This window comes from Scyliorhinus torazame, chromosome 26 (genome assembly GCF_047496885.1).
Source record: "Scyliorhinus torazame isolate Kashiwa2021f chromosome 26, sScyTor2.1, whole genome shotgun sequence".
Taxonomy (NCBI): domain Eukaryota; kingdom Metazoa; phylum Chordata; class Chondrichthyes; order Carcharhiniformes; family Scyliorhinidae; genus Scyliorhinus; species Scyliorhinus torazame.
Window position 1 is genome coordinate 33,589,996 of NC_092732.1, and position 72,089 is coordinate 33,662,084.

The 72,089-nt window shown below is 52.3% G+C and overlaps 1 protein-coding gene across 1 annotated transcript; it reads right to left on the minus strand.

Annotated features, from left to right (window-relative positions):
• Window positions 1-1,969: 1,969 nt before the first annotated feature.
• Window positions 1,970-53,439, minus strand: LOC140402952 (aquaporin-3-like). Its single transcript, XM_072490599.1, has 7 exons — window positions 53,110-53,439; window positions 52,788-52,988; window positions 44,916-45,042; window positions 25,012-25,149; window positions 21,238-21,356; window positions 16,763-16,980; window positions 1,970-2,117 (listed from the first exon to the last, which is right to left on the minus strand). The coding sequence occupies exons 2-7, from the start codon at window positions 52,893-52,895 to the stop codon at window positions 1,970-1,972; spliced, it is 858 nt and encodes a 285-aa protein (XP_072346700.1). The 5' UTR covers window positions 52,896-52,988; window positions 53,110-53,439.
• Window positions 53,440-72,089: the final 18,650 nt, after the last annotated feature.

Here is a 72,089-nt window from a genome sequence, read left to right on the forward strand (position 1 = left end):
AAAACGTGACAGCCGATGGTTTGTCGGTGGATGAAGCAGAAGTAAAACGGACTGTATTATTATTGATGATTGTGTTTCGTTTCTGTTTAAAAAAAGGCATATTTGTTGTCAATTTTTCTTAAAGGGAAGCGAAAAGGTGAAAAATGAAGCCATCTTGAAGTTGATGGTTTATTTTATTTTTTCTTGGGGGGAGGTGTCAGCGGAGTGTCCCTTTCAGAAATGGTTTTGTCTTCTCAAATGGCTTTGGTGATGTCATTGTGTGGGTGGAGCTGGGCTGTGGCTCTGGGCTCTTAGTTTCGCTTTTGAGCTGGGAGCCGGGCTGTGGCTCTGAGTTTTACTTTCGTTTACACATTTGGAAGCTGGATTCAGACAGCGAAGCCTTGTTCTGTCTCTCTCTCTCTGCATGTTAAAAGGTGTCTCCATTTGTTCAAAAGCCCAATAAAAAATATTTATTACAAAAATCAAAAGGTGTCTCCAGGGGCAGCATGGTGGCGCAGTGGTTAGAATCATAGAATTTACAGTGCAGAAGGAGGCCATTCGGCCCATCGAGTCTGCACCGGCTGTTGGAAAGAGCACCCTAACCAAGCCCACAACTCCACCCTATCCCCATAACCCAGTAACCCCACCCAACACTAAGGGCAATTTTGGATACTAAGGGCAATTTATCACGGCCAATCCACCTAACCTGCACATCTTTGGACTGTGGGAGGAAACCGGAGCACCGGAGGAAACCCACGCACACACGGGGAGGACGTGCAAACTCCGCACAGCCAGTGCTCCCCATACCACAATCTAACCTGCACATCTTTGGACTGTGGGAGGAAACCGGAGCACCCGGAGGAAACCCACGCACACACGGGGAGAACGCGCAGACTCCGCACAGACAGTGACCCAAGCCGGGAATCGAGCCTAGCACTGGGACTGCGGCGCTGAGGACCCGGGTTCGAATCCCGGCCCTGGGTCACTGTCCGTGTGGAGTTTGCACATTCTCTCCCCGGCCCCCCCCCCCCCCCCCCCCGTGTCTGCGTGGGTTTCACCCCCCACATACCAGTGTTTGATGTGCAGGGTAGTGGATTGGCCGCGCTAAATTGCCTCTTAATTGTGGGGGGGGGGGAAATAATTGGGTACTCTAAATTTATTTTTTAAAAAGGTCACTTGTTAGTTTAAAAGTGATAACTGTCTTTTGGAAGGGAGCCAAACGTGCTGCTTTGTAAAGAACAAAAAGATCCGCACCACAGTCTTAAAATGTTGAGCTCTACCATGGATATTCAGCTTTGTGTCCTGGGTCACATCTTTGAAAAGGGTTTGCTGGTTTATGGGATCTTGTCATTGAATTGGAACAGTTAAAGGGGGGAATTTATTAAGGGTTATATGTAGAGTACTGTAGCTGTGTGGGGTATTATTGGTGGTAGTGATAAAAATGCTTACTTAGTGTGTGTTTATAGAAATGTTAACTGAATTTGTCGAATAATCTTTGTTTTTGATTACGAGTGCTTAAGGCCTCTGACGATTAAGACCCGAAGGATAGGCCCTTCATAGCCAAAATCGATAAATAGTTGTGGGTCAGGTAAACTCCATGGTATACTTTGGACTTTTCTAACCCCTGGCCCATAACAGAAGTCACTGTGGGTCAATGAGTAAGAGGGGTGGTGGCGGGGGGGGGGGGGGGGGGGGGGCGGGGGGGGAGGAAGGGTTTGGAGGGAGAACATGGTCGAGCGTCTAGTTCGCTACCAGAGTTTGGATTGCCAAGGTTACAGGGCGCTGCCCTTTGAACTCTTGTTCAGCGGGTCAACAGCCGCAGGATTTGATACAAATCCCCGGGGGGCCGGGGTCTCCCCTCCCGCCCCCCCCCCCCCCCACCCGTCGCCCAACCCCCCCACCCCCACCTCACATCGCCATGACGAACTGGTCCCCCGAGCTGTCCGGGTCTCTCCGGCAGGCGGGGCCCTCCTTGCAGCGCCCACCTCCTTCAGCTTCTGGTCCGTCTGCTCCTCCCCTCGCACTCGTCCTGGGCCTGCAGGTGGTGCAGTTCAACCAGCAGCTCGTACGCCAGGGCGCCCAGGACGGCGCCCACCATGGGCGCCACGATGGGTATCCACCACCAGGAGTTGCCAGCCCTGCCGGGGTGTTGAAGAGAGAGAGAGAGAGAGAGACGGGGAGGGAACAAGGTTAGAAACGCCATTGCTGTCCACTTTAACTCAAGCATTCTAATTCCTTTTGCACCCGATTCTCCCATCTATAGGCCGTCACGAGAGCAGAACTTGAAGCGAGGCCTGAATGTGGCAAATGTCCTGTTTGTCTGTCATTCAGTTAATTGGCAGCATGTCCCGCCTCCAGGAACAGCCTGCCAATCAAATACCCCCCTACCAACCCCACTGTGTCCCAACGGTCTCTCTTTACACATGCTCCGGGCACCGAAGTAAATAACGGTCCCCCCCTCAGGCAGGCTTCCTTAGGTAAGGGGGCCTAAACTGTGCACAGCACAGTGTGGTCTCACTCCAGCGCCATTTGCCCAGAAGCTCCCTTGTTCCAGCAGCGCCACTGGAGCCGATGGCTAGGGTTGGATGCCAGCAGAATGGGGGGATGCCCTGAAGCCGTGAGCAGGCAGGCTGATGCCTCCTTGATGGGAAAATGAAAGCAGGCTCTATTGGATAGGTGGTGACACTGCCATGAACTCTCACAACCATTGGTTGGGTCTCGGCCTATACTCTAAGGATCAGAGATTGGGTCTCGGCCTACACTCTAAGGATCAGAGATTGGGTCTCGGCCTACACGCTAAGGATCAGAGATCGGGTCTCGGTCTACACTCTAAGGATCAGAGATCAGGTCTCGGCCTACACTCTAAGGATCAGAGATTGGGTCTCGGCCTACACTCTTAGGATCAGAGATTAAGCTTCGGCCTACACTCTAAGAATCAGAGATTGAGCTTCGGCCTACACTCTAAGGATCAGAGATTGGGTCTCAACCTAGACTCTGAGGATCAGAGATTGGGCCTCAGCCTACACTCTAATGATCAGAGATTGGGCCTCGGCCTACACTCTGAGGATCAGAGATTGGGTCTTGGCCTACACTCTAAAGATCAGACATTGGGCTTCGGCCTACACTCTAAGGATCAGAGATTGGGCTTCAACACTCTAAGGATCAGAGATTGGGTGTCGGCCTATACACTGAGGATCAGAGATTGGGTCCCGGCCTACACTCTAAGGATCAGCGATTAGGCCTCAGCCTACACTCGAAGGATCAGTGTTTGAGCCTCGGCCGACACTCTAAGGATCAGAGATCGGGCCTTAGCCTACACTCCAAGGATCAGAGATTGGGTCGCGGCATACACTCGAAGGATCAGCGTTTGGGCCTTGGCCTACACTCTAAGGATCAGAGATTGGGTCTCGACCTCCACTCTAACGATCAGAGATTGGGTCCCGGCCTACACTCTAAGGATCAGAGATTGGGTCTTGGCCGAAACTGTAAGGATCAGAGATTGGGCTTCAACACTCTAAGGATCAGAGATTGGGTCCCGGCCTACACTTTAAGGATCAGAAATTGGGCCTCAGCCTACACTCTAAGGATCAGAGATTGGTTCTCGGCCTACACTCTAAGGATCAGAGATTGGGTCTCGGCCTACACTCTAAGGATCAGAGATTGAGTCCCGGACTACACTCTAATGATCAGAGATTGGGCCTCAGCCTACACTCGAAGGATCAGAGATTGGGTCTTGGCCTACACTCTGAGGATCAGAGATTGGGTCTCGGCCTACACTCTGAGGATAAGAGATTGAGCTTCGGCCTACACTCTAAGGATCAGAGATTGGGTCTCGGCCTACACTTTAGGATCAGAGATTGGGTCTCTGCCTATACTCTAATGATCAGAGATTGGGCCTCAGCCTACACTCTAAGGATCAGAGATTGGGTCTTGGCCTACACTCTAATGATCAGAGATTGGGTCTCGGCCTACACTCTAAGGATCAGAGATTGGGCTTCAACACTCCAAGGATCAGAGATTGGGTGTCGGCCTATATGCTGAGGATCAGAGATTGGGTCCCGGCCTACACTCTAAGGATCAGAAATTGGGCCTCAGCCTACACTCTAAGTGTCAGTGTTTGAGCCTCGGCCGACACTCTAAGGATCAGTGTTTAAGCCTCGGACTACACTCTGAGGATCAGAGATTGCGTCTTGGCCTACACTCTAAGGATCAGAGATTGGGTCTCGGCCTACACTCTAAGGATCAGAGATTGGGTCTTGGCCTACACTCTAAGGATCAGAGATTGGGTCTCGGCCTACACTCTAAGGATCAGAGATTGGGTCTCGGCCTACACTCGAAGGATCAGAGATTGGGTCCCGGACTACACTCTAATGATCAGAGATTGGGCCTCAGCGTACACTCGAAGGATCACAGATTGGGTCTTGGCCTACACTCTAATGATCAGAGATTGGGTCTCGGCCTACACTCTGAGGATCAGAGATTGGGTCTCGGCCTACACTCTAAGGATAAGAGATTGAGCTTCGGCCTACGCTCTAAGGATCAGAGATTGGGTCTCGGACTACACTTTAGGATCAGAGATTGGGTCTCTGCCTATACTCTAATGATCAGAGATTGGGCCTCAGCCTACACTCTAAGGATCAGAGATTGGGTCTCGGCCTACACTCTAAGGTTCAGAGATTGGGCTTCAACACTCTAAGGATCAGAGATTGGGTGTCGGCCTATACGCTGAGGATCAGAGATTGGGTCCCGGCCTACACTCTAAGGATCAGAGTTTAGGCCTCAGCTTACACTCGAAGGATCAGTGTTTGAACCTCGGCCGACACTCTAAGGATCAGAGATCGGGCCTTAGCCTACACTCCAAGGATCAGAGATTGGGTCGCGGCCTACACTCGAAGGATCAGCGTTTGGGCCTTGGCCTACACTCTAAGGATCAGAGATTGGGCTTCAACACTCTAAGGATCAGAGATTGGGTGTCGGCCTATATGCTGAGGATCAGAGATTGGGCTTCAACACTCTAAGGATCAGAGATTGGGTCTCGGCCTACACGCTAAGGATCAGAGATTGGGCTTCAACACTCCAAGGATCAGAGGTTGGGTCTCGGCCTACACTCTAAGGATCAGAGATTGCGTCTTGGCCTACACTCTAAGGATCAGAGATTGGGTCTCGGCCTATACGCTGTGGATCAGAGATTGGGTCTCAGCCTACAGTCTAATGATCAGAGATTGGGTCTCGGCCTACACTCTAAGGATCAGAGATTGGGTCTCGACCTCCACTCTAACGATCAGAGATTTGGTCCCGGCCTACACTCTAAGGATCAGAGATTGGGTCTTGGCCTAAACTGTCAGGATCAGAGATTGGGCTTCAACACTCTAAGGATCAGAGATTGGGTCCCGGCCTACACTCTAAGGATCAGAGATTGGGCCTCAGCCTACACTCTAAGTGTCAGTGTATGAGCCTCGGCCGACACTCTAAGGATCAGTGTTTAAGCCTCGGCCTACACTCTGAGGATCTGAGATTGCGTCTTGGCCTACACTCTAAGGATCAGAGATTGGGTCTCGGCCTACACTCTAAGGATCAGAGATTGGGTCTTGGCCTACACTCTAGGGATCAGAGATTGGGTCTCGGCCTACACTCTGAGGATCAGAGATTGGGTCTCGGCCTACACTCTAAGGATCAGAGATTGGGTCTCGGCCTACACTCTAAGGATCAGAGATTGGGTCTCGGCCTACACTCTAAGGATCAGAGATTGAGTCCCGGACTACACTCTAATGATCAGAGATTGGGCCTCAGCCTACACTCGAAGGATCAGAGATTGGGTCTTGGCCTACACTCTAATGATCAGAGATTGGGTCTCGGCCTACACTCTGAGGACCAGAGATTGGGTCTCGCCTACACTCTAAGGATAAGAGATTGAGCTTCGGCCTACACTCTAAGGATCAGAGATTGGGTCTCGGCCTACACTTTAGGATCAGAGATTGGGTCTCTGCCTATACTCTAATGATCAGAGATTGGGCCTCAGCTTACACTCTAAGGATCAGAGATTGGGTCTTGGCCTACACTCTAATGATCAGAGATTGGGTCTCGGCCTACACTCTAAGGATCAGAGATTGGGCTTCAACACTCTAAGGATCAGAGATTGGGTGTCGGCCTATACGCTGAGGATCAGAGATTGGGTCCCGGCCTACACTCTAAGGATCAGAGATTAGGCCTCAGCCTACACTCGAAGGATCAGTGTTTGAACCTTGGCCGACACTCTAAGGATCAGAGATCGGGCCTTAGCCTACACTCCAAGGATCAGAGATTGGGTCGCGGCCTACACTCGAAGGATCAGCGTTTGGGCCTTGGCCTACACTCTAAGGATCAGAGATTGGGCTTCAACACTCTAAGGATCAGAGATTGGGTGTCGGCCTATACGCTGAGGATCAGAGATTGGGCCTCAGCCTACACTCTAAGGATCAGAGATTGAGCTTCGGCCTACACTCTAAGGATCAGAGATTGCGCCTCGGCATACACTTGAGGATCAGAGATTGGGTCTCGGCCTACACACTAAGGATCAGAGATTGGGCTTCAACACTCTAAGGATCAGAGATTGGGTCTCGGCCTATACGCTGTGGATCAGAGATTGGGTCTCAGCCTACAGTCTAATGATCAGAGATTGGGTCTCGGCCTACACTCTAAGGATCAGAGATTGGGTCTCGGCCTACACTCTGAGGATCAGAGATTGGGTCTCGGCCTACACTCTAGGGATCAGAGATTGGTTTTCACACTCTAAGGATCAGAGATTGGGTCTCAGCCTACACTCGAAGGATCAGTGTTTGTACCTCGGCCGACACTCTAAGGATCAGAGATCGGGCCTTAGCCTACACTCCAAGGATCAGAGATTGGGTCGCGGCCTACAATCGAAGGATCAGCGTTTGGGCCTTGGCCTACACTCTGAGGATCAGAGATTGGGTCTCGACCTCCACTCTAGCGATCAGAGATTTGGTCCCGGCCTACACTCTAAGGATCAGAGATTGGGTCTTGGCCTAAACTGTCAGGATCAGAGATTGGGCTTCAACACTCTAATGATCAGAGATTGGGTCCCCGCCTACACTCTAAGGATCAGAGATTGGGCCTCAGCCTACACTCTAAGTGTCAGTGTATGAGCCTCGGCCGACACTCTAAGGATCAGTGTTTAAGCCTCGGCCTACACTCTGAGGATCAGAGATTGCGTCTTGGCCTACACTCTAAGGATCAGAGATTGGGTCTCGGCCTACACTCTAAGGATCAGAGATTGGGTCTTGGCCTACACTCTAGGGATCAGAGATTGGGTCTCGGCCTACACTCTAAGGATCAGAGATTGGGTCACGGCCTACACTCTAAGGATCAGAGATTGGGTCCCGGACTACACGCTAATGATCAGAGTTTGGGCCTCAGCCTACACTCGAAGGATCAGAGATTGGGTCTCGGCCTACACTCTGAGGATCAGAGATTGGGTCTCAGCCTACACGCTGAGGATCAGAGATTGTGTCTCGGCCTACACTGTAAGTATCAGAGGTTGGGTCTTGGCCTAAACTCTAAGGATCAGAGATTGGGCTTCAACACTCTAAGGATCAGAGATTGGGTCTCGGCCTACACTCTAAGGATCAGAGATTGGGCTTCAACACTCTAAGGATCAGAGATTGGGTCTCGGCCTACACTCTAAGGATCAGTGTTTAAGCCTTGGCCTACACTCTGAGGATCAGAGATTGCCTCTTGGCCTACACTCTAAGGATCAGAGATTGGGTCTCGGCCTACACTCTAAGGATCAGAGATTGAGTCTTGGCCTACACTCTAAGGATCAGAGATTCGGTCTCGGCCTTCACTCTAAGGATCAGAGATTGGATCCCGGACTACACTCTAATGATCAGAGATTGGGCCTCAGCCTCCACTCTAAGGATCAAAGATTGGGCCTCAGCCTACACTCTAAGTATCAGTGTTTGAGCCTCGTCCGACACTCTAAGGATCAGAGATTGGGTCTCGGCCTACACTTTAAGGATCAGAGATTGGGTCTCGGCCTAAACTCTAAGGATCAGAGATTGAGCTTCGGCCTACACTCTAAGGATCAGAGATTGGGTCTCGGCCTACACTCTAAGGATCAGAGATTGGGTCTCGGCCTATACGCTAAGGATCAGAGATTGGGCTTCAACACTCTAAGGATCAGAGGTTGGGTCTCGGCCTACACTCTAAGGATCAGAGATTGCGTCTTGGCCTACACTCTAAGGATCAGAGATTGGGTCTCGGCCTATACGCTGTGGATCAGAGATTGGGTCTCAGCCTACAGTCTAATGATCAGAGATTGGGTCTCGGCCTACACTCTAAGGATCAGAGATTGGGTCTCGACCTCCACTCTAACGATCAGAGATTTGGTCCCGGCCTACACTCTAAGGATCAGAGATTGGGTCTTGGCCTAAACTGTCAGGATCAGAGATTGGGCTTCAACACTCTAAGGATCAGAGATTGGGTCCCGGCCTACACTCTAAGGATCAGAGATTGGGCCTCAGCCTACACTCTAAGTGTCAGTGTATGAGCCTCGGCCGACACTCTAAGGATCAGTGTTTAAGCCTCGGCCTACACTCTGAGGATCTGAGATTGCGTCTTGGCCTACACTCTAAGGATCAGAGATTGGGTCTCGGCCTACACTCTAAGGATCAGAGATTGGGTCTTGGCCTACACTCTAGGGATCAGAGATTGGGTCTCGGCCTACACTCTGAGGATCAGAGATTGGGTCTCGGCCTACACTCTAAGGATCAGAGATTGGGTCTCGGCCTACACTCTAAGGATCAGAGATTGGGTCTCGGCCTACACTCTAAGGATCAGAGATTGAGTCCCGGACTACACTCTAATGATCAGAGATTGGGCCTCAGCCTACACTCGAAGGATCAGAGATTGGGTCTTGGCCTACACTCTAATGATCAGAGATTGGGTCTCGGCCTACACTCTGAGGACCAGAGATTGGGTCTCGCCTACACTCTAAGGATAAGAGATTGAGCTTCGGCCTACACTCTAAGGATCAGAGATTGGGTCTCGGCCTACACTTTAGGATCAGAGATTGGGTCTCTGCCTATACTCTAATGATCAGAGATTGGGCCTCAGCTTACACTCTAAGGATCAGAGATTGGGTCTTGGCCTACACTCTAATGATCAGAGATTGGGTCTCGGCCTACACTCTAAGGATCAGAGATTGGGCTTCAACACTCTAAGGATCAGAGATTGGGTGTCGGCCTATACGCTGAGGATCAGAGATTGGGTCCCGGCCTACACTCTAAGGATCAGAGATTAGGCCTCAGCCTACACTCGAAGGATCAGTGTTTGAACCTTGGCCGACACTCTAAGGATCAGAGATCGGGCCTTAGCCTACACTCCAAGGATCAGAGATTGGGTCGCGGCCTACACTCGAAGGATCAGCGTTTGGGCCTTGGCCTACACTCTAAGGATCAGAGATTGGGCTTCAACACTCTAAGGATCAGAGATTGGGTGTCGGCCTATACGCTGAGGATCAGAGATTGGGCCTCAGCCTACACTCTAAGGATCAGAGATTGAGCTTCGGCCTACACTCTAAGGATCAGAGATTGCGCCTCGGCATACACTTGAGGATCAGAGATTGGGTCTCGGCCTACACACTAAGGATCAGAGATTGGGCTTCAACACTCTAAGGATCAGAGATTGGGTCTCGGCCTATACGCTGTGGATCAGAGATTGGGTCTCAGCCTACAGTCTAATGATCAGAGATTGGGTCTCGGCCTACACTCTAAGGATCAGAGATTGGGTCTCGGCCTACACTCTGAGGATCAGAGATTGGGTCTCGGCCTACACTCTAGGGATCAGAGATTGGTTTTCACACTCTAAGGATCAGAGATTGGGTCTCAGCCTACACTCGAAGGATCAGTGTTTGAACCTCGGCCGACACTCTAAGGATCAGAGATCGGGCCTTAGCCTACACTCCAAGGATCAGAGATTGGGTCGCGGCCTACAATCGAAGGATCAGCGTTTGGGCCTTGGCCTACACTCTGAGGATCAGAGATTGGGTCTCGACCTCCACTCTAGCGATCAGAGATTTGGTCCCGGCCTACACTCTAAGGATCAGAGATTGGGTCTTGGCCTAAACTGTCAGGATCAGAGATTGGGCTTCAACACTCTAATGATCAGAGATTGGGTCCCCGCCTACACTCTAAGGACCAGAGATTGGGTCTCGCCTACACTCTAAGGATAAGAGATTGAGCTTCGGCCTACACTCTAAGGATCAGAGATTGGGTCTCGGCCTACACTTTAGGATCAGAGATTGGGTCTCTGCCTATACTCTAATGATCAGAGATTGGGCCTCAGCTTACACTCTAAGGATCAGAGATTGGGTCTTGGCCTACACTCTAATGATCAGAGATTGGGTCTCGGCCTACACTCTAAGGATCAGAGATTGGGCTTCAACACTCTAAGGATCAGAGATTGGGTGTCGGCCTATACGCTGAGGATCAGAGATTGGGTCCCGGCCTACACTCTAAGGATCAGAGATTAGGCCTCAGCCTACACTCGAAGGATCAGTGTTTGAACCTTGGCCGACACTCTAAGGATCAGAGATCGGGCCTTAGCCTACACTCCAAGGATCAGAGATTGGGTCGCGGCCTACACTCGAAGGATCAGCGTTTGGGCCTTGGCCTACACTCTAAGGATCAGAGATTGGGCTTCAACACTCTAAGGATCAGAGATTGGGTGTCGGCCTATACGCTGAGGATCAGAGATTGGGCCTCAGCCTACACTCTAAGGATCAGAGATTGAGCTTCGGCCTACACTCTAAGGATCAGAGATTGCGCCTCGGCATACACTTGAGGATCAGAGATTGGGTCTCGGCCTACACACTAAGGATCAGAGATTGGGCTTCAACACTCTAAGGATCAGAGATTGGGTCTCGGCCTATACGCTGTGGATCAGAGATTGGGTCTCAGCCTACAGTCTAATGATCAGAGATTGGGTCTCGGCCTACACTCTAAGGATCAGAGATTGGGTCTCGGCCTACACTCTGAGGATCAGAGATTGGGTCTCGGCCTACACTCTAGGGATCAGAGATTGGTTTTCACACTCTAAGGATCAGAGATTGGGTCTCAGCCTACACTCGAAGGATCAGTGTTTGAACCTCGGCCGACACTCTAAGGATCAGAGATCGGGCCTTAGCCTACACTCCAAGGATCAGAGATTGGGTCGCGGCCTACAATCGAAGGATCAGCGTTTGGGCCTTGGCCTACACTCTGAGGATCAGAGATTGGGTCTCGACCTCCACTCTAGCGATCAGAGATTTGGTCCCGGCCTACACTCTAAGGATCAGAGATTGGGTCTTGGCCTAAACTGTCAGGATCAGAGATTGGGCTTCAACACTCTAATGATCAGAGATTGGGTCCCCGCCTACACTCTAAGTGTCAGTGTATGAGCCTCGGCCGACACTCTAAGGATCAGTGTTTAAGCCTCGGCCTACACTCTGAGGATCAGAGATTGCGTCTTGGCCTACACTCTAAGGATCAGAGATTGGGTCTCGGCCTACACTCTAAGGATCAGAGATTGGGTCTTGGCCTACACTCTAGGGATCAGAGATTGGGTCTCGGCCTACACTCTAAGGATCAGAGATTGGGTCACGGCCTACACTCTAAGGATCAGAGATTGGGTCCCGGACTACACGCTAATGATCAGAGTTTGGGCCTCAGCCTACACTCGAAGGATCAGAGATTGGGTCTCGGCCTACACTCTGAGGATCAGAGATTGGGTCTCAGCCTACACGCTGAGGATCAGAGATTGTGTCTCGGCCTACACTGTAAGTATCAGAGGTTGGGTCTTGGCCTAAACTCTAAGGATCAGAGATTGGGCTTCAACACTCTAAGGATCAGAGATTGGGTCTCGGCCTACACTCTAAGGATCAGAGATTGGGCTTCAACACTCTAAGGATCAGAGATTGTGTCTCGGCCTACAATCTAAGTATCAGAGGTTGGGTCTTGGCCTAAACTCTAAGGATCAGAGATTGGGTCTCGGCCTACACTCTAAGGATCAGTGTTTAAGCCTTGGCCTACACTCTGAGGATCAGAGATTGCCTCTTGGCCTACACTCTAAGGATCAGAGATTGGGTCTCGGCCTACACTCTAAGGATCAGAGATTGAGTCTTGGCCTACACTCTAAGGATCAGAGATTCGGTCTCGGCCTTCACTCTAAGGATCAGAGATTGGGTCCCGGACTACACTCTAATGATCAGAGATTGGGCCTCAGCCTCCACTCTAAGGATCAAAGATTGGGCCTCAGCCTACACTCTAAGTATCAGTGTTTGAGCCTCGTCCGACACTCTAAGGATCAGAGATTGGGTCTCGGCCTACACTTTAAGGATCAGAGATTGGGTCTCGGCCTAAACTCTAAGGATCAGAGATTGAGCTTCGGCCTACACTCTAAGGATCAGAGATTGGGTCTCGGCCTACACTCTAAGGATCAGAGATTGGGTCTCGGCCTATACGCTGTGGATCAGAGATTGGGTCTCGGCCTACAGTCTAATGATCAGAGACTGGGTCTCGGCCTACACTCTAAGGATCAGAGATTGGGTCTCGGCCTACACTCTGAGGATCAGAGATTGGGTCTCGGCCTACACTCTAAGGATCAGAGATTGGGCTTCAACACTCTAAGGATCAGAGATTGGGTCTCGGCCTACACTCTAAGGATCAGAGATTGGGTCTCGGCCTATACGCTGTGGATCAGAGATTGCGTCTCGGCCTACACTCTAAGCATCAGAGATTGGGCTTCAACATTCTAAGGATCAGAGATTGGGTCTCGGCCTACACTCTAAGGAACAGAGATTGGGTCTCGGCCTCCACTCTGAGGATCAGAGATTGGGTCTCGGCCTACATTCTAATGATCAGAGATTGGGTCTTGGCCTACACTCTAATGATCAGAGATTGGGTCTCGGCCTACACTCTAAGTATCAGAGATTGGGTCTCGGCCTACACTCTAAGTATCAGAGGTTGGGTCTTGGCCTAAACTCTAAGGATCAGAGATTGAGCTTCGGCCTACACTCTAAGGATCAGAGATTGGGTCTCGGCCTACACTCTAGGGATCAGTGATTCGTCTTCACACTCTAAGGATCAGAGATTGGGTCTCGGCCTACACTCTAAGGATCAGAGATTGGGTCTCGGCCTACACTCTAAGGATCAGAGATTGGGTCTCGGCCTACACTCTAAGGATCAGAGATTGGGCCTCAGCCTCCACTCTAAGGATCAAAGATTGGGCCTCAGCCTACACTCTAAGTGTCAGTGTTTGAGCCTCGGCCGACACTCTATGGATTGGGGCTCGGCCTACACTTTAAGGATCAGATATTGGGTCTCGGCCTCCACTCTAAGGATCAGTGTTTGAACCTCGGCCTGGACTCTAAGGATCAGAGATTGGGCTTCAACACTCTAAGGATCAGAGATTGGGTCTCGGCCTACACTCTAAGGATCAGAGATTGGGTCTCGGCCTATACGCTGTGGATCAGAGATTGCGTCTCGGTCTACACTCTAAGCATCAGTGTTTGGGCCTTGGCCTACACTCTAAGGATCAGAAATTGGGTCTTGGCCTATACGCTGAGGATCAGAGATTGTGTCTTGGCCTAAACTCTAACGATCAGAGATTGGGCTTCAACACTCTAAGGATTAGAGATTGGGTCTCGGCCTACACTCTAAGGATCAGAGATTGGGCCTCAGCCTACACTCTAAGGATCAGTGTTCGAGCCTCGGCCTACACTCTAAGGATCCAAGATTGGGTCTTGGCCTACACTCTAAGGATCAGAGATTGGGTCAGGCCTACACTCTAAGGATCAGAGATTGGGTCTCGCCCTACACTCTGAGGATCAGAGATTGGGTCTCGGCCTACACTCTAATGATCCGAGATTGGGTCTTGGCCTACACTCTAATGATCAGAGATTGGGTCTCGGCCTACACTCTAAGTATCAGAGATTGGGTCTCGGCCTACACTCTAAGGATCAGAGGTTGGGTCTTGGCCTAAACTCTAAGGATCAGAGATTGGGCTTCAACACTCTAAGGATCAGAGATTGGGTCTCGGCCTACACTCTAAGGATCAGAGATTGGGTCTCGGCCTATACGCTGTGGATCAGAGATTGGGTCTCGGCCTACAGTCTAATGATGAGAGACTGGGTCTCGGCCTACACTCTAAGGATCAGAGATTGGGTCTCGGCCTACACTCTAGGGATCAGAGATTGGTCTTCACACTCTAAGGATCAGAGATTGGGTCTCGGCCTACACTCTAAGGATAAGAGATTGGGTCTCGGCCTACACCGTAAGGATCAGAGATTGGGTCTCAGCCTATACGCTGAGGATCAGAGATTGGGCCTCAGCCTCCACTCTAAGGATCAAAGATTGGGCCTCAGCCTACACTCTAAGTATCAGTGTTTGAGCCTCGGCCCACACTCTAAGGATCAGAGATTGGGGCTCGGCCTACACTTTAAGGATCAGAGATTGGGTCTCGGCCTACACTCTAAGGATCAGTGTTTGAGCCTCGGCCTACACTCTAAGGATCAGAGATTGGGCTTCAACACTCTAAGGATCAGAGATTGGGTCTCGGCCTACACTCTAAGGATCAGAGATTGGGTTTCGGCCTATACGCTGTGGATCAGTTATTGCGTCTCGGCCTACACTCTAAGCATCAGTGTTTGGGCCTTGGCCTACACTCTAAGGATCAGAGATTGGGTCTTGGCCTACACTCTAGGGATCAGAGATTGGGTCTTGGCCTAAACTCTAAGGATCAGAGGTTGGGCTTCAACACTCTAAGGATCAGAGATTGGCTATCAGCCTATACGCTGAGGATCAGAGATTGGGTCCCGGCCTACACTCTAAGGATCAGAGATTGGGCTTCAACACTCTAAGGATCAGAGATTGTGTCTCGGCCTATACGCTGAGGATCAGAGATTGGGTCTCGGCCTACACTCTAAGGATCAGAAATTGGGTCTTGGCCTACACTCTAAGGATCAGAGATTGGGTCATGGCCTACACTCTAAGGATCAGAGATTGGGTCTCGCCCTACACTCTAAGGATCAGAGAGTGGGTCTCGGCCTACACTCTAAGGATCAGAGATTGGGTCTCAGCCTACACTCTAAGGATCATAGATTGGGTCTCGGACTACACTCTGATCAGAGGTTGGGCCTCGGCCTATACGCTGAGGATCAGAGATTGGGTCTCGGCCTACACTCTAAGGATCAAAGATTGGGTCTCGGCCTACACTCTAATGATCGGAGATTGGGCCTCAGCCTACACTCTAAGGATCAGAGATTGGGTCTCGGCCTACACTCTGAGGATCAGAGATTGTGTCTCGGCCTATACTCTATTGATCAGAGATTGGGCCTCAGCCTACACTCTAAGGATCAGAGATTGGGTCTCGGCCTAGACTCTAAGAATCAGAGATTGGGCTTCGGCCTACGCTCTAAGGATCAGAGATTGGGTCTCGGCCTACACTCTAAGGATCAGAGATTGGGTCTCGGCCTACAGTCTAAGGATCAGAGATTAGGCCTCAGCCTACACTCTAAGGATCAGTGTTTGAGCCTCGGCCTACACTCTAAGGATCAGAGATTGGGTCTCGGCCTACAGTCTTTAGGATCAGTGATTGGGCCTCGGCCTACGCTCTAAGGATCAGTGTTTGAGCCTCGGCTGACACTCTAAGGATCAGTGTTTGAGCCTTGGCTGACACTCTAAGGATCAGAGATCGGGCCTCAGCCAACCTATATCCATGATTTAGCTGGGAGGTGTGAGTGTACTGTATCCGTGATAGCCGGTGGCACAAAGTTAGATGTGAATGTAAGCTGTGAGGAGGATACACAGAGCGGTGAAGACAGTTCGGGCGAGCAGGACAAAAACATGGCAGAATAGACTGTATAATGTGGCAGAATAGCAGAATACTGAGCATAGCCGAGAAAAGAAACATACTGTCAAAACATTTCCTCCGACACTCACCAGGCCAATAAGCAAGAATGCCAACAACAATTTACCCGCAGGTGTGCTAATAGGTTGGTATGTGGGGCTCTGGCCAGTACGGATATTACCATGGAGAATGCACCAGGGAACAGTTAACCGCCAAGCTTTTGTTTTTTGAACTGAGAGACCAGTAAATGTTGCTGTTCGGAAGTGATAGAACACTTTGAGAGAAGAAATTATTTATTCAAATCCGTCCTCAATGAACACCCTCTTATTCTGTGATTATGTCCTCTGGTCCCACCCCCTCCTATCATGGGGGATTATTATTATCATGGGAGCTTCCTCCCATCATTTACCATGTCTGACCCTGGAAGAATCATATGCGTTTCAATGAATCACCTCGCACTCTTCTGAACTCCAAGGATTACCTGTGTAATCATTCCTCATCTGACAGTCCCGCCATATCCGTGATCATTCATCACAACCTGACACCTCCCACCTTTGTACCCTCCCCAAATGTGGCCACAGCACTCTCTCTTCCCTTCCTCCGAATCATTATCTAATGAGGAGGTGAGGTCCGGGCCCCGCTCCATGCGACAAGCCACTGACTGCCCACCCACTCGAGAAAACCCCCTTATCGCTCCTCGTTGCTTCCTGTCCTCCAGCTAATCCTCTATCCACGCCAGAATACCATCTCCAACACTCCCATCTAAAAATAAATCCAGATATATGACATCCACTGGGTCTCCCCTATCTACCCTCGCTGAGACCTCCTCAAAGAACTCTAGCTGGGGAGGGGGGAGGGGAACTCCGCGTGGACAGGGCACGGGCGCCGCTGTACTTACGTGAAGACCTCAGTCCCCCAGCCCGCGGCGAGGGTCAGCAGGCGGGGTCCGAAATCTCGGGCGGGGTTGATGGCGTAGCCGGAGTTGGATCCCATGGACATTCCGATGCCGACAACCGACAGGCCAATGAAGATAGGCTGCAGGACTTTGGGGGCGCCGTTGTTCTTGCCGTCCAGGACAGCGAAGATGCAAAGCAGTAGAGTGGCGGTGCCGATTAGCTACGGAGAGGAAACAGGGCTTGGTTGGAATGCGGCGGACAGGCCTCAAGCCTGGCTCCTGCGAGAGGCTGACAGCTACACGTCTTCATCATTGTGCAATTCGGATAATCCCCTACCAGCCTCCACTGCCACCCTACCTCCGCTGCCGAAACACCAGCCAAGAGCTAGCCCCCCTCAAGGGGCCAGCTCGATCATTGGGCAAGAGATCTGTTACCTCGGGGTGACTCTGCCGTCCGCTCTCGCCTCAGCGTGAGAAGCTCGGGGAGGCACGGTAGCACAGTGGTTAGCACTGTTGCTTCACAGCTCCCGGGTTCGATACACGGCTGTCTGTGCGGAGTCTGCACGTTCTCCCCGTGTCTGCGTGGGTTTCCTCCGGGCGCTCCGGTTTCCTCCCACAAGTCCCGAAAGACGTGCGTGTTGGGTGAATTGGACATTCTGAATTCTCCCTCTGTGTACCCGAACAGGCGCCGGAATGTGGCGACGAGGAGATTTTCACAGTAACTTCATTGCAGTGTTAATGTCAGCCTACTTGTGACAACAAAAAAGATTATTATTTTTATAAGAAGGCCAAATGTTTGAGTCCTGGCTCCAGACACCCGAGTCCCATAATCTAGGTCAACACTTTGAGGGTCAGTACTGAGGGAGTGCCGCACTGTCAGAGGGTCAGTACTGAGGGAGCGCCGCACTGTCAGAGGGTCAGTACTGAGGGAGCGCCACACTGTGGGAGGGTCAATACTGAGGGAGTGCTGCACTGTGGGAGGGTCAGTACTGAGGGAGCCCCGCACTTTCGGAGGGTCAGTACTGAGGGAGTGCCGCACTGTGGGAGGGTCAGTACTGAGGGAGTGCCGCACTGTGGGAGGGTCAGTACTGAGGGAGCGCCACACTGTGGGAGGGTCAATACTGAGGGAGTGCTGCACTGTCAGAGGGTCAGTACTGAGGGAGCCCCGCACTTTCGGAGGGTCAGTACTGAGGGAGTGCCGCACTGTGGGAGGGTCAGTACTGAGGGAGTGCCGCACTGTGGGAGGGTCAGTACTGAGGGAGTGCCGCACTGTGGGAGGGTCAGTGCTGAGGGAGTGCCGCACTGTGGGAGGGTCAGTACTGAGGGAGTGCCGCCCTGTGGGAGGGTCAGTAGTGAGGGAGTGCCGCACTGTGGGAGGGTCAGTGCTGAGGGAGTGCCGCACTGTGGGAGGGTCAGTACTGAGGGAGTGCTGCACTGTGGGAGGGTCAGTACTGAGGGAGCCCCGCACTGTGGGAGGGTCAATACTGAGGGAGTGCTGCACTGTGGGAGGGTCAGTACTGAGGGAGCCCTGCACTTTCGGAGGGTCAGTACTGAGGGAGTGCCGCACTGTGGGAGGGTCAGTACTGAGGGAGCGCCGGACTGTCGGAGGGTCAGTACTGAGGGAGCCCCGCACTGTGGGAGGGTCAGTACTGAGGGAGCCCCGCACTTTCGGAGGGTCAGTACTGAGGGAGTGCCGCACTGTGGGAGGGTCAGTACTGAGTGAGCACCGCACTGTGGGAGGGTCAGTGCTGAGGGAGCGCCGCACTGTCGGAGGGTCAGTACTGAGGGAGCGCCGCACTGTGGGAGGGTCAGTACTGAGGGAGTGCCGCACTGTGGGAGGGTCAGTGCTGAGGGAGCGCCGCACTGTGGGAGGGTCAGTACTGAGGGAGCGCCGCACTGTGGGAGGGTCAGTACTGAGGGAGTGCCGCACTGTGGGAGGGTCAGTACTGAGGGAGTGTCGCACTGTGGGAGGGTCAGTACTGAGGGAATGCCGCACTGTGGGAGGGTCAGTACTGAGGGAGCGCCGCACTGTGGGAGGGTCAGTACTGAGGGAGCGCCGCACTGTGGGAGGGTCTGTACTGAGGGAGCCCCGCACTTTCGGAGGGTCAATACTGAGAGAGCGCCGCACTGTGGGAGGGTCAGTACTGACGGAGCGCCGCACTGTCAGAGGGTCAGTACTGAGGGAGTGCCGCACTGTGGGAGGGTCAGTACTGAGGGAGCGCCGCACTGTGGGAGGGTCAGTACTGAGGGAGCGCCGCACTGTGGGAGGGTCTGTACTGAGGGAGCCCCGCACTTTCGGAGGATCAGTACTGAGGGAGTGCCGCACTGTGGGAGGGTCAGTAGTGAGGGAGTGCCGCACTGTGGGAGGGTCAGTACTGAGGGAGCGCCACTCTGTCAGAGGGTCAGTACTGAGGGAGCGCCGCACTGTCAGAGGGTCAGTACTGAGGGAGCGCCGCACTGTGGGAGGGTCAGTACTGAGGGAGTGCCGCACTGTGGGAGGGTCAGTACTGAGGGAGCGCCGCACTGTCAGAGGGTCAGTACTGAGGGAGTGCCGCACTGTGGGAGGGTCAGTACTGAGGGAGCGCCGCACTGTGGGAGGGTCAGTACTGAGGGAGTGCCGCACTGTGGGAGGGTCAGTACTGAGGGAGTGCCGCACTGTCGGAGGGTCAGTACTGAGGGAGTGCCGCACTGTGGGAGGGTCAGTACTGAGGGAGTGCCGCACTGTGGGAGGGTCAGTACTGAGGGAGTGCCGCACTGTTGGAGGGTCAGTCCTGAGGTAGCGCCGTATGATCGGAGGGGCAGTGCTGAGGGCGTGCCGCACTGTGGAAGGGTCAGTACTGAGGGAGCACCGCACTGTGGGAGGGTCAGTACTGAGGGAGCACCGCACTGTCAGAGGGTCAGTACTGAGGGAGCGCCGCACTGTCAGAGGGTCAGTACTGAGGGACCGCCGCACTGTGGGAGGGTCAGTACTGAGGGAGCGCCGCACAGTGGGAGGGTCAGTACTGAGAGAGCGCCGCACTGTGGAAGGGTCAGTACTGAGGGAGTACGGCACTGTCAGAGGATCAGTACTGCGGGAGTGCCACACTGTCAGAGGGTCAGTACTGAGGAAGTGCTGCACTGTCGGAGGGTCAGTACTGAAGGAGTGCCGCACTGTCAGAGGGTCAGTACTGAGGGAGCGCCGCACTGTCGAAGGGTCAGTACTGAGGGAGCGCCGCACTGTGGGAGGGTCAGTACTGAGGGAGCGCCGCACTGTGAGAGGGTCAGTACTGAGGGAGCGCCGCACTGTGGGAGGGTCAGTACTGAGGGAGCGCCGCACTGTGAGAGGGTCAGTACTGAGGGAGCGCCGCACTGTCGGAGGGTCAGTACTGAGGGAGTGCCGCACTGTGGGAGGGTCAGTACTGAGGGAGCGCCGCACTGTGGGAGGGTCAGTACTGAGGGAGCGCCGCACTGTCAGAGGGTCAGTACTGAGGGAGTGCCGCACTGTCGAAGGGTCAGTACTGAGGGAGCACCGCACTATCAGAGGGTCAGTACTGAGGGAGCGCCGCACTGTCAGAGGGTCAGCACTGAGGGAGCGCTGTGTTAATGGCGTGATAATTATAAACTTATGTTGCCCAGCTGCATGACCGCATTAATTTAAGTCCCTCGAGCACTTATAAAGGGAGACCGCTGGGGGCATGGTGCTGTTAGTAGGTGAAGAATGCTGTACATGGATTACGGTAAAATGATATAGTGTAGATTTATTTGTTCTTAAGGGCAGCACGGTAACATTGTGGATAGCACAATGCTTCACAGCTCCAGGGTCCCAGGTTCGATTCCGGCTTGGGTCACTGTCTGTGCGGAGTCTGCACGTCCTCCCCGTGTCTGCGTGGGTTTCCTCCGGGTGCTCCGGTTTCCTCCCACAGTCCAAAGATGTGCAGGTTAGGTGAATTGGCCAATGATAAATTGCCCTTAATGTCCAATATTGCCCTTGGTGTTGGGTGGAGGTGTTGAGTTTGGGTAGGGTGCTCTTTCCAGGAGCCGGTGCAGACTCAAAGGGCCGAATGGCCTCCTTCTGCACTGTAAATTCAATGATAATCTATGATTAATCTAGGACAAAGGTTCGGCACAACATCGTGGGCCGAAAGCCCTGTTCTGTGCTGTATTTTCTATGTTCTATGTTCTATGTCAAGAAACCTAGCAAGAAGCCTATTAGTGCCTGGCTCCATTCTCCATCAACAAGCTTGGTACTGATTTGACAAGCTGGCTTAAAGTTCGAAGATGTTGATCACAACCCCCCTGTTCTTAACGCACTTAGAGGGGTAATCTCAGGCTCTCCCAGGTCCACAGGTCAGCCATACAGTGCAATTATCGAAATGTGGAACCTACAACGAGGTCCTTGCCGCGAGCCGTTGACCCGCCCACCGTTAATGCGGCCACCGGCCCGGGTCCAATCCTACCCACGGTGGAACAGCGGGAATTGACAAGAGGAATCCGGCTACCTGGTCAATGAAGCCATTCGAAAGGGTGAGGAATGGTGCTGGATAGGTGCCAAAGATGAAGGCAGTTGCTCGTGGCCCAGTGACAGATAAGGTCCCGTTATTGACAGCGTGAATCCCATCTGTAAGGGGGCACAAAAAATTGCGTCAAGTTCACACCGATTGGCTCGTACATGGCATGTGGGAGCTTTAGGAAATGGGAATGGGAGGATCTTAGAGAATGGGAGGGTATTTGGAAATAGGAATGTGAGAATCTTTGGGATCAAGGACGTGCAGAAATTGGGAATAGGAAGATCTTTGGGAATGTGAGGTTCTCTGGGACCGGGAATGTGAGGATGTTTGGGAATGGGAGATCTATTGGAGTGGGAATATGTTGATGATTGGGAATGGGAATCTTTGGGATTGGGAATGTGAACATCTTTGGGAATGGGAGCGCCTTTGGGAGTGGGAACATGAGGAGTTTGCGGGCATGGAAATGTGAGGATAATTGGGAATGGGATTATCTTTGGGAGCCAGTATGTGAGGAGCTTTGGTAATCTCTGGGAATGAAAAAATGTGGGCGTTTGGGATGGAAGGGTCTTTGGGAATGTGAATGTGCGGAATATGAGAATTTGGGAACGAATTTGGGAATGGGAGTGTGAAAGTCACGGTGAATGGGAATGGGAAGAACTTGGGAATGGGAATGTTTTGTCATTGAGGGGATAAGAACATAAGAACTAAGAGCAGGAGTCAGCCATCTGGCCCCTCGAGCCTGCTCCACCATTCAATGAGATCATGGCTGATCTTTTGAGGACTCAGCTCCACTTTCCGGCCCGAACACCATAACCCTTAATCTCTTTATTCTTCAAAAAACGAGCTATCTTTATCTTAAAAACATTTAATGAAGGAGCCTCAACTGCTTCACTGGGCAAAGAATTCCATAGGTTCACAACCCTTTGGGTGAAGAAGTTCCTCCTAAACTCAGTCCTAAATCTACTTCCCTTTATTTTGAGGCTATGCCCCCTAGTTCTGCTTTCACCCGCCAGTGGAAACATCCTCCCCGCATCTATCCTATCGATTCCCTTCATAATTTTATATGTTTCTATAAGATCCCCCCTCATCCTTCTAAATTCCAACGAGTACAGTCCCAGTCTACTCAATCTCTCCTCGTAATCCAATCCCTTCAGCTCTGGGATTAACCTAGTGAATCGCCTCTGCACACCCTCCAGTGCCAGTGCGTCCTTTCTCAGGTAAGGAGACCAAAACTGAACACAATACTCCTCACTAACACCTTATACAATTGCAGCATAACCTCCCTAGTCTTAAACTCCATCCCTCTAGCAATGAAGGACAAAACTCCATTCACCTTCTTAATCACCTGTTGCACCTGTAAACCAACTTTTTGCGACTCATGCACTAGCACACCCAGGTCTCTCTGCACAGCAGCATGTTTTAATATTTTATCATTTAAATAATAATCCCTTTTGCTGTTATTCCTACCAAAATGGATAACCTCACATTTGTCAACATTGTATTCCATCTGCCAGACCCTAGCCCATTCACTTAGCCTATCCAAATCCCTCTACAGACTTCCGGTATCCTCTGCACTTTTTGCTTTACCACTCATCTTAGTGTCGCCTGCAAACTTGGACACATTGCACTTGGTCCCCAACTCCAAATCATCTGTGTAAATTGTGAACAATTATGGGCCCAACACTGATCCCTGAGGGACACCACTAGCTACTGATTGCCAACCAGAGAAACACCCATTAATCCCATTTGTTTTCTATTAATTAACCAATACTCTATCCATGCTACTACTTTCCCCTTAATGCCTTGCATCTTTATCTTATGCAGCAATCTTTTGTGTGGCACCTTGTCAAAATCTTTCTGGAAACCAGATATATCACATCCATTAGCTCCCCGTTATCTACCGCACTGGTAATGTCCTCAAAAAATTCCACTAAATTAGTTGGGCACGACCTGCCCTTTATGAACCCATGCTGCATCTGCCCAATGGGACAAATTCCATCCAGATGCCTCGCTAGTGCATTTGCAATTTCCCTAGCCATCTCTTTTAGCATTCTGGGATGCATTCCATCAGGGGCAGGAGGCTTGTCTACCTTTAGCCCCATTAGCTTGCCCATCACTACCTCCTTAGTGATAACAATCCTCTCAAGGTCCTCACCTGTCATAGCCCCATTTCCATCAGTCACTGGCATGTTATTTGTGTCTTCCACTGTGAAGACCGACCCAAAAAACCTGTTCAGTTCCTCAACTATTTCCTCATCTCCCATTATTAAATCTCCCTTCTCATCCTCTAAAGGACCAATATTTACCTTAGCCACTCTTTTTTGTTTTATATATTTGTAGAAACCTTTCCTATCTGTTTTTATATTCTGAGCACGTTTACTCTCATAATCTATTTTACTCTTCTTTATAGCTTTTTTAGTAGCTTTCTGTTGCCCCCTAAAGATTTCCCAGTCCTCTAGTCTCCCACTAATTTTTGCCACTTTGTATGCTTTTTCCTTGAATTTGATACTCTCCCTTATTTCCTTAGATATCCACGGTCAATTTTCCCTCTTTCTACCATCCTTCCTTTTTGTTGGTATAAACCTTTGCTGAGCACTGTGAAAAATCGCTTGGAAGGTTCTCCACTGTTCCTCAACTGTTTCACCATAAAGTCTTTGCTCCCAGTCTACCTTAGCTAGTTCTTCTCTCATCCCATTGTAATCTCCTTTGTTTAAGCACAAAACACTAGTGTTTGATTTTACCTTCATCTGTATTTTAAATTCCACCATTTTGTGATCGCTCCTTCCGAGAGGATCCCTAATTATGAAATCATGAATCAGTCCTGTCTCATTACACAGGACCAGATCTAGGACCGCTTGTTCCCTTGTAGGTTCCATTACATACTGTTCTAGGAAACTATCGCGGATACATTCTATAAACTCCTCCTCAAGGCTGCCTTGACCGACCTGGTTAAACCAATCGACATGTAGATTAAAATCCCCCATGATAACTGCTGCACCATTTCTACATGCATCAGTTATTTCTTTGTTTATTGTCTGCCCCACCATAATGTTACTATTTGGTGGCCTATAGACTACTCCTACCAGTGACTTTTTTGCCTTACTATTCCTGATTTCTACCCAAATGGATTCAACCTTATCCTCCATAGCACCGATGTCATCCCTTACTGTTGCCCGGATGTCATCTTAAATAACAGAGCTACACCACCTCCCTTACCATCCACTCTGTCCTTCCGAATAGTTTGATACCCTCGGATATTTAACTCCCAGTCGTGACCATCCTTTAACCATGTTTCAGTAATGGCCACTAAATCATAGTCATTCACGATGATTTGCGCCATCAACTCATTTACCTTATTCCGAATACTACGAGCATTCAGGTAAAGTACACTTATGTTGGCTTTTATACCTCTGTTTTGAATCTTAACACCTCGATCAGTAACCTCTCTTGAGTTAATTTTCCTCTTAACTCTTCTAATTTTCCTTGTCGTTGAACCCATATCTTCATGTAACAACCTGCCGCGTCGCTTACCATTAATGTTCTTACTTCCCGTTTTATTCCTTTTAGTATTACTGGGCCTATTCACTGAGCTCCCCTCAGTCACTGTATCTTGTACTGTCGCCCTTTTTTGATTTTTGACTATGGCTTCTCTGCCTTACACTTTCCCCTTACTGCCTTATATTTAGGAATGGGAACACGGCGATCATTGGGCTCGCCGCGGGGAAAGGTACGGAACGTTGATTGGCGATAAGGGGGAATACGAACCGTGGTGGACTCCGTACACAATGGCAGCACCGACGAAGCCTCCGAGCGTCTGGAAGAACATGTAAAACGGGAGTTTCTTCCACTGGAACCGTCCCAGTAAACACAAACTAAAGGAGACAGCTGGGTTGAGGTGGCCACCTGCAAGTAATTGGCCAGGTTACAACACCTTGTATTCAAACAGCACCTTGCACACAGCAAACAAAACACAAGTGGCTTGACTGGAGAGTATTAGAATCCCGGACGAGCCCCCAGCAGCGACTAAGATACTGGACAGGAACCCCAATATTTTATTTTAATTTTGTAAGAGTGTGCGGAAAGGATTCCTCGCCCCGGGAGTGAATTCACACAAAATAGGGATATGGTATATTAAAACAATCTTTGTTACTAGCACAGGATTAGAGGGCGTGAATCCCGCCCCCGCCGGCTCCCGAATTCTCCAGTGCCGGGGATTTGGTGGGGGCAGGAATCGCGCCGGTCGGGGGCCGTTGGCAGTGCCCGCCCCCCCCCCCCCCCCCCCCCCCACGGCGATTTTCCGGCCCGCGATGGGCCGAGTGGCCACCTGTTTTCGGCTGGTCCCGCCGGTAAGGACCTGTTGTGATTTACGCCGGCGGGACCAGCCGAAAACAGGTGGCCACTCGGCCCACTCGGGATGACGGCGTAGGCCCTTCGGCACCGGTTGGCGCGGCGCCAATCACTCCGGCGCCGGCCTAGCCCCTGAAGGTGCGGAGGATTCCGCACCATCTGGGCGGCTGATCCACGCCACGTCTCGGCGCCCGAGTGGGCCGTCCCGCTGGTTCGCGGAGAATCCCGCCCAAAATCTTTAACAGCACACCAGAAAATAGCTTACAAAACCCCCTGAAACAATACAGTGACACTTAAACCCTTAAGTGCTATCTTTATTCCCACTGAAACAAAGAAACACATCCGCTCTCAATCCACTTTTTTCTTTAAAAATATATTTTATTCAACTTTTTCGGCCAAACAAAACAGGACAAAGGTTTTTCCCTTTTTTACAACAGCAAAACAATATAAATAACCGTGACCGTATTTTAACAAATAAATAAATAATATATAAACTAAATGGCAATTGCCATAACAAAAATAATAGCTCTCCCAAATAATAAAATCAGCAATTCAATATACATAACCAAGTACCAATATCTTTACAAAAACACCCCTGAGGACCCACCTGAGCCCCCCCCCCCCCCGGGTTGCTGCTGTTACCTTCCCATTTCCTTTATCGTTCTGCGAGGTAGTCAATGAACGGTCGCCACCGCCTGGTGAACCCCTGAGCCGAACCCCTTAGTGCGAACTTTATCCCTTCCAGTTTTATAAACCCTGCCATGTCGTTTATCCAGGTCTCCACGCCCGGGGGTTTAGCTTCCTTCCACATTAACAATATCCTTCGCCGGGCTACTAGGGACGCAAAGGCCAAAACATCAGCCTCTCTCGCCTCCTGCACTCCCGGCTCTTCTGCAACCCCGAATATAGCCAGCCCCCAGCCTGGCTCGACCCGGACCCCCACCACCTTCGAAAGCACCTTCGCCACCCCCACCCAGAACCCCTGCAGTGCCGAGCATGACCAAAACATGTGGGTGTGATTCGCTGGGCTTCTCGAGCATCTCCCGCACCTATCCTCTACCCCGAAAAATTTACTGAGCCTTGCTCCGGTCATATGTGCCCTGTGTAAGACCTTGAATTGTATCAGGCTGAGCCTGGCGCACGAGGACGAAGAGTTTACCCTACGTAGGACATCTGCCCACAGCCCCTCCTCAATCTCCTCCCCCAGCTCTTCGTCCCATTTTCCCTTCAGCTCATCCACCATGATCTCCCCCTCGTCCCTCATTTCCCTATATATATCCGACACCCTACCATCCCCCACCCATGTCTCTGAGATCACTCTATCCTGAACCTCCTGCGTCGGGAGCTGCGGGAATTCCCTCACCTGTTGCCTCGCAAAAGCCCTCAGTTGCATATACCGAAATTCATTCCCTTGGGGCAACCCATATTTTTCCGTCAGCGCTCCCAGACTCGCAAACGTCCTGTCTAGGAACAGATCCCTCAGTTGCACAATCCCAGCTCTCTGCCATGCTCCAAATCCCCCATCTATTCTCCCTGGGACAAACCTATGATTATTTCTTATCGGGGACCGCACCGAGGCTCCCGTCCTTCCCCTACGCCGTCTCCACTGCCCCCAAATTTTCAGTGTTGCCACCACCACTGGACTTGTGGTGTATTTCTTTGGGGAGAACGGCAACGGCGCCGTCACCAGTGCTTGTAGGCTGGTTCCTTTGCAGGACGCCATTTCCAGTCTCTTCCACGCCGCTCCCTCCCCTTCTCCCATCCACTTACACACCATTGAGATATTGGCGGCCCAATAGTACTCACTTAGGCTCGGTAGTGCCAGCCCCCCCCCCCTATCCCTGCTACGCTGCAAGAACCCCCTCCTCACTCTCGGGGTCTTCCCAGCCCACACAAAACTCATGACGCTTTTCTCGATCTTCTTGAAAAAAGCCTTCGTGACCATCACCGGGAGGCACTGAAACACAAAAAGGAATCTCGGGAGGACTACCATTTTAACCGCCTGCACTCTACCCACCAGTGACAGGGGCACCATGTCCCATCTCTTAAAATCCTCCTCCATCTGTTCCACCAATCGTGTTAAATTAAGCGTATGTAAGGTTCCCCAACTCCTGGCTATCTGGATCCCCAAGTACCGGAAATCTCTTGTTACCTTCCTCAGCGGTAAGTCATCTATTCCCCTGCTCTGCTCCCCCAGATGTACCACAAACAACTCACTCTTCCCCATGTTCAATTTGTACCCCAAAAATTCCCCAAACTCCCCGAGCGTCTGCATTATCTCAGGCATCCCCTCCACCGGGTCCACAACATACAGCAATAAATCATCGGCATACAAGGATACCCGGTGTTCTTCTCCTCCCCTGAGTACTCCCCTCCACTTCCTGGAGCCCCTCAGTGCTATGGCCAGGGGCTCAATTACCAATGCAAACAGTAACGGAGACAGGGGACACCCCTGCCTCGTCCCTCTATAAAGACGGAAGTAGTCAGACCTCTGCCTGTTCGTGACCACACTTGCCACCGGGGCCCTATATAGCAGCTGTACTCATCCAATAAACCCTTCACCGAAACCAAATCTCCTCAACACTTCCCACAGGTAGTCCCACTCGACCCTGTCAAATGCTTTCTCGGCATCCATCGCCACCACTATCTCCGCCCCCCCCCTCTGGTGGGGGCATCATCATCACCCCTAGCAGCCTCCGTATGTTCGTGTTCAGCTGTCTCCCCTTAACGAACCCAGTTTGATCCCCATGGACCACCCCCGGGACACAGTCCTCTATCCTCGTCGCCATTACCTTGGCCAGGAGCTTAGCATCTACATTCAAAAGGGAAATGGGCCTGTAGGACCCACACTTTATCCTTCTTCAAAAGTAACGATATTGTCGCCTCCGACATAGTCGGGGGCAACTTCCCCCTTTCCCTGGCCTCATTAAAGGTTCTCGTCAAAAGCGGGACCAGTAGGTCTATATATTTCCTATAAAATTCCACCGGGAACCCATCCGGTCCCGGGGCCTTCCCCGCCTGCATGCTCCCAATCCCCTTTACCACCTCCTCCACCTCAATCCGTGCTCCCAGTCCCGCCCTCTCCTGCTCCTCCACCTTCGGGAATTCCAGCTGATCCAGGAAATGCATCATTCCCTCCTTCCCTTCCGGGGGCTGAGCCTTATACAACCTCTCATAGAATGTCTTAAACACCCCATTCACTCTCTCCGCTCCCCGTTCCATCTCTCCCTCCTCATCCCTCACCCCACCTATCTCCCTCGCCGCTCCCCTCTTCCTCAATTGTTGGGCCAGTAGCCGACTCGCCTTCTCTCCATACTCATACTGTACACCCTGTGCCCTCCTCCACTGTGCCTCTGCCTTACCTGTGGTCAGCAGGTCAAATTCCACATGCAGCCTTTGTCTTTCCCTGTACAGTCCCTCCTCCGGTGCCTCTGCATATTGCCTGTCCACCCTCAGAAGTTCTCTCAGCAATCGCTCCCTTTCTTTACTCTCTTGCTTCCCTTTATGTGCCCTTATGGATATCAGTTCCCCTCTGACCACCGCCTTCAACGCCTCCCAGACCACTCCCACCTGAACCTCTCCGTTGTCATTAAGCTCCAAGTACCTTTCGATACATCCCCTCACCCTTAGACATACCCCCTCATCCGCCAATAAGCCCATATCCATTCTCCAGAGTGGGTGCTGTTCTTTTTCCTCTCCTACCTCCAGATCTACCCAGTGTGGAGCATGGTCCGAGATGGCTATGGCCGTATACTCCGTCCCTGTCACCTTCGGAATCAGTGCCCTTCCCAGGACAAAAAAGTCTATCCGTGAATATACCTTGTGAACATGGGAGAAGAATGAGAACTCCTTACTCCTAGGCCTACTAAATCTCCAAGGGTCTACTCCTCCCATCTGCTCCATGAAGTCCTTAAGCACCTTGGCCGCTGCCGGCCTCCTCCCGGTCCTGGACCTCGACCGGTCCAGCCCTGGATCAAGTACTGTATTGAAATCTCCCCCCATTACCAACTTTCCTGCCTCCAGGTCTGGGATACGCCCCAACATGCGCCTCATGAAGTTTGCATCATCCCAGTTCAGGGCATATACGTTCACCAGAACCACCGCCTCCCCTTGCAGTCTGCCACTCACCATCACATATCTACCCCCACTGTCCGCCACTATGGTCTTTCCCTCAAACAGTACCCGCTTCCCCACTAGTATAGCCACCCCCCTATTCTTCGCATCTAAACCCGAATGAAACACCTGCCCCACCCATCCTTTACGTAGTCTGACCTGGTCTATCAGTTTCAGATGCGTCTCCTGCAACATAACCACATCTGCCTTTAATTTCTTTAGGTGTGCGAGTACCCGTGCCCTTTTAATCGGCCCGTTCAGCCCTCTCACGTTCCACGTGATCAACCGGGTTGGGGGGCTCTTTACCCCCTCCCCCCCTTGTCGACTAGCCATCCCCTTTTTTAACCCAGCTGCTCACCCGGTTCCCACGTACCCGTGTATCCCCCCGACGGCACCCTCCCGCCTCGACCACCCCGCCCCATAACAGCTCCCCCTTCCCCTTAGCAGCAGCAACCCAGTTAACCCCCCCCTCCCCCCCCTCCGCTAGATCCCCCTCTAGCGTAATTACACCCCCCATGTTGCTCCCAGAAGTCAGCGAACTCTGGCTGACCTCGGCTTCCCCGTTTGCCCTCGGCCTCTCACTGTGCGAGGCCCCCTCCTTCCTGCGTCCCTGTTCCCGCCTTAATTACCATAGCGCGGGAACAAAGCCCGCGTTTCCTACCCACCGGCGCCCACAGTTCCTCATACTCCCCCCCCCCCAAACGAGGGGAAGAGAGAAAATTTACAGGATTAAAGAGTTAACAATTGCAAAATCATCCCCCCCCCCCTTCCTCGTCCCACATAGTCACCCCACCACTTTGCCCCAGAAGCTCTTTCTCTCGCCAGACTACTCCAGCTTCTCGTCCACAATGAATGTCCGCGCCTCTTCCGCCGTCTCAAAGTAGTGGTGCTTCCCTTGGTGTGTGACCCACAGTCTCGCCGGTTGCAGCATTCCAAAATTTCACCTTCTTTTTGTGAAGCACCGCCTTGGCCCGATTGAAACTTGCCCTCCTTCTCGCCACCTCCGCACTCCAATCCTGGTACACGCGGATCACCGCGTTCTCCCACCTACAGCTCCGAGTTTTCTTCGCCCATCTGAGGACCGTCTCTCTGTCATTGTAGCGGAGAAACCTCACCACTATAGCTCGAGGTATTTCTCCAGCCCTCGGTCTTCGCGCCATAACTCGATAAGCTCCCTCCACCTCCAAAGGGCCCGTCGGGGCCTCCGATCCCATTAGCGTGTGAAGCATCGTGCTCACATATGCCCCGACGTCCGTCCCCTCTGCGCCTTCGGGAAGACCCAAGACTCTTAGATTCTTCCTCCTCGAATTATTCTCCAGGGCTTCCAACCTCTCCACACACCTCTTGTGCTGCGCCTCGTGCGTCTCTGTCTTCACCACCAGGCCCTGAATTTCATCTTCATTTTCAGCAGCCTTTGCCTTCACGACCCGAAGCTCCAGCTCCTGGGTCCTCTGCTCCTCCTTTAGCCCTTCAATCGCCTGTAGCATCGGGGCCAACACCTCCTTCTTCAGCTCTTCCACACAGCCCCGCAGGAACTCTTGTTGCTCCGGGCCCCATATCGAACGGCCACCTTCCGACGCCATCTTGCTTCGAGCTTACCTTCCTTGCCGCTGCTCCGAAGGACCCACTGCAATCCTGCCGCTATCCTCTCCTTTGTCCATCAGCGTCCGGGGGGATTCCCTTCTACTTCACCGCACAGTGATTTTGGCCGTTTAAAATTGCCGTTGGAGCTCTTATCAAGAACCCAAAAGTCCGTTCCACTTTCAAATACAGTTAGCAGACCCAGGCATCTTGCTTCACAGAGATATTCTTTGGGATTGTTTTAAAGAAAAGGCCTGAATCCTGGCAGAACCAGGCAGAAACATCTTCAGAGATAGATCACCTGTTTGTTTCAGCTCCCCTTCCAGACACACAATTTTGAGCTGCCTGGGTCAAAACTGCTAATCTGTCTACTTACATATCATTAACTGAACTACAGTGAGAGAAGATGCTTGAGAATCCCGGGAACTACCGACTGATGAGCCTTACTTCTGTAGTGGGTAAGTCAGCCTGGCTTTGTAAGGGGAAAGTCACGTCTCACCAATTTGATTGAGTTTTTTGAAGGGGTAGCCAAGAAGGTAGATGAGAGCAGTGCAGTCGACGTTGTCTACATGGACTTTAGCAAGGCCTTTGACAAGGTACCGCATGGTAGGTTATTGCAAAAGATTAAATCTCATGGAATCCAGGGCGAGGTAGCCAATTGGATACAAAATTAGCTTGGCGACCAAAGTCAAAGAGTGTGGAGGGTTGTTTTTCAAACTGGAGGCCTGTGACCAGCGGTGTGCCTCAGGGATCGGGGCTGGGTCCACTGTTATCTGTGATGTATATAAATGATTTGGATGAGAATGTAGGAGGCATGGTTAGTAAGTTTGCTGATGACACCAAGATTGGTGGCATGGTGGATAGTGAAGAAGGTTATATGAGATTGCAACAGGATCTTGACCAATTAGGCCAGTGGGCCAATGAATGGCAGATGGAGTTTAATTTGGATAAATGCGAGGTGATGCATTTTGGTCGATCAAATCAGGGCAGGACCTACTCAGTTAATGGTAGGGAGTTGGGGAGAGTTACAGAACAAAGAGATCGAGGGGTACAGGTTCATAGCTCCTTGAAGGTGGAGTCGCAGGTGGACAGGGTGGTGAAGAAGGCATTCAGCATGCGATGTTTGATTGGTCAGAATATTGAATACAGGATTTGGATAGTTTGCGGATCATACGACTGTGGGGGGCCGCATCTCAAACAACAACGAATCAGACTACAGGAGGGAGATAGACCACTTGCTTGCATGGTGCACCGAAAACAACCCCTCTCTAAACATTGGAAAGACACAGGTACACCTTCAAGTTACGGTGACCACAATGCACGTATGCAAATTTCCCCCGCAACAGCCAATCAGCATCTCCGCTCTACTGCCCTCTGCTGGATGCTTGCCTTCACTTGAACAGCTAGGGTCTCTTGCGCAGACACACCTTCAAGTTACGGTGACCACAATGCACGTATGAAAATTTCCCCGCAACAGCCAATCAGTAGCTCCGCTCTACTGCCCTCTGCTGGATGTACTCCCTATACACATATGACTGTGTGGCAAGATTTAACTCAATTAACCTATACGTTTGCAGATGACTGTGTACCTGACAAGACGCCGGAATGTGGCGACTAGGGGCTTTCCACAATAACTTCATTGCCGTGTTAATGTAAGCCTACTTGTGACAATAAAGATTATTAAAGATACGATTGTGGTGGGTCGTATCTCAAACAATGACAAATCAGACTACAGGAGGGAGATAGATCACTGGGTTGCATGGTGTACCGAAAACAACCTCTCTCTAAATGTCGGAAAGACTAAGGAACTGATCATCAACTTCAGGAAGCGCAGCACGACACCCCCCCCCCCCCCCCCACATCAATGGCTCTGAAGTGGAGATGGTCGATAGCTTTACGTTCCTGGGGGTCACCATCACCAACAGTCTGTCCTGGTCCACTCACTTTGATGCAACAGTCAAGAAACCCCAACAACATCTCGACTTCCTACGGAAGCTAAAGAAATTCGGCGTGTCTGCATCGACTCTCTCAAACTTCTCCAGATGTGCGATAGAGAGCATCCTATCGGGCTGCGTCACAGCTGGTATGGCAACTGCTCGGCCCAAGATCGCAAGAAACTGCAGAGAGTGGTCAACTCAGCCCAGCGCATCACACAAGCTCGCCACCCCCACATCGATTCTGTCTACACCTCCCGCTGCCTCAGGCAGGCAGGCGGCATTGTCAGAGACCCCTCCCACCCAGGCATTGCCTTCTTCCAGACCCTTCCATCAGGCAGAAGGTACAGGAGTCTGAAGACCCGCACATCCAGACACAGGAACAGCTTCTTCCCCACAGCTACCAGACTCCTCAACGACTCCCCCTCGGACTGATCTGTTCCCTGTAAGAACACTATTCACGACGCCCTATGCTGCTCTTGCTCATGTATTTGCTTTGATTGGCCCCTTGTTCCGCACTGTAACTAATCACTGTTTGTCGATGTACCATTTGTCAATGCTCTCTGTCGATTATTCTTTTTGTCTACTGTGTACGTACTGTGTACGTTCCCTCGGCTGCAGAGAAATACTTTTCACTGTACTTCGGTACGGGTGACAATAAATCAAATCAATCAGGATGTCTTATTGACGTTGTACAAGACATTGGTAAGACCACACATGGAGTACGATGTTCAGTTCTGGTCATCCTATTACACAAAGGATATTGTTAAACTAGAAAGAGGGCAGAAGAGATTTACGAGGCTGCTACCAGGACTTGATGGACTGAGTTATAAGGAGAGGCTGAATAGGCTGGGACTTTTTTCCCTGGAGCGTGGGAGGGTTAGGGGTGATCTTATAGAGGTCTATAAAATAATGAGGGGCACAGATAAGGTAGATAGTCGACATCTTTTCCCAAAGGTTGTCATGGGCCAGGGTTTAGAGAACCCCAAAGTGTATCATGGAGTTCCCCTGACCCACAGCGTTTACTAGATTGTGGTCTGGGGAGCACACGGCCCACTCTCCAGGTATGGGACAGCAGAAATGGAAAAGTATTTCTTGAAGCAAAACAATGTTTATTCTATGAACTCTAGTTAACTTTTTTAAAACATACAGTGAACATCATAGCAACCATTAATTCAGATACAACCCCCAAAGACTACAACACTAAGTAAACCTTTAAGCTTTCCTTTTTAACATCCACACGACTTTAAAACAAAACCTTTATCAGAAGCACATCAGGTTAAAGTCACGACTGAGAACATTTATAATTCTGAATTCACCAAATGATCAAGAGATAGTCTTTTGATGGCAGAGGGAACAGCAGTACGCCTGCCTGGTCTGGCTTCAGCTCCAACACTGAAAAACAAAACTAAAAACACACCATGCAGCAAACAGCCTAAAACGAAAGTAAGAAGCTGACAGACAGCCAAGCTCCACCCACACTCTGACATCAATGCGGTAGTAAACACCCATTTCTTAAAGGTACTCTCACTACAGATATTTATATACACACCCATTTATAAACACCCATTTCTTAAAGGTACTCTCACATGACAGGTAGAGGTGTCTAGAAGTAGAGGGCATAGGTTGAAGGTGACACATCCTAATCAAAAAGTCCAAAAAAAATGTTGTTTCTGCAAAATGCCTAGTCTCACAGCTCCTCCCATTAGCCGAAGCTTTTATGATGCCTTCATTACACCCCTGGTTCCCAAAACCTTTCAAACCAGATTCTTTCAATACATGCCCACAGCAGTCACACACACAAACACAAGCTTTTAACCCTGAATGCACCGAATAGATTTAATATAATATATCGGAAATTCATTCATACATTAATCACAAGGTAAATTAAACTGTATTTTGCCCCGAGCCACAGAAAGAGGTATGAGGGTAAGATGATGAAAGCTCTAGTCAAAGAGGTCAGTAATGAGGAGCGTCTCATAGGAGGAGAGAGAGAGCCGGAAACAGCGAGACAGCGACAGACAGAGGGAAAGACAGAGAGAGGGAGATGGGGAGATAGAGATAGAGGGAGAGGCAGAGAGAGAGAGAGAGAGAGGGAGAGAGAGACAGAGAGGGAGACAGAGAGAGAAAGACAGAGCGCGAGAGAGAGAGACAGAGACAGAGAGAGAGAGAGAAACAGAGGGAGAGACAGACAGAGATAGAGAGAGGGAGACGGTGAGAGAGACAGAGAGAGAGAGACAGATAGAGAGGAGGTGTAGGGGCTGGAGGAGGTTACAGAGATAGGGAGGAGGTTTCAGAGTTATGGAGATTCCAGTCTGTAACTCACTCCCGGGTATCTGTTATTCTGTATATAAACCACCCCGAACCCCTCGATTAGATTCCAGTCTGTAACTCACTCCCGGGTATCTGTTATTCTGTATATAAACCACCCCGAACCCCTCGATTAGATTCCAGTCTGTAACTCACTCCCGGGTATCCGTTATTCTATATATAAACCACCCCAACCCCTCGATTAGATTCCAGTCTGTAACTCACTCCCGGGTATCCGTTATTCTATATATAAACCACCCCAACCCCTCGATTAGATTCGAGTCTGTAACTCACTCCCGGGTCTCTGTTATTCTATATATAAACCACCCCGAACCCCTCGATTAGATTCCAGTCTGTAACTCACTCCCGGGTATCCGTTATTCTATATATAAACCACCCCAACCCCTCGATTAGATTACAGTCTGTAACTCACTCCCGGGAATCTGCTTTTCTATATATAAACCACCCCGAACCCCTTGATTAGATTCCAGTCTGTAACTCACTCCCGGGTATCTGTTATTCTATATATAAACCACCCCAAGCCCCTCAATTAGATTCCAGTCTGTAACTCACTCCCGGGTATCTGTTATTCTATATATAAACCACTCCGAACCCCTCGATTAGATTCCAGTCTGTAACTCACTCCCGGGTATCTGTTATTCTAGATATAAACCACCCCGAACCCCTCGATTAGATTCCAGTCTGTAACTCACTCCCAGGTATCTGTTATTCTATATATAAACCACCCCGAACCCCTCGATTAGATTCCAGTCTGTAACTCACTCCCGGGTATCTGTTATTCTATATATAAACCACCCTGAACCCCTCGATTAGATTCCAGTCTGTAACTCACTCCCGGGTACCTGTTATTCTATATATAAACCACCCCAAACCCCTCGATTAGATTCCAGTCTGTAACTCACTCCCAGGTATCTGTTATTCTATATATAAACCACCCTGAACCCCTCGATTAGATTCCAGTCTGTAACTCACTCCCGGGTATCTGTTATTCTATATATAAACCACCCCGAACCCCTCGATTAGATTCCAGTCTGTAACTCACTCCCGGGTATCTGTTATTCTATATATAAACCACCCAGAACCCCTCGATTCGATTCCAGTCTGTAACTCACTCCCGGGTATCTGTTATTCTATATATAAACCACCCCGATCACCTCGATTAGATTCCAGTCTGTAACTCACTCCCGGGTATCTGTTATTCTATATATAAACCACCCTGAACCCCTCGATTAGATTCCAGTCTGTAACTCACTCCCGGGTATCTGTTATTCTATATATAAACCACCCTGAACCCCTCGATTAGATTCCAGTCAGTAACTCACTCCCGGGTATCTGCTATTCTATATATAAACCACCCCGAACCCCTCGATTAGATTCCAGTCTGTAACTCACTCCCAGGTATCTGTTATTCTATATATAAACCATCCCGAACCCCTCGATTAGATTCCAGTCTGTAACTCACTCCCGGGTATCTGTTATTCTATATATAAACCACCCCGAACTCCTCGATTAGATTCCAGTCTGTAACTCACTCCCGGGTACCTGTTATTCTATATATAAACCACCCCAAACCCCTCGATTAGATTCCAGCCTGTAACTCACTCCCGGGTATCTGTTATTCTATATATAAACCACCCCGAACCCCTCGATTAGAATTCAGTCTGTAACTCACTCCCGGGTATCTGTTATTCTACATATAAACCATCCCGAACCCCTCGATTAGATTCCAGTCTGTAACTCACTCCCGGGTACCTGTTATTCTTTATATAAACCACCACGAACCCCTCGATTAGATTCCAGTCTGTAACTCACTCCCGGGTATCTGTTATTCTACATATAAACCATCCCGAACCCCTCGATTAGATTCCAGTCTGTAACTCACTCCCGGGTACCTGTTATTCTTTATATAAACCACCCTGAACCCCTCGATTAGATTCCAGTCTGTAACTCACTCCCGGGTATCTGTTATTCTACATATAAACCATCCCGAACCCCTCGATTAGATTCCAGTCTGTAACTCACTCCCGGGTACCTGTTATTCTATATATAAACCACCCTGAAACCCTCGATTAGATTCCAGTCTGTAACTCACTCCCGGGTATCTGTTATTCTATATATAAACCACCCCGAACCCCTCGATTAGATTCCAGTCTGTAACTCACTCCCGGGTATCTGTTATTCTATATATAAACCACCCTGAACCCTCGATTAGATTCCAGTCTGGAACTCACTCCTGGGTATCTGTTATTCTATATATAAACCACCCCAAACCCCTCGAATAGATTCCAGTCTGTAACTCACTCCCGGGTATCTGTTATTCTATAGATAAACCATCCCAAACTCCTCGATTAAATTCCAGTCGGTAACTCACACCCGGGTATCTGTTATTCTATATATAAACCACCCTGAACCCCTCGATTAGATTCCAGTCTGTAACTCACTCCCGGGTATCTGTTATTCTGTATATAAACCACCCCGAACCCCTCGATTAGATTCCAGTCTGTAACTCACTCCCGGGTATCTGTTATTCTATATATAAACCACCCTGAACCCCTCGATTAGATTCCAGTCTGTAACTCACTCCCGGGTATCTGTTATTCTGTATATAAACCACCCCGAACCCCTCGATTAGATTCCAGTCTGTAACTCACTCCCAGGTATCTGTTATTCTGTATATAAACCATCCCGAACCCCTCGATTAGATTCCAGTCTGTAACTCATTCCCGGGTATCTGTTATTCTACATATAAACCACCCCGAACCCCTCGATTAGATTCCAGTCTGTAACTCACTCCCGGGTATCTGTTATTCTATATATAAACCACCCCGAACCCCTCGAATAGATTCCAGTCTGTAACTCACTCCCGGGTATCTGTTATTCTATATATAAACCACCCTGAACCCCTCGATTAGATTCCAGTCTGTAACTCACTCCCGGGTATCTGTTATTCTGTATTTAAACCACCCCGAACCCCTCGATTAGATTCCAGTCTGTAACTCACTCCCAGGTATCTGTTATTCTGTATTTAAACCACCCCGGACCCCTCGATTAGATTCCAGTCTGTAACTCACTCCCGGGTATCTGTTATTCTATATATAAACCACCCGGAACCCCTCGATTAGATTCCAGCCTGTAACTCACTCCCGGGTATCTGTTATTCTATATATAAACCACCCTGAACCCCTCGAATAGATTCCAGTCTGTAACTCACTCCCGGGTATCTGTTATTCTGTATATAAACCACCCTGAACCCCTCGATTAGATTCCAGTCTGTAACACACTCCCGGGTATCTGTTATTCTATATATAAACCACCCTGAACCCCTCGATTAGATTCCAGTCTGTAACTCACTCCCGGGTATCTGTTATTCTATATAGTAACCACTCTGAACCCCTCGATTAGATTCCAGTCTGTAACTCACTCCCGGGTATCTGTTATTCTGTATTTAAACCACCCCGAACCCCTCGAATAGATTCCAGTCTGTAACTCACTCCCGGGTATCTGTTATTCTATATATATAAACCACCCCGAACCCCTCGATTAGATTCCAGTCTGTAACTCACTCCTGGGTATCTGTTATTCTGTATATAAACCACCCCGAACCCCTCGATTAGATTCCAGTCTGTAACTCACTCCCAGGTATCTGTTATTCTGTATATAAACCATCCCGAACCCCTCGATTAGATTCCAGTCTGTAACTCACTCCCGGGTATCTGTTATTCTGTATATAAACCACCCCGAACCCCTCGATTAGATTCCAGTCTGTAACTCACTCCCAGGTATCTGTTATTCTGTATATAAACCACCCCGAACCCCTCGATTAGATTCCAGTCTGTAACTCACTCCCGGGTATCTGTTATTCTGTATATAAACCACCCCGAACCCCTCGATTAGATTCCAGTCTGTAACTCACTCCCAGGTATCTGTTATTCTGTATATAAACCATCCCGAACCCCTCGATTAGATTCCAGTCTGTAACTCATTCCCGGGTATCTGTTATTCTATATATAAACCACCCCGAACCCCTCGATTAGATTCCAGTCTGTAACTCACTCCCGGGTATCTGTTATTCTATATATAAACCACCCCGAACCCCTCGAATAGATTCCAGTCTGTAACTCACTCCCGGGTATCTGTTATTCTATATATAAACCACCCTGAACCCCTCGATTAGATTCCAGTCTGTAACTCACTCCCAGGTATCTGTTATTCTGTATTTAAACCACCCCGAACCCCTCGATTAGATTCCAGTCTGTAACTCACTCCCGGGTTCTTTGAGAAGGTGACTGAACAGGTAGACGAGGGTAGATCAGTTGATGTGGTGTATATGGATTTCAGCAAAGCGTTTGATAAGGTTCCCCACGGTAGGCTATTGCAGAAAATACGGAGGCTGGGGATTGAGGGTGATTTAGAGATGTGGATCAGAAATTGGCTAGCTGAAAGAAGACAGAGGGTGGTGGTTGATGGGAAATGTTCAGAATGGAGTTCTGTCACAAGTGGAGTACCACAAGGATCTGTTCTGGGGCCGTTGCTGTTTGTCATTTTTATCAATGACCTAGAGGAAGGCGCAGAAGGGTGGGTGAGTAAATTTGCAGACGATACTAAAGTCGGTGGTGTTGTCGATAGTGAGGAAGGAAGTAGCAGGTTACAGAGGGATATAGATAAGCTGCAGTGCTGGGCTGAGAGGTGGCAAATGGAGTTTAATGTAGAGAAGTGTGAGGTGATTCACTTTGGAAGGAAAAACAGGAATGTGGAATATGTGGCTAATGGAAAAGTTCTTGAAAGTGTGGATGAGCAGAGGGATCTAGGTGTCCATGTACATAGATCCCTGAAAGTTGCCACCCAGGTTGATAGGGTGGTGAAGAAGGCCTATGGAGTGTTGGCCTTTATTGGTAGAGGGATTGAGTTCCGGAGTCAGGAGGTCATGTTGCAGCTGTACAGAACTCTGGTACGGCCGCATTTGGAGTATTGCGTACAGTTCTGGTCACCGCATTATAGGAAGGACGTGGAGGCTTTGGAACGGGTGCAGAGGAGATTTACCAGGATGTTGCCTGGTATGGAGGGAAAATCTTATGAGGAAAGGCTGATGGACTTGAGGTTGTTTTCGTTAGAGAGAAGAAGGTTAAGAGGAGACTTAATAGAGGCATACAAAATGATCAGAGGGTTAGATAGGGTGGACAGTGAGAGCCTTCTCCCGCGGATGGAAATGGCTAGCACGAGGGGACATAGCCTTAAACTGAGGGGTAATAGATATAGGACAGAGGTCAGGGGTAGGTTCTTTACGCAAAGAGTAGTGAGGCCGTGGAATGCCCTACCTGCTACAGTAGTGAACTCGCCAACATTAAGGGCATTTAAAAGTTTATTGGATAAACATATGGATGATAATGGTATAGTGTAGGTTAGATGGCTTTTGTTTCGGTGCAACATCGTGGGCCGAAGGGCCTGTACTGCGCTGTATTGTTCTATGTTCTATGTTCTATGTATCTGTTATTCTATATATAAACCACCCCGAACCCCTCAAATAGATTCCAGTCTGTAACTCACTCCCGGGTATCTGTTATTCTGTATTTAAACCACCCCGAACCCCTCGAATAGATTCCAGTCTGTAACTCACTCCCGGGTATCTGTTATTCTATATATAAACCACCCCGAACCCCTCGAATAGATTCCAGTCTGTAACTCACTCCCGGGTATCTGTTATTCTATATATAAACCACCCTGAACCCCTCAATTAGATTCCAGTCTGTAACTCACTCCCGGGTATCTGTTATTCTGCATTTAAACCACCCCGAACCCCTCGATTAGATTCCAGTCTGTAACTAACTCCCGGGTATCTGTTATTCTGTATTTAAACCACCCCGAACCCCTCGAATAGATTCCAGTCTGTAACTCACTCCCGGGTATCTGTTATTCTGTATTTAAACCACCCCGAACCCCTCGATTAGACTCCAGTCTGTAACTCACTCCCGGGTATCTGTTATTCTGTATTTAAACCACCCCGAACCCCTCGATTAGACTCCAGTCTGTAACTCACTCCCGGGTATCTGTTATTCTGTATTTAAACCACCCCGAACCCCTCGATTAGATTCCAGTCTGTAACTCACTCCCGGGTCTCTGTTATTCTATATATAAACCACCCCGAACAACTCGATTAGATTCCAGTCTGTAACTCCCTCCCGTGTATCTGTTATTCTGTTTTTAAACCACCCCGAACCCCTCGATTAGATTCCAGTCTGTAACTCACTCCCGGGTCTCTGTTATTCTATATATAAACCACCCCGAACCCCTCGACTAGATTCCAGTCTGTAACTCACTCCCGGGTCTCTGTTATTCTATATATAAACCACCCTGAACCCCTCGATTAGATTCCAGTCTGTAACTCACTCCCGGGTATCTGTTATTCTAGATATAAACCACTCTGAACCCCTCGATTAGATTCCAGTCTGTAACTCACTCCCGGGTATCTGTTATTCTATATATAAACCACCCCGAACCCCTCGATTAGATTCCAGTCTGTAACTCACTCCCAGGTATCTGTTATTCTGTATATAAACCATCCCGAACCCCTCGATTAGATTCCAGTCTGTAACTCACTCCCGGGTATCTGTTATTCTATATATAAACCACCCTGAACCCCTCGATTAGATTCCAGTCTGTAACTCACTCCTGGGTATCTGTTATTCGAGATATAAACCACCCCGAACCCCTCGAATAGATTCCAGTCTGTAACTCACTCCCGGGTATCTGTTATTCTGTATTTAAACAACCCGGATCCCCTCGATTAGATTCCAGTCTGTAACTCACTCCCAGGTATCTGTTATTCTGTATTAAAACCACCCCGAACCCCTCGAATAGATTCCAGTCTGTAACTCACTCCCGGGTATCTGTTATTCTGTATTTAAACCACCCCGAACCCCTCGAATAGATTCCAGTCTGTAACTCACTCCCGGGTATCTGTTATTCTATATATAAACCACCCTGAACCCCTCGATTAGATTCCAGTCTGTAACTCACTCCCGGGTATCTGTTATTCTGCATTTAAACCACCCCGAACCCCTCGATTAGATTCCAGTCTGTAACTAACTCCCGGGTATCTGTTATTCTGTATTTAAACCACCCCGAACCCCTCGATTAGATTCCAGTCTGTAACTCACTCCCGGGTATCTGTTATTCTATATATAAAACATCCCGAACCCCTCGATTAGATTCCAGTCTGTAACTCACTCCCGGGTATCTGTTATTCTATATATAAACCACCCTGAACCCCTCGAATAGATTCCAGCCTGTAACTCACTCCCGGGTATCTGTTATTCTATATATAAACCACCCCAAACCCCTCGATCAGATTCCAGTCTGTAACTCACTCCCGGGTATCTGTTATTCTTATATAAACCACCCCGAACCCCTCGATTAGATTCCAGTCTGTAACTCACTCCCGGGTATCTGTTATTCTATATATAAACCACACCGAACCCCTCAATTAGATTCCAGTCTGTAACTCACTCCCGGGTATCTGTTATTCTGTATATAAACCATCCCGAACCCCTCGATTAGATTCCAGTCTGTAACTCACTCCCGGGTATCTGTTATTCTATAGATAAACCACCCTGAACCCCTCGATTAGATTCCAGTCTGTAACTCACTCCCGGGTATCTGTTATTCTATATATAAACCACCTGAACCCCTTGATTAGATTCCAGTCTGTAACTCACTCCCGGGTATCTGTTATTCTGTATATAAGCCACCCCGAACCCCTCGATTAGATTCCAGTCTGTAACTCACTCCCGGGTATCTGTTATTCTATATATAAACCACCCCGAACCCCTCGATTAGATTCCAGTCTGTAACTCACTCCCGGGTATCTGTTATTCTGCATTTAAACCACCCCAAACCCCTCGATTAGATTCCAGTCTGTAACTAACTCCCGGGTATCTGTTATTCTGTATTTAAACCACCCCGAACACCTCGAATAGATTCCAGTCTGTAACTCACTCCCGGGTATCTGTTACTCTGTATTTAAACCACCCCGAACCCCTCGATTAGATTCCAGTCTGTAACTCACTCCCGGGTCTCTGTTATTCTATATATAAACCACCCCGAACCCCTCGATTAGATTCCAGTCAGTAACTCACTCCCGGGTATCTGTTATTCTATATATAAACCACCCCGAACCCCTCGATTAGATTCCAGTCTGTAACTCACTCCCGGGTATCTGTTATTCTATATATAAACCACCCCGAACCCCTCGATTAGATTCCAGTCTGTCACCCCCTCCCGGGTATCTGTTATTCTATATATAAACCACCCCGAACCCCTCGATTAGATTCCAGTCAGTAACTCACTCCCGGGTATCTGTTATTCTATATATAAACCACCCCGAACCCCTCGATTAGATTCCAGTCTGTAACTCACTCCCGGGTATCTGTTATTCTATATATAAACCTCCCCGAACCCCTCGATTAGATTCCAGTCTGTAACTCACTCCCGGGTATCTGTTATTCTATATATAAACCACCCCGAACCCCTCGATTAGATTCCAGTCTGTAACTCACTCCCGGGTATCTGTTATACTGTATATAAACCACCCCGAACCCCTTGATTAGATTCCAGTCAGTAACTCACTCCCGGGTATCTGTTATTCTATATATAAACCACCCCGAACCCCTCGATTAGATTCCAGTCTGTAACTCACTCCCGGGTATCTGTTATTCTACATATAAACCACCCCGAACCCCTCGATTAGATTCCAATCTGTAACTCACTCCCGGGTATCTGTTATTCTATATATAAACCACCCCGAACCCCTCGATTAGATTCCAGTCTGTCACCCCCTCCCGGGTATCTGTTATTCTATATATAAACCACCCCGAACCCCTCGATTAGATTCCAGTCAGTAACTCACTCCCGGGTATCTGTTATTCTATATATAAACCACCCCGAACCCCTCGATTAGATTCCAGTCTGTAACTCACTCCCGGGTATCTGTTATTCTATATATAAACCTCCCCGAACCCCTCGATTAGATTCCAGTCTGTAACTCACTCCCTGGTATCTGTTATTCTATATATAAACCACCCCGAACCCCTCGATTAGATTCCAGTCTGTAACTCACTCCCGGGTATCTGTTATTCTATATATAAACCACCCCGAACCCCTCGGTTAGAGTCCAGTCTGTAACTCACTCCCGGGTATCTGTTATTCTGTGTATAAACCACCCCGAACCCCTCGATTAGTTTCCAGTCTGTGACTCACTCCCGGGTATCTGTTATTCTGTATAGAAACCACCCCGAACCCCTTGATTAGATTCCAGTCTGTAAATCTCCGTCAGTTCCGATTATATTGCTCAGCCTTTCTGAGACTGACCTGAGATGCCACCAGCGATGTAGATACCGAACGTGGCGCCCAGTCCGAAGCCCAGGTTGACGGAGAGGAATTCCCCACGGGTAGTGTTGCTGACCACCATCTGTGCCACGGCCCCGCACCCGAACAGCTGGGGGGGAGAGGGTTGGGGGGGAAGGTAACAGGGCTGAGCGAAACAAAGGATTCCAGCAAGGATCGACACGCACCTCTCGAGAATCTTTCACCTGTCCGAACATCGAATATCCTTCTTTTCATCCCATTTAGTCCAGGACAAAGCAGCCCCGCTCGATCGACACGCTAATCACCGGCATTCACTCCCCCCCCCCCCCCCCCCCCGACGCACAGCGGCAGCCGTGTGCACCGTCTGCAAGACGCACCGCGGCCACTCGCCTTCGACAGCACCTTCCCAACCCGCCACCTCTATCATCTAGAAGGACGAGGGGGGGCAGCAGACACACGGGGGACGCCCCCCACCTGCAAGTTCCCCCCTCCGAGCCGCTCGCCATTCCGACTCGGGAATACATCGGCCGTTCCTTCCCTGTGGCCGGGGTCAGAATCCGGAACTCCCTCCCTAACAGCACGGTGGGTGCACCTACACCACACGGGACTGCGGCGGGTTCAAGATGGCGGCTCGCCCACCCACCTTCCCGAGGGGCAATTAGGAATGGGCAGCGAAGAACTTCTAAAGTGGAAATCTAGCAGCCCTGCGTGTAGAGCAAGATCCCAAACACTGCGGAGTGAAAACGATGGAGACAGTGCGGCGCTCCCTCAGTACTGACCCTCCGACAGTGCGGCACTCCCTCAGTACTGACCCTCTGACAGTGCGGCACTCCCTCAGTACTGACCCTCTGACAGTGCGGCACTCCCTCAGTACTGACCCTCCCACAGTGCGGCACTCCCTCAGTACTGACCCTCCGACAGTGCGGCGCTCCCTCAGTACTGACCCTCCCACAGTGCGGCACTCCCTCAGTACTGACCCTCCCACAGTGCGGCGCTCCCTCAGTACTGACCCTCCCACAGTGCGGCACTCCCTCAGTACTGACCCTCCCACAGTGCGGCGCTCCCTCAGTACTGACCCTCTGACAGTGTGGCACTCCCTCAGTACTGACCCTCTGACAGTGCGGCACTCCCTCAGTACTGACCCTCCCACAGTGCGGCGCTCCCTCGGTACTGACCCTCTGACAGTGCGGCGCTCCCTCAGTACTGACCCTCCGACAGTGCGGCACTCCCTCAGTACTGACCCTCTGACAGTGCGGCGCTCCCTCAGTACTGACCCTCCCACAGAGCGGCACTCCCTCAGTGCTGACCCTCCCACAGTGCGGCGCTCCCTCGGTACTGACCCTCTGACAGTGCGGCGCTCCTTCAGTACTGACCCTCTGACAGTGCGGCGCTCCCTCAGTACTGACCCTCTGACAGTGCGGCACTCCCTCAGTACTGACCCTCTGACAGAGCGGCGCTCCTTCAGTACTGACCCTCCCACAGTGCGGCGCTCCCTCAGTACTGACCCTCCCACAGTGCGGCGCTCCCTCAGTACTGACCCTCCCACAGTGCGGCACTCCCTCAGCACTGACCCTCCCACAGTGCGGCACTCCCTCAGTACTGACCCTCCCACAGTGCGGCGCTCCCTCAGCACTGACCCTCCCACAGTGCGGCGCTCCCTCAGTACTGACCCTCCCACAGTGCGGCGCTCCCTCAGTCCTGACCCTCCCACAGTGCGGCACTCCCTCAGCACTGACCCTCCGACAGTGCGGAGCTCCCTCAGTACTGACCCTCCCACAGTGCGGAGCTCCCTCAGTACTGACCCTCCACAGTGCGGCGCTCCCTCAGTACTGACCCTCCCGCAGTGCGGAGCTCCCTCAGTACTGACCCTCCCACAGTGCGGCACTCCCTCAGCACTGACCCACCCACAGTGCGGAGCTCCCTCAGTACTGACCCTCCACAGTGCGGCGCTCCCTCAGTACTGACCCTCTGACAGTGCGGAGCTCCCTCAGTACTGACCCTCCCACAGTGCGGAGCTCCCTCAGTACTGACCCTCCACAGTGCGGCGCTCCCTCAGTACTGACCCTCCCGCAGTGCGGAGCTCCCTCAGTACTGACCCTCCCACAGTGCGGCACTCCCTCAGCACTGACCCTCTGACAGTGCGGCACTCCTTCAGTACTGACCCTCCCACAGTGCGGCGCTCCCTCAGTACTGACCCTCTGACAGTGCGGCACTCCCTCAGTACTGACCCTCTGACAGTGCGGCACTCCCTCAGTACTGACCCTCTGACAGTGCGGCGCTCCTTCAGTACTGACCCTCCGACAGTGCGGAGCTCCCTCAGTACTGACCCTCCCACAGTGCGGAGCTCCCTCAGTACTGACCCTCCACAGTGCGGCGCTCCCTCAGTACTGACCCTCCCGCAGTGCGGAGCTCCCTCAGTACTGACCCTCCCACAGTGCGGCACTCCCTCAGCACTGACCCTCTGACAGTGCGGCACTCCTTCAGTACTGACCCTCCCACAGTGCGGCGCTCCCTCAGGACTGACCCTCCCAGAGTGCGGCACTCCCTCTGTACTGACCCTCACACAGTGCGGCGCTCCCTCAGTACTGACCCCCTCACAGTGCGGAGCTCCCTCAGTACTGACCCTCCACAGTGCGGCGCTCCCTCAGTACTGACCCTCACACAGTGCGGCACTCCCTCAGTACTGACCCTCTGAAAGTGCGGCATCCCTCAGCACTGACCCTCTGACAGTGCGGCGCTCCCTCAGTACTGACCCTCCCACAGTGCGGCACTCCCTCAGTACTGACCCTCCCACAGTGCGGCGCTCCCTCAGTACTGACCCTCCCACAGTGCGTCGCTCACTCAGTACTGACGCTCTGACAGTGCGGAGCTCCCTCAGTACTGACCCCCCCACAGTGCGGCGCTCCCTCAGTACTGACCCTCTGACAGTGCGGCGCTCGCTCAGTACTGACCCTCCACAGTGCGGCGCTCCCTCAGTACTGACCCTCCCACAGTGCGGCGCTCCCTCAGCACTGACCCTCCCACAGTGCGGAGCTCCCTCAGTACTGACCCTCCACAGTGCGGCGCTCCCTCAGTACTGACCCCCTGACAGTGCGGCACTCCTGCAGTACTGACCCTCCCACAGTGTGGCGCTCCCTCCGTACTGACCCTCCCACAGTGCGGCACTCCCTCAGTACTGACCCTCACACAGTGCGGCGCTCCCCAGTACTGACCCTCCCACAGTGCGGAGCTCCCTCAGTACTGACCCTCCCACAGTGCGGCGCTCCCTCAGTACTGACCCTCACACAGTGCGGCGCTCCCTCAGTACTGACCCTCACACAGTGCGGCACTCCCTCAGTACTGACCCTCTGACAGTGCGGCGCTCCCTCAGCACTGACCCTCTGACAGTGCGGCGCTCCCTCAGTACTGACCCTCCCACAGTGCGGCACTCCCTCAGTACTGACCCTCTGACAGTGCTGCGCTCACTCAGTACTGACCCTCTGGCAGTGCGGAGCTCCCTCAGTACTGACCCTCCACTGTGCGGCGCTCCCTCAGTACAGACCCTCCCACAGTGCGGCACTCCCTCAGTCCTGACCCTCCCACAGTGCAGAGCTCCCTCAGTACTGACCCTCCCACAGTGCGGCACTCCCTCAGTACTGACCCTCCCACAGTGCGGCACTCCCTTAGTACTGACCCTCCCACAGTGCGGCACTCCCTCAGTACTGACCCTCTGACAGTGCGGCGCTCCCTCAGGACTGACCCTCCCACAGTGCGGCGCTCCCACAGCACTGACCCTCCCACAGTGCGGCGCTCCCTCAGTACTGACCCTCCCACAGTGCGGCACTCCCTCAGTACTGACCCTCCCACAGTGCGGCACTCCCTCAGCACTGACCCTCCCACAGTGCGGTGCTCCCTCAGTACTGACCCTCCCACAGTGCGGCACTCCCTCAGCACTGACCCTCCCACAGTGCGGTGCTCCCTCAGTACTGACCCTCCCACAGTGCGGCATTCCCTCAGTACTGACCCTCCCACAGTGCGCCCATCCCTCAGTACTGAATCTCCCACAGTGCGGCGCTCCCTCAGCACTGACCCTCCCACAGTGCGGCCATCCCTCAGCACTGACCCTCCCACAGTGCGGAGCTCCCTCAGCACTGACCCTCCCACAGTGCGGCACTCCCTCAGTACTGACCCTCTGACAGTGCGGCGCTCCCTCAGTACTGACCCTCTGACAGTGCGGGGCTCCCTCAGTACTGACCCTCCAACACTGCGGCGCTCCCTCAGTACGGACCCTCCCACAGTGCAGTGTTCCCTCAGTACTGACCCTCCCACAGTGCGGCGGTCCCTCAGTACTGACCCTCCGACAGTGCGGCACTCCCTCAGTACTGACCCTCCCACAGTGCGGCGCTCCCTCAGTACTGACCCTCCGACAGTGCGGCGCTCCCTCAGTACTGACCCTCCCACAGTGCACCGCTCCCTCAGAACTGACCCTCCCACAGTGCGGCGCTCCCTCAGCACTGACCCTCCCACAGTGCAGTGCTCCCTCAGTACTGACCCTCTCACAGTGCGGCGCTCCCTCAGTACTGACGCTCCCACAGTGCGGCGCTCCCTCAGCACTGACCCTCCCACAGTGCGGCGCTCCCTCAGTACTGACCCTCCCACTGTGCGGCGCTCCCTCAGTACTGACCCTCCCACAGTGCGGCGCTCCCTCAGTAATGACCCTCCCACAGTGCGGCGCTCCCTCAGTACTGACCCTCCCACAGTGCGGCACTCCCTCAGTACTGACCCTCCCACAGTGCGGCGCTCCCTCAGTACTGACCCTCCCACAGTGCGGCGCTCCCTCAGTACTGACGCTCCCACAGTGCGGCACTCCCTCAGTACTGACCCTCCCACAGTGCGGCGCTCCCTCAGTACTGACACTCCCAGACTGCGGTGCTCCCTCAGTACTGACCATCCCACAGAGCGGCGCTCGCTCGGTACTGACCCTCCCACAGTGCGGCACTCGCTCAGTACTGACCCTCTGCCAGTGCGGCGCTCCCTCAGTACTGACCCTCCGACAGTGCGCCACTCCCTCAGTACTGACCCTCTGACAGTGCGGCACTCCCTCAGTACTGACCCTCCCAGAGTGCGGCGCTCCCTCAGTACTGCCCCTCCGACAGTGCGGTTTCCCTCAGTACTGACCCTCTGACAGTGCGGCGCTCCCTCAGTACTGACCCTCTGACAGTGCGGCACTCCCTCAGTACTGACCCTCTGACAGTGCGGCACTCCCTCAGTACTGACCCTCTGACAGTGCAGCGCTCCCTCAGGACTGACCCTCTGACAGTGCGGTACTCCCTCAGTACTGATCCTCTGACAGTGCGGCGCACCCTCACTACTGACTCTCCGACAGTGCGGCGCTCCCTCAGTACTGCCCGTGATAGTGCTGTGCTCCCTCAGTACTGACCCTCCAACAGTGCGGCACTCCCTCAGTACTGACCCTCCCACAGTGCGGTGCTCCCTCAGTACTGACCCTCCCACAGTGCGGCACTCCCTCCGTACTGACCCTCCCACAGTGCGGTGCTCCCTCAGTACAGACCCTCCCACAGTGCGGCACTCCCTCAGTACTGACCCTCTGACAGTGCGCGCTCCCTCAGTGCTGACCCTCCGACAGTGCGGCGCTCCCTCAGTACAGACCCTCCCACAGTGCGGCACTCCCTCAGTACTGACCCTCTGACAGTGCGGCGCTCCCTCAGTACTGACCCTCCCACAGTGCGGAGCTCCCTCAGTACTGACCCTCCCACAGTGCGGTGCTCCCTCAGTACTGACCCTCCCACAGTGCGGCGCTCCCTCAGTCCTGACCCTCGCACAGTGCGGCGCTCTCTCAGTACTGACCCTCCGACAGCGTGGTGCTCCCTCAGTACTGACCCTCCCACAGTGCGGCACTCCCTCAGTACTGACCCTCTGACAGTGCGGCTCTCCCTCAGTACTGACCCTTCGACAGTGCGGCGCTCCCTCAGTATTGACCCTCTGACAGTGCGGCACTCCCTCAGTACTGACCCTCCCACAGTGCTGCACTCCCTCAGTACTGACCCTCCCACAGTGCGGAGTTCCCTCAGTACTGACCCTCTGACAGTGCGGCACTACCTCAGTACTGACCCTCCCACAGTGCGGCACTCACTCAGTACTGACCCTCCCACAGTGCGGCACTCCCTCAGTACTGACCCTCTGACAGTGCGGCGCTCCCTCAGTACTGACCCTCTGACAGTGCGACGCTCCCTCAGTTCTGACCCTCCCACTGTACAGCGCTCCCTCAGTACTGACCCTCTGACTGTGCAGCACTCCCTCAGTACTGACCCTCTGACAGTGCAGCACTCCCTCAGTACTGAACCTCTGACAGTGCGGCACTCCCTCAGTACTGACCCTCCGACAGTGCGGAGCTCCCTCAGTACTGACCCACCCACAGTGCGGCACTCCCTCAGTACTGACCCTCCGACAGTGCGGCACTCCCTCAGTACTGACCCTCCCACAGTGCGGCAATCCCTCAGTACTGACCCTCTGACAGTGCGGCACTCCCTCAGCACTGACCCTCCGACAGTGCAGCGCTCCCTCAGTACTGACCCTCTGTCAGTGCGGCACTCCCTCAGCACTGATCCTCCCACAGTGCGGCAATCCCTCAGTACTGACCCTCTGACAGTGCGGCACTCCCTCAGTACTGACCCTCTGACAGTGCAGCACTCCCTCAGTACTGACCCTCCCACAGTGCGGCACTCCCTCAGTACTGACCCTCTGACAGTGCGGCGCTCCCTCAGCACTGACCCTCTGACAGTGCAGCACTCCCTCAGTACTGACCCTCCCACAGTGCGGCGCTCCCTCAGTACTGACCCTCTGACAGTGCGACGCTCCCTCAGTACTGACCCTCCCACTGTGCAGCTCTCCCTCAGTACTGACCCTCTGACAGTGCAGCACCCCCTCAGTACTGACCCTCCCACAGTGCGGCACTCCCTCAGTACTCACCCTCTGACAGTGCGGTACTCCCTCAGCACTGACCCTCCCACAGTGCGGCGCTCCCTCAGCACTGACCCTCCCACAGTGCGGCATTCCCTCTGTACTTACCCTCTGACAGTGCGGCACTCCCTCAGTACTGACCCCCTGACAGTGCGGCGCTCCCTCAGTACTGACCCTCTGACAGTGCGGCGCTCCCTCAGTACTGACCCTCCCACAGTGCGGCGCTCCCTCAGTACTAACCCTCCCACAGTGCGGCACGCCCTCAGTACTGACCCTCCCACAGTGCGATGCTCCCTCAGTACTGACCCTCCCACAGTGCGACGCTCCCTCTGTAATGACCCTCCCAAGTGCGGCATCTCTCAGTACTGACACTACCACAGTGCGGCGCTCCCTCAGCACTGACCCTCCTTCAGTGCGGCGCTCCCTCAGTACTGACCCTCCCACAGTGCGGCACTCCCTCAGTACTGACCCTCCCACAGTGCGGCGTTCCCTCAGCACTGACCCTCTGACAGTGCGTCTCTCCCTCAGCACTGACCCTCCCACAGTGCGGCGCTCCCTCAGTACTGACCCTCCGACAGTGCGGCACTCCCTCAGTACTGACCCTCCCACAGTCCGGCGCTCCCTCAGTACTGACCCTCCGACACTGCGGAGCTCCCTCAGCACTGACCGTCTGACAGTGCGGCACTCCCTCAGTACTGCATCTGGGTGTGTGAGCCCGGATTTTGGAACTCGCGTTGTCGTGGTCTCGTGTCCGCTGCATTCTGACACGGAGGTTGGCGGACAGATGTCGAGGGGTGGGGGGGATTAGCTAACGGCACATGAGGAGAAGCGGGATAAAGTTTGGGCTGGCGTGCTCTGAGAGTGAACGCAGCTCTCCAATGGTCACATTAAATTGGGAAGGGAAACTCCACTTACGATCAGCATGCACACCCCCAGAAACTCAGCCAAGCATTCGCGAAAGAGACGGTTCCTCAGCTGCAGAGCATTGTGCACCGTCTGTGCTATTGCTGCAGCTCTCCCCATCCTCGCGCTGCTCCGCGGTCTCTATCGCCACCTCCGGAACCTTCCCGTCTGGCAATCCACTCCTGAACGTCCCGTGGGCGGGAAGAGCAGTGTCTGGGGGCAAGGGAAAAAAATTACGTTTCAAAAACCGAGTATTCGTTCCACGCGCCTTATCTTCTGTTGCTACGGATTTGTTGTGAGAAGAACGTGTGCCGATCTCTCTCCGAGCTCCGACCTGTGCCGGGTGTCCGAAGCGTTCTGACAGGCACTGGAAGGTGTCAATGAGGGTGGAGATCTGTCCCACTTTCCACTCCCCGCCAGCTTTATAAATCCTCTCTCCGCCCCGTGTAATGAGTCAGGGCTGTCCGGTTCGACGGTGAAAGGTTCAACAGGTCTCGTCTCACCACCCACTTGTCTCAAAAGGAACAGATTGTTCTCGTTGTTTTCCTACCGCACGGACGATAACATCAGCAACATGTCAATCTTCCCCAATAAACACTCTCGCTCTCTCTCTCTCGCTCTCTCCCACTCTCGCTCTCTCTCTCTCGCTCTCTCCCACCCACTCTCTCTCTCTCTCTCGCTCTCTCCCACTCTAACTCTCTCTCTCTCGCTCTCTCCCACTCTAACTCTCTCTCTCTCTCTCGCTCTCTCCCACTCTCACTCTCTCTCGCTCTCTCCCACTCTCGCTCTCCCTCTCTCGCTCTCTCCCACTCTAACTCTCTCTCTCTCGCGCTCTCCCACCCTAACTCTCTCTCTCTCTCTCGCTCTCTCCCACTCTCACTCTCTCTCGCTCGCTCTCTCCCACTCTCTCTCTCTCTCGCTCTCTCCCACTCCCACTCTCTCTCTCTCTCTCGCTCTCTCCCACTCTCACTCTCTCTCGCTCTCTCTCTCTCGCTCTCTCCCACTCTCACTCTCTCTCGCTCTCTCTCTCTCGCTCTCTCTCACTCTCATTCTCACTCTCTCCCACTCTCACTCTCTCTCTCACTCTCGCTCTCTCCCACTCTCTCTCTCTCTCTCTCTCGAACCTCCCACTCTCTTTCGCTCGCTCTCTCCCACTCTCGCTCTCTCTCTCTCGCTCTCTCCCACTCTCACTCTCTCTCACTCTCTCTCGCTCTCTCCCACTCTCACTCTCTCTCTCACTCTCGCTCTCTCTCTCACTCTCGCTCTCTCCCACTCTCACTCTCTCTCTCTCACTCTCGCTCTCTCCCACTCACACTTTCTCTCTCTCTCTCGCTCTCTCCCACTCTCACTCTCTCTCTCTCTCGCTCTCTCCCACTCTCACTCTCTCCCACTCTCACTCTCTCCCACTCTCACACTCTCTCTCGCACACTCTCTCTCACACACTCTCACGCTATCTCTCTCTCTCTCACTCTCACACTCTCACACTCTCTCTCTCACACAGTCTCTCTCACACACTCTCACGCTATCTCTCTCTCTCTCACTCTCCCACTCTCCCACACTCTCTCTCCGACAGTCTCTCTCACACACTCTCACGCTATCTCTCGCTCTCTCTCTCCCACTCTCTCACACTCTCTCTCTCACACACTCTCACTCTCTCTCTCTCTCTCTCTCACTCTCTCCCACTCTCACACTCTCTCTCGCACACTCTCTCTCACACACTCTCACGCTATCTCTCTCTCTCTCACTCTCACACTCTCACACTCTCTCTCTCACACAGTCTCTCTCACACACTCTCACGCTATCTCTCTCTCTCTCACTCTCCCACTCTCCCACACTCTCTCTCCGACAGTCTCTCTCACACACTCTCACGCTATCTCTCGCTCTCTCTCTCACACTCTCTCTCTCACACACTCTCACTCTCTCTCTCTCTCTCTCTCCCACTCTCACTCTCTCTCACACTCTCACTCACACACTCTCACGCTATCTCTCTCTCTCACTCTCCCACTCTCTCACACTCTCTCTCACACAGTCTCTCTCACACTCTCACTCTCTCTCCCTCTCGCTCTCTCCCACTCTCACTCTCTCTCTCTCACTCTCGCTCTCTCGCACTCTCACTCTCTCTCTCCCACTCTCACACTCTCTCTCACACACTCTCTCTCACACTCTCTCTCATTCTCTCACACAATCTCTCTCACTCTCTCTGCCAGATTCTCTCTCTCACACTCTCTCTCACACACTCTCTCTCACACACTCTCACGCTATCTCTCTCTCTCTCACTCTCCCACTCTCTCACACTCTCTCTCTCTCTCTCTCTCTCGCTCTCTCCCACTCTCACTCTCTCTCTCTCACTCTCACTCTCACCCACTCTCACTCTCTCCCACTCTCACACTCTCTCTCGCACTCTCTCTCTCACACACTCTCACGCTATCTCTCTCTCTCTCACTCTCCCACTCTCCCACTCTCTCTCTCACACAGTCTCTCTCACACACTCTCACGCTATCTCTCTCTCTCTCTCACTCTCCCACTCTCCCACACTCTCTCTCAGACAGTCTCTCTCACACACTCTCACACTATCTCTCTCTCTCTCTCTCCCACTCTCTCACACTCTCTCTCTCACACTCTCCCTCTCATTCGCTCACACCATCTCTCTCACTCTCTCTGCCAGACTCTCTCTCTCACACAGTCTCTCTCACACACTCTCACGCTATCTCTCTCTCTCTCACTCTCCCACTTTCTCCCACTCTCTCTCTCACTGCTAATGATTTGTTGTGAGAAGAACGTGTGCCGATCTCTCTCCGAGCTCCGACCTGTGCCGGGTGTCCGAAGCGTTCTGACAGGCACTGGAAGGTGTCAATGAGGGCGGAGATCTGTCCCACTTTCCACTCCCCGCCAGCTTTATAAATCCTCTCTCCGCCCCGTGTAATGAGTCAGGGCTGCCCGGTTCGACGGTGAAAGGTTCAACAGGTCTCGTCTCACCACCCACTTGTCTCAAAAGGAACAGATTGTTCTCGTTGTTTTCCTACCGCACGGACGATAACATCAGCAACATGTCAATCTTCCCCAATAAACACTCTCTCTCTCTCTCTCGCTCTCTCCCACTCTCGCTCTCTCTCTCACTCTCTCCCACTCTAACTCTCTCTCTCACTCTCGCTCTCTCCCACTCTCGCTCGCTCTCTCCCACTCTCACTCTCGCTCTCTCTCTCGCTCTCTCCCACTCTAACTCTCTCTCTCACTCTCGCTCTCTCCCACTCTCGCTCTCTCTCGCTCGCTCTCTCCCACTCTCACTCTCTCTCTCTCTCGCTCTCTCCCACTCTCGCTCTCTTTCTCTCGCTCTCTCCCACTCTCACTCTCTCTCTCACTCTCGCTCTCTCCCACTCTCACTCTCTCTCTCTCGCTCTCTCCCACTCACACTCTCTCTCTCTCGCTCTCTCCCACTCTCACTCTCTCTCTCTCACTCTCGCTCTCTCCCACTCTCACTCTCTCCCACTCTCACACTCTCTCTCGCACACTCTCTCTCACACACTCTCACACTATCTCTCTCTCTCTCACTCTCCCACTCTCTCACAGTCTCTCTCTCTCACACAGTCTGTCTCACACACTCTCACTCTCTCTCTCTCTCTCGCTCTCTCCCACTCTCACTCTCTCTCTCACTCTCGCTCTCTCCCACTCTCACTCTCTCTCCCTCCCACTCTCACACTCTCTCTCACACACTCTCTCTCACACTCTCTCTCACACACTCTCACGCTATCTCTCTCTCTCACTCTCCCACTCTCTCAAACTCTCTCACACAGTCTATCTCACACTCTCACTCTCTCTCTCTGTATCTCGCTCTCTCCCACTCTCACACTCTCTTTCTCATTCTCGCTCTCTCCCACTCTCACTCTCTCTCTCCCACTCTCACACTCTCTCTCACACACTCTCTCTCACACTCTCTCACACACTCTCACGCTATCTCTCTCTCGCACTCTCCCACTCTCTCACACTCTCTCTCACACACTCTCTCTCACACTCTCTCTCTCATTCTCTCACACTATCTCTCTCACTCTCTCTGCCAGACTCTCTCTCTCACACAGTCTCTCTCACACACTCTCACGCTATCTCTCTCTCTCTCATTCTCCCACTCTCTCCCACTCTCTCACACTCTCTCTCTCACACAGTCTCTCTCCCACTCTCACTCTCTCTCTCTCCCACTCTCACACTCTCTCTCGCACACTCTCTCTCACACACTCTGACGCTATCTCTCTCTCTCACTCTCCCACTCTCTCAAACTCTCTCACACAGTCTATCTCACACTCTCACTCTCTCTCTCTCTCGCTCTCTCCCACTCTCACTCTCTCTTTCTCATTCTCGCTCTCTCCCACTCTCACTCTCTCTCTCCCACTCTCACACTCTCTCTCACACACTCTCTCTCACACTCTCTCACACACTCTCACGCTATCTCTCTCTCGCACTCTCCCACTCTCTCACACTCTCTCTCACACACTCTCTCTCACACTCTCTCTCTCATTCTCTCACACTATCTCTCTCACTCTCTCTGCCAGACTCTCTCTCTCACACAGTCTCTCTCACACACTCTCACGCTATCTCTCTCTCTCTCATTCTCCCACTCTCTCCCACTCTCTCACACTCTCTCTCTCACACACTCTCTCACACTCTCACTCTCTCTCTCTCGCTCTCTCCCACTCTCACTCTCTCGCTCTCACTCTCGCTCTCTCCCACTCTCACTCTCTCTCTCCCACTCTCACACTCTCTCTCACACACTTTCTCTCACACTCTCTCTCTCATTCTCTCACACTATCTCTCTCACTCTCTCTGCCAGACTCTCTCTCTCACACAGTCTCTCTCACACACTCTCACGCTATCTCTCTCACTCTCTCACACTCTCTCTCTCACACAGTCTCTCTCACACTCTCACTCTCTCTCACTCTCGCTCTCTCCCACTCTCGCTCTCTCTCTCTCGCTCTCTCCCACTCTCACTCTCTCTCTCTCCCACTCTCACACTCTCTCTCACACTCTCACACACACTCTCACGCTATCTCTCTCTCTCACTCTCCCACTCTCTCACACTCTCTCTCTCACACAGTCTCTCTCACACTCTCACTCTCTCTCTCTCGCTCTCTCACACTCTCACTCTCTCTCTCTCTCACTCTCGCTCTCTCCCACTCTCACTCTCTCTCTCCCACTCTCACACTCTCTCTCACACACTCTCTCTCACACTCTCTCTCTCATTCTCTCACACTATCTCTCTCACTCTCTCTGCCAGACTCTCTCTCTCACACAGTCTCTCTCACACTCTCACTCTCATTCTCTCACACTATCTCTCTCACTCTCTCTGCCAGACTCTCTCTCTCACACTCTCTCTCGCACACTCTCTCTCACACACTCTCACGCTATCTCTCTCTCTCTCACTCTCCCACTCTCTCCCACTCTCACTCTCTCTCTCTCACTTTCGCTCTCTCCCACTCTCACTCTCTCCCACTCTCACACTCTCTCTCACACTCTCTCTCTCACACACTCTCACGCTATCTCTCTCTCTCTCACTCTCCCACTCTCTCACACTCTCTCGCTCACACAGTCTCTCTCATTCTCTCACACTATCTCTCTCACACTCTCTCGCTCACACAGCCTCTCTCATTCTCTCACACTCTCTCTCACACTCTCTCGCTCACACAGTCTCTCTCACACACTCTCACGCTATCTCTGTCTCTCTCTCTCTCCCACTCTCTCACACTCTCTCTCACAGTCTCTCTCACACACTCTCACGCTATCTCTCTCTCCCTCACTCTCCCACTCTCCCACACTCTCTCTCACACAGTCTCTCTCACACACTCTCACGCTATCTCTCTCTCTCTCACTCTCCCACTCTCCCACACTCTCTCTCACACTCTCTCTCCCACACTCTCTCTCACACAGTCTCTCTCACACACTCTCACGCTATCTCTCTCTCTCACACTCTCTCTCCTACACACGCTCACGCTATCTCTCTCTCTCTCTCCCCCACTCTCTCACACTCTCTCTCTCACACTCTCTCTCATTCTCTCACACTATCTCTCTCACTCTCTCTGCCAGACTCTCTCTCTCACACAGTCTCTCTCACACACTCTCACGCTATCTCTCTCTCTCTCACTCTCCCACTCTCCCACACTCTCTCTCACACAGTCTGTCTCACACACTCTCACGCGATCTCTCGCTCTCTCACTCGCACACTCTCTCACACTCTCTCTCTCACACACTCTCTCTCTCACTCTCCCACTCTCCCACACTCTCTCTCACACAGTCTCTCTCACACACTCACGCTATCTCTCTCTCTCTCTCTCTCCCACTCTCTCTCTCACACGGTCTCTCTCACACACTCTCACGCTATCTCTCTCTCTCTCACTCTCCCACTCTCCCACACTCTCTCTCACACAGTCTGTCTCACACACTCTCACGCTATCTCTCTCTCTCTCACTCTCCCACTCTCCCACACTCTCTCTCTCACACTCTCTCTCCCACACTCTCTCTCACAGTCTCTCTCACACAGTCTCTCTCACACACTCTCACGCTATCTCTCTCTCACACTCTCTCTCTCTCACAAGCTCACGCTATCTCTCTCTCTCTCACTCTCCCACTCTCTCACACTCTCTCTCTCACACTCTCTCTCTCATTCTCTCACACTATCTCTCTCACTCTCTCTGCCAGACTCTCTCTCTCACACAGTCTCTCTCACACACGCTCACACTATCTCTCTCTCTCACTCTCCCACTCTCTCACACTCTCTCTCTCACACTCTCTCTCTCATTCTCTCACACTATCTCTCTCACTCTCTCTGCCAGACTCTCTCTCTCACATAGTCTCTCTCACACACTCTCACGCTATCTCTCTCTCTCTCACTCTCCCACTCTCTCACACTCTCTCTCTCTCTCTCTCTCGCTCTCTCCCACTCTCACTCTCTCTCTCTCACTTTCGCTCTCTCCCACTCTCACTCTCTCCCACTCTCACACTCTCTCTCGCACTCTCTCTCTCACACACTCTCACGCTATCTCTCTCTCTCTCTCTCTCCCACTCTCTCACACTCTCTCTCTCACACAGTCTCTCTCACACACTCTCACGCTCTCTCTCTCTCTCACTCTCTCTCCCACACACGCTCACGCTATCTCTCTCTCTCTCTCTCACACTCTCTCACACTCTCTCTCTCACACTCTCTCTCATTCTCTCACACTATCTCTCTTACTCTCTCTGCCAGACTCTCTCTCTCACACAGTCTCTCTCACACACTCTCACGCTATCTCTCTCTCTCTCACTCTCCCACTCTATCACACTCTCCCTCTCACACTCTCTCTCTCATTCTCTCACACTATCTCTCTCACTCTCTCTGCCAGACTCTCTCTCTCACACAGTCTCTCTCACACACTCTCACGCTATCTCTCTCTCTCACTCTCCCACTCTCCCACACTCTCTCTCTCACTCTCACTCTCACACTCTCTCACACTCTCTCGCTCACACAGTCTCTCTCACACACTCTCACGCTATCTCTCTCTCTCTCTCTCTCTCTCCCACTCTCTCACACTCTCTCTCTCACACAGTCTCTCTCACACACTCTCACGCTCTCTCTCTCTCTCACTCTCTCTCCCACACACGCTCACGCTATCTCTCTCTCTCTCTCTCCCACTCTCTCACACTCTCTCTCTCACACTCTCTCTCATTCTCTCACACTATCTCTCTCACTCTCTCTGCCAGACTCTCTCTCTCACACAGTCTCTCTCACACACTCTCACGCTATCTCTCTCTCTCTCACTCTCCCACTCTATCACACTCTCTCTCTCACACTCTCTCTCTCATTCTCTCACACTATCTCTCTCACTCTCTCTGCCAGACTCTCTCTCTCACACAGTCTCTCTCACACACTCTCACGCTATCTCTCTCTCTCACTCTCCCACTCTCCCACACTCTCTCTCTCACTCTCACTCTCACACTCTCTCACACTCTCTCTCTCACACAGTCTCTCTCACACACGCTCACGCTCTCTCTCTCTCTCACTTTTCCACTCTCTCACACTCTCTCTCACAGTCTCTCTCACACACTCTCACGCTATCACTCTCTCTCTCACTCTCCCACTCTCTCACACTCTCTCTCTCACACTCTCTCTCCACACTCTCTCACACACTCTCACGCTATCTCTCTCTCTCTCACTCTCACACTCTCTCACACTCTCTCTCTCACACACTCTCACGCTATCTCTCTCTCTCTCACTCTCACACTCTCTCACACTCTCTCTCTCACACACTCTCTCTCACACTCTCTCATTCTCTCACACTATCTCACTCTCTCACTCTCTCTCTCACACTCTCTCTCTTTCTCTCTCTCTCTCTCCCACTCTCTCCCACTCTCTCTCTCACACTCTCTCTCACACACTCTCACGCTATCTCTCTCTCTCTCTCTCTCCCACTCTCCCACAGTCTCTCACACACAGTCTCTCTCACACACTCTCACGCTATCTCTCTCTCTCTCACTCTCACACTCTCTCACACTCTCTCTCTCACACTCTCTCTCTCACACACTCTCTCTCACACTCTCTCTCACACACAGTCTCTCTCACACACTCTCACGCTATCTCTCTCTCTCTCACTCACACACTCTCTCACACTCTCTCTCTCACACACTCTCTCTCTCACACTCTCTCTCTCATTCTCTCACACTATCTCACTCTCTCACTCTCTCTCTCACACTCTCTCTCTTTCTCTCTCTCTCTCACTCACACACTCTCTCACACTCTCTCTCTCACACACTCTCTCTCTCACACTCTCTCTCTCATTCTCTCACACTATCTCACTCTCTCACTCTCTCTCTCACACTCTCTCTCTCATTCTCTCACACTATCTCACTCTCTCACTCTCTCTCTCACACTCTCTCTCTTTCTCTCTCTCTCTCTCTCACACTCTCTCTCACACTCTCTCTCTTTCTCTCTCTCTCTTTCTCACACTCTCTCTCTTTCTCTCTCTCTCTTTCTCACACTCTCTCTCTTTCTCTCGCTCTCTTTCTCACACTCTCTCTCACACTCTCTCTCACTCTCTCTCTCACACTCTCTCTCTTTCTCTCTCTCTCATTCTCTCACACTCTCTCTCTTTCTCTCTCTCTCTCTCTCACACTCTCTCTCACACCCTCTCTCACTCTCTGTCTCTCTCTCCTGGGCCGCGATTCCCCGACACCCCACCGGGTCAGGGAATCGCCGGGGGGGGCCGGCGTGAATCCCGACCCCGCCGTGTCGCAAATTCTCCGCCACCGCAGATTCGGCGGGGGGCGGGAATCGCGCCGCGCCGGTCGGCGGGAATCACCCGGCGATTCTCCGGCCCGCGCTGGGCCGAAGTCCCGACGCTGTCAACACACGCCAACCAGCGTGGATTGAACCACATTTGGGACGGCGGGACAAGGCGGCGCGGGCGGGCTTGTGCCGTGGGGGCGCTCTTTTCCTTCCGCCTTCGCCACGGTCTCCACCATGGCGGAGGCGGAAGAGACCCCCTCCACTGCGCATGCGCGGGGATGCTGTGAGCAAAGTCATTTCCGCGCCAGCTGGCGGGGCGGAAATCAGTCCGGCGCGGGCCTAGCCCCTCAAGGTGAGGGCTCGGCCCCTCAAGATGCGGAGAATTCCGCACCTTTGGGGCGGCGCGATGCCCGACTGATTCGCGCCGTTTTTGGCGCCGGTCGGCGGACATCGCGCCGATTGCGGAGAATCCCGCCCCTGATCTCACACACTCTCTCTCTCTCTCTCTCACACACTCCCTCTTTCTCTCTCTCTCTCGCACACTCTCTCTCACACACCCTCTCACATACTCTCGAACGCACTCTCCCACTCTCACTCGCTCACACACACTCTCTAAGGGAAGTTAACACGTGGCTGAAAGAGTGGTGTGGGAATGAGGGGTTCCTTTTCATGGGACACTGGCATCAGTTTGGGGACAGGGGGGACCTATACCGTTGGGATGGTCTCCACCTGAACCGAGCTGGTACCAGTGTTCTGGCGAAAAGAGTAAATAGGGTGGTCAATAGGACTTTAAACTAGAGATTGGGGGGGAAGGGAAAGTCAGGGAGCCAAGAGGTGAAGTAATCAGTGGGAAGCGTAGCTGCTTAGGAATACAAAAAAACACGAAAAGACAGAACTCAGGAGAGGTTACGATAGTCCCCATCCCACAAAATATGACACAGTGTATGGAAAGGCTCAGTAAACCAAGGTCCACCACACTAAGAAAACAAAAAGGGACGGTCAATAGAGAATTAAAGGTGCTATATTTAAATGCGCGCAGTGTACGGAACAAGGTAGATGAGCTTGTGGCCCAGATTGTGACTGGCAGGTATGATGTGGTAGGCATCACAGAGACATGGTTGCAGGGGGTTCAGGACTGGCATTCAAACATCCAGGGATTCACAACCTATCGAAAAGACAGAGAGGTGGGTAGAGGGGGCGGGGTTGCCTTGTTAATTAGGAATGAAATTAAATCAATAGCACTAAACGACATAGGGTCAGATGATGTGGAGTCTGTGTGGGTAGAGTTGAGGAACCACAACGGCAAAAAAAACATAATGGGAGTTATGTACAGGCCTCCTAACAGTGGTCAGGACCAGGGGCACAAAATGCACCACGAAATAGAAAGTGCATGTCAGAAAGGCAAGGTCACAGTGATCATGGGGGACTTCAATATGCAGGTGGACTGGGTAAATAATGCTGCCAGTGGACCCAAGGAAAGGGAATTCATTGAATGTTTACAGGAGGGCTTTTTGGAACAGCTTGTGATGGAGCCCACGAGGGAACAGGCCATTCTGGACTTAGTGTTATGTAATGAGCCAGACTTGATTAAAGATCTTAAAGTAAGGGAGCACTTAGGAGGCAGTGATCATAATATGGTCGAATTCAATCTCCAATTTGAAAGAAAGAAGGTAGAATCAGATGTAAAGGTGTTACAGTTAAATAAAGGTAACTACAGGGGCATGGGGGAGGAACTGACGAAAATCGACTGGGAGCAGAGCCTAGTGGGAAAGACAGTAGAACAGCAATGGCAGGAGTTTCTGGGAGTAATTGAGGACACAGTACAGAGGTTCATCCCAAAGAAAAGAAAGGTTATCAGAGGGGGGATTAGGCAGCCATGGCTGACAAAGGAAGTCAGGGAATGCATCAAAGCAAAAGAGAAAGCCTATAATGTGGCAAAGAGTAGTGGGCAGTCAGAAGATTGGGAAGGCTACAAAAACAAACAGAGGATAACAAAGAGAGAAATAAGGAAAGAGAGGATCAAATATGAAGGTAGGCTAGCCAGTAACATTAGGAATGATAGTAAAAGTTTCTTTAAATACATTAAAAACAAATGGGAGGCAAAAGTAGACATTGGGCCGCTCCAAAATGACGCTGGTAATCTAGTGATGGGAGACAAGGAAATAGCCGAGGAACTGAATAAGTTCTTTGCGTCAGTCTTCACAGTAGAAGACATGAGTAATATCCCAACAATTCCGGAGAGTCAGGGGGCAGAGTTGAATATGGTAGCCATCACAAAGGAGAAAGTGCTAGAGAAACTAAGAGGTCTAAAAATTGCTAAATCTCCAGGCCCAGATGGGCTACATCCTAGAGTTCTAAAGGAGATAGCTGAAGAAATAGTGGAGGCGTTAGTTATGATCTTTCAAAAGTCACTGGAGTCCGGGAAAGTCCCAGAGGATTGGAAAATTGCTGTTGCAACCCCCCTGTTCAAGAAGGGAACAAGGAAAAAGATGGAAAATTATAGGCCAATTAGCCTAACCTCGGTTGTTGACAAGATTCGAGAATCCATTGTTAAGGGTGAGATTTCTAAATTCTTGGAAGTGCAGGGTCGGATTAGGACAAGTCAGCATGGATTTAGTAAGGGGAGGTCGTGACTGACAAACCTGTTAGAGTTCTTTGAAGAGATAACAAATAGGTTAGACCAAGGAGAGCCAATGGATGTTATCTATCTTGACTTCCAAAAGGCCTCTGATAAGGTGCCTCACGGGAGACTGCTGAGTAAAATAAGGGCCCATGGTATTCGAGGCAAGGTACTAACATGGATTGACGATTGGCTGTCAGGCAGAAGGCAGAGAGTTGGGATAAAAGGTTCTTTTTCGGAATGGCAACCGGTGACGAGTGGTGTCCCGCAGGGTTCAGTGTTGGGGCCACAGCTGTTCTCTTTATATATTAACGATCTAGATGACGGGACTGGGGGCATTCTGGCTAAGTTTGCCGATGATACAAAGATAGGTGGAGGGGCAGGTAGTATGGAGGATGTGGGGAGGCTGCAGAAAGATTTAGACAGTTTAGGAGAGTGGTCCAAGAAATGGCTGATGAAATTCAACGTGGGCAAGTGCGAGGTCTTGCACTTTGGGAAAAAAGAATAGAGGCATGGACTATTTTCTAAACGGTGACAAAATTCATAATGCTGAAGTGCAAAGGGACTTGGGAGTCCTAGTCCAGGATTCTCTAAAGGTAAACTTGCAGGTTGAGTCCGTAATTAAGAAAGCAAATGCAATGTTGTCATTTATCTCAAGAGGCTTGGAATATAAAAGCAGGGATGTACTTCTGAAGCTTTATAAAGCATTAGTTAGGCCCCATTTAGAATACTGTGAGCAATTTTGGGCCCCACACCTCAGGAAGGACATACTGGCACTGGAGCGGGTCCAGCGGAGATTCACACGGATGATCCCAGGAATGGTAGGCCTAACATACGATGAACGTCTGAGGATCCTGGGATTATATTCATTGGAGTTTAGGAGGTTGAGGGGAGATCTCATAGAAACTTACAAGATAATGAATGGCTTAGATAGAGTGGACGTAGGGAAGTTGTTTCCACTAGCAGGGGAGACTAGGACCCGGGGGCACAGCCTTAGAATAAAAGGGAGTCACTTTAGAACAGAGGTGAGGAGAAATGTCTTCAGCCAGAGAGTGGTGGGTCTGTGGAATTCATTGCCACAGAGGGCGGTGGAGGCCGGGACGTTGAGTGTCTTTAAGACAGAAGTTGATAAATTCTTGATTTCTCGAGGAATTAAGGGCTACGGAGAGAGCGCGGGTAAATGGAGTTGAAATCAGCCATGATTGAATGGTGGAGTGGACTCGATGGGCCGAATGGCCTTACTTCCACTCCTATGTCTTATGGTCTGCCACTCACACTCTCACTAACACACTCGCTGTCACACGCGCTCTCGCTCACACACTCTCTCTCACACACACTCTCTCACACACACTCTCTCACACACACTCTCTCACACACACTCTCTCTCACACACTCTCTCTCACACGCGCTCTCGCTCACACACTCTCTCTCCCACACTCTCACACACACTCTCACTCTCTCTGACACACTCTCACACATACTCTCTCACACACAAGCACAGATTCACAGCTTACACACCTACACGCACACGCACTGACATATACACACCGACACACACACATTAATGCACACACCCACACTGCTCACACACACTCATGCACAAACATGCACACACTCTTGCACACACACATGCTCTCACACTCACGCAGACACCCACACTCACGCACTCAAGCACACACTGACACACACTTACACTGCCACTCACAGACAGACACACTCTCACACACACACACACTCACACACGCACTGACACACTCACATGCTCACACTCACAACTCCCACACACTCACACACCCTCACACTGACTGATGCAAAAGATCCCTTTGCAGCTCAGAACTCTGCGATCTCTCCACCTATTACATAATAAGCTTCTTTGGAACCTTTCACAAAACCATGTTGACTCTGCCTTAAAATTTTCCAAGTGCCCTGGTCTAGCCTTTTTAATAATGGCTGACGTTATCCCAATGACAGATGCTAAGCTAACTGGCCTATAGTTCCCTGTTTTCTGTCTCCCTCCCCTTTTGAATTAAGGAGTTACATTCGCTATTTCCTGATTTAATGGACCTTCCCCAAATTGGAAATTAAAACCACCGCATCAACGCTTCGACGCCGACTGCCGTATTCTCCGGCGCTGGTTTGCGGGTGGGGGCAGGGTTTACGCCACGCGTGTTAGGGGCCGTTGGCAGCGCCCCCCCCCGGCAATTCTCCGAGCTCCGATGGGCCGAGCGGTCGCCCGTTTTCGGCCAGTCCCGCTGGCGTGAAATGGACATGGCCCATCACAGCGGGACCTGTCACTTTTGCTAACTCTGTTCCGATTTAGTGCGGCACAGTGGTTAGCACTGCTGCCTCACGGCAACGACGTCCCGGGTTCGATCCCGGCTCTGGGAGTTTGCACATTCTCCCCGTGTCTGCGTGGATTTCGCCCCCACAACCCAAAGATGTGCAGGGCAGGTGGATTGGCCGCGCTAAATTGCCCCTTAATTGGAAAAAATTAATTGGGTACGCTAAATTTTTTTGAAACTCTGTTCCGATTTAAATATCTACAGAAAGCTTACTATCCGTCTTTACATTACTGGCTACTGTATAGGCATTTCAGATGCATTATATTATATGTATTTGCCGCAGTAAGAGTGAAAAGACCAGGTTATTGCGTGTGAGTGCTGCAGTCATGTTTATTTTCATCCTGGTTTACAAGACCAGTTGACACTCCAGAGGTGCAATTAAAGCATCATTAAATTAAATCATCATTAATTCCAACCATGTATACTTTTTACCTGAAGTTGGGCAAATGGAATTTTGTCGATATAAAGTAGGTTTCCTGGGGAGTAGATAATTAGAGATGTTGTGTTTAGCTTTAGTGAGATGATGGAGTTAATGGAAGAGCCAGGGGCTGGAGTATTGAGTTTTGATTTTCAGTTTTGATCTGACTGTGAACGGACCGACTGTTTCTCTCAAAGCAGTTTAGTTCAAATGTTTTTCCCATGAGCAGAAAAGGCTGGCAGGTTAAACATTAGTTTGGCACAGGCAAGAATCTGCAAGCTGGCTCCTGAAGTATCACTCTCTCTCTCTCTCTCAAAATGGTTTATCTAAGACATCTCTTCACAACAAGTATTCCTGGCTTGGCTAACTGCATTTAAAAGTGGATTCTGACCTGAGATGGGTTTTGCTTGAGTGGAGATAAAAGATAGCGGTTAGGAATTAGAGTTGCATTGTTTTGTTAAGCATTGTTTAAGGGGTTATTGTAAGCCTTTTCTATGATGTTACAGTTTGTAACACTGGGGGCGATTCTCCGATATGGAGGCCAAGTGTTTGTGCCGGCGCGTTTCACGACGGTGGGAACAGGGCCCGGGCACGACCTATTCGGCAACGGTGCTGGAGCGGTTCACGCCGCTCCGGCATCGGTACGCAGCGCCAAATGGGCACCGCGCCAACCTGCGCATGCGCGGGAAACGTCTTACGCACGCCGGCCCCTCACCAACATGGAGCCGGTGTTCTGGGGCCGCGCGCGGAAGGAGGTAGGCCCGGGGAGGGGGGAGAGGCCGGACCGCCGATCGGTGGGCCCCGATCGCGGGCCAGACCCCATCGGAGGCCCCCCCCCCGGTGAAGGAACACCCCACCCCCCCCCCACAGGCCGCCCCCCCCCCCACCCCCACCACCCCCCACCAGCGTCCCTGCAGAGTTGCCACCGGCAACGACCAGGGGTGGACGGCGCAGGCGGGAACCCTGTCATGGCGTAGCGGCCGCTCGGCCCATCCGGCCCGGTGCGAATCGCGCGCCGCTGGTTACCGTGGGGATTCGCGCGGTTCGCGATTCGCGCGCCGCCTGGTGTGGGGGGGGGGGGGTGGAGAATAGCGCCCAATGGTTTGTAATATGCCACATTCCTATTTGTGCGTGGAATCATTCCTGAAACGAGGAATCCTTTCCTCACAGTCTCACAAATGAAGTAAGGTATTTTGGCTTCTGTCCGGTATCCTAGCGACTGTTGGGGCCTGGTCTGGGATCGTAATACTAGCTTTCCCTCATACTCTAGTTGCCCTCGCCTTGTCAATCTTTTTGTTGTTCTTTCGACTCTTTCCAACCTGCCTCACGTCCTTCGGTGACCTGTCATTGGAGTTCAGTGACCCCGCTCGCAGCGTTTTGCGACGGCTCCCAGACACGAATTGCCACATGACGGACAGCCTGCGCCACCCCCCCCCCCACCCCCCCACCCGCCACCCCCGGGCTGGTATGCGAGGTGGTCTCCGTTTCCTCGCTTGGGTTTTGTCTTTTTGACCAATAACACTTGGGCGCTCTGATTCAGTGACTGAGTGGGCCGTTTGACACACCTCGCTCAAGTCAGGCTCAGCCTGTTGCATTTCCCCGAAAGAAGGCGGGCTAAAGGCCCCCCTCATGTCGCATTGGTGAGAATCAGCGTCCAGAGACATGCACTGGTTCGCATAATGTGACCCTCCCACAGTGCGGCGCTCCCTCAGTACTGACCCTCCCACAGTGCGGCGCTCCCTCAGTACTGACCCTCCCACAGTGCGGCGCTCCCTCAGTACTGACCCTCCCACAGTGCGGCGCTCCCTCAGTACTGACCCTCTGACAGTGCGGCGCTCCCTCAATACTCACCCTCCGACAGTGCGGCACTCCCTCAGTACTGACCCTCCCACAGTGCGGCACTCCCTCAGTAATGACCCTCCCACAGTGCGGCGCTCCCTCAGTACTGACCCCCCCACAGTGCGGCACTCCCTCAGCACTGACCCTCTGACAGTGCGGCACTCCCTCAGTAATGACCCCCCCACAGTGCGGCGCTCCCTCAGCACTGACCCTCCGACAGTGCGGCGCTCCCTCAGTACTGACCCTCCCACAGTGCGGCGCTCCCTCAGTACTGACTCTCCGACAGTGCGGCGCTCCCTCAGTACTGACCCTCCCACAGTGCGGAGCTCCCTCAGTACTGACCCTCCCACAGTGCGGTGCTCCCTCAGTACTGATCCTCCCACAGTGCGGCGCTCCCTCAATACTGACCCTCCCACATTGCGGCGCTCCCTCAGCACTGACCCTCCCACAGTGCGGAGCTCCCTCAGCACTGACTCTCCCACAGTGCGGCACTCCCTCAGTACTGAACCTCTGACAGTGTGGCACACCCTCAGTACTGACCCTCCCACAGTGCGGCGCTCCCTCAATACTGACCCTCCCACATTGCGGCGCTCCCTCAGCACTGACCCTCCCACAGTGCGGAGCTCCCTCAGCACTGACTCTCCCACAGTGCGGCACTCCCTCAGTACTGAACCTCTGACAGTGTGGCACACCCTCAGTACTGACCCTCCCACAGTGCAACGCTCCCTCAGGACTGCCCGTCCTACAGTGCAACGCTCACTCAGTACTGACCCTCCCACAGTGCGGCGCTCCCTCAGTACTGACCCTCCCACAGTGCGGAGCTCCCTCAGTACCGACCCTCCCACAGTGCGGCGCTCCCTCAGTACTGACCCTCTGACAGTGCGGCACTCCCTCAGAATTGACCCTCCCACAGTGCGACGCTCCCTCAGTACTGAACCTCCCACAGTGCGGAGCTCCCTCAGTACTGACCCTCTGACAGTGAGGCGCTCCCTCAGTACTGACCCTCCGACAGTGCGGCGCTCCCTCAGTACTGACCCTCCGACAGTGCGTCGCTCCCTCAGTACTGACCCTCCGACGGTGCGGCACTCCCTCAGTACTGACCCTCCGACAGTGCGGCACTCCCTCAGTACTGACCCTCCCACAGTGCGGCACTCTCTCAGTACTGACCCTCCGACGGTGCGGCACTCCCTCTGTACTGACCCTCCCACAGTGCAGCGCTCCCTCAGTACTGACCCTCCGACAGTGCGGCGCTCCCTCAGTACTGAACCTCCCACAGTGCGGCACTCTCTCAGTACTGACCCTCCGACGGTGCGGCACTCCCTCTGTACTGAACCTCCGACAGTGCAGCGCTCCCTCAGCACTGACCCTCCGGCAGTGCGGCGCTCCCTCAGTACTGACCCTCCCACAGTGCGGCTCCCTCAGTACTGACCCTCCCACAGTGCGCCGCTCCCTCAGTACTGACCCTACGACAGTGCGGCGCTCCCTCAGCACTGACCCTCCGACGGTGCGGTGCTCCCTCAGCACTGACCCTCCCACAGTGCGGCGCTCCCTCAGTACTGACCCACCAACAGTGCGTCGCTCCCTCAGTACTGACCCTCCCACAGTGCGGCGCTCCCTCAGTACTGACCCTCCCACAGTGCGCCGCTCCCTCAGCGCTGACCCTCCGACAGTGCGGCGCTCCCTCAGTACTGACCCTCCCACAGTGCGCCGCTCCCTCAGCGCTGACCCTCCGACAGTGTGATGCTCCCTCAGCACTGACCCTCCGACAGTGTGGCACTCCCTCAGTACTGACCCTCCCACAGTGCGGCACTCCCTCAGTACTGACCCTCCGACGGTGCGGCGCTCCCTAAGTACTGACACTCTGACAGTGCGGCACTCCCTCAGTACTGACCGTCCGACGGTGCAGCACTCCCTCAGTACTGACCCTCCGACAGAGCAGCGCTCCCTCAGTACTGACCCTCCCACAGTGCGCCGCTCCCTCAGCGCTGACCCTCCGACAGTGTGATGCTCCCTCAGCACTGACCCTCCGACAGTGTGGCACTCCCTCAGTACTGACCCTCCCACAGTGCGGCACTCGCTCAGTACTGACCCTCCGACGGTGCGGCGCTCCCTAAGTACTGACCCTCTGACAGTGCGACACTCCCTCAGTACTGACTGTCCGACGGTGCAGCACTCCCTCAGTACTGACCCTCCGACAGTGCAGCGCTCCCTTAGTACTGACCCTTCGACAGTGCGGCGCTCCCTCAGTACTGACCCTCCCACAGTGCGGCGCTCCCTCAGTACTGACCCTCCGACAGTGCAGCGCTCCCTCAGTACTGACCCTCCGACAGTGCGGCGCTCCCTCAGTACTGACCCTCCCACAGTGCGGCGCTCCCTCAGTACTGACCCTCCGACGGTGCGGCGCTCCCTCAGTACTGACCCGCTGACAGTGCGGCGCTCCCTCAGTACTGACCCTCTGACAGTGCGGCGCTCCCTCAATACTGACCCTCCCACAGTGCGGCACTCCCTCAGTACTGACCCTCTGACAGTGCGGCGCTCCCTCAGTACTGACCCTCTGACAGTGCGGCGCTCCCTCAGTACTGACCCTCTGACAGTGCGGCGCTCCCTCAGTACTGACCCTCCCACAGTGCGGCGCTCCCTCAGTACTGACCCTCTGACAGTGCGGCACTCCCTCAGTACTGACCCTCTGACAGTGCGGCACTCCCTCAGTACTGACCCTCTGACAGTGCGGCACTCCCTCAGTACTGACCCTCTGACAGTGCGGCGCTCCCTCACTACTGACTCTCCGACAGTGCGGCGCTCCCTCAGTACTGACCCTCTGACAGTGCGGCGCTCCCTCAGTACTGACTCTCTG

Bases quoted from the DNA above. Each gene is read 5' to 3' on its own strand.
- LOC140402952 (XM_072490599.1), bottom strand. From the start codon at position 52,895: ATGGGGAGAGCTGCAGCAATAGCACAGACGGTGCACAATGCTCTGCAG. The intron at 45,043-52,787 runs GTAAGTGGAGTT...TCTCCCCCCCAG, and splicing joins TGGGGGTGTGCATGCTGATC to CTGTTCGGGTGCGGGGCCGT. The intron at 21,357-25,011 runs GTTCGTATTCCC...GCCCCCTTACAG, and splicing joins TGTGTACGGAGTCCACCACG to ATGGGATTCACGCTGTCAAT.